Source organism: Lactuca saligna, chromosome 6, assembly GCF_052625555.1.
Source record: "Lactuca saligna cultivar CGN05327 chromosome 6, ASM5262555v1, whole genome shotgun sequence".
In the NCBI taxonomy this organism is placed as follows: domain Eukaryota; kingdom Viridiplantae; phylum Streptophyta; class Magnoliopsida; order Asterales; family Asteraceae; genus Lactuca; species Lactuca saligna.
In genome coordinates this window covers 19,468,600-19,540,688 of record NC_136422.1, presented here as the reverse complement: position 1 = coordinate 19,540,688, position 72,089 = coordinate 19,468,600, and the positions used below count along the sequence as shown (strand labels likewise).

Below are 72,089 nucleotides of genomic sequence, written 5' to 3'. Positions count from 1 at the left end.
TAATAAGGGCCCATACTACCTTCCACACCTACCCATATTTGTCTCAAGTATCATCACAACACCCTAATGACATAAACATACATATTGAACGCTCAATCCTCGCTCCTAGAGGAGTGCTAAATATCTCATAACCGGCCTATCGGTCCCGGAACCCACCCATCCATGAAACTTCCACCAACCCTACAACACTAGTCTATGCTAGTCACACATAATGCTGGACCCTATAGACTTTCGAATATCCAATCCTACCCTAAGCTCCCAATCAAACAAGAACAGAACATAAGGTCAAATCAAACATTCTTAGGCTATAAGATCTTAGTTATATATAACCGTGATTCATACACTAAATAACTACAGTAATGATGTCAATTCCATATAAAGAGAACCCTAGGTTACCAGGCATCATGTAATCAGGCAATTCTATCATGAAATTCCTGAAGATCCCTAGCCTAGTACTAGCATGTTGATCTATCATATCAAAAAATCAAATAACTGTATGGTCTTTTGGGGTCTACATTCTGGCTTTGGCTGATCGTACACCCTGCATCCTCTTTTACTTATTTTGAAAACCTTTTTTTTAAATCATTTTGAAAACTTCCGTTGATTTGAGACTGGATTCACACGAATGTTCCTCCAGTTCACTCAAACCAATGATCAGATACCAACTTGTACCATCCAAAAAAATTCCAACCAATTTAAACTTTTCAAAAACAATCTATGTTCCATTAGTTATTACAAAAGGTTTCCAAATAGTATATTATCAGGGTTTCCCAGAAACAACATCATAAAAATGAGGAGCGGTACGATCACGCATTTGCCTTGCCACGATCTCCTGATGTACCTGGAACAATAACTGAAAACTATAAGCCTGAAAGCTTAGTGAGTTACCCCCAAAATAACCATACACATACAGAAACGAACATCATACTATGGGTCCATTCAACTATCAGGTTGGAATACCGCTGGCCCTCAACCATCGGGTTGGAATGCCAATATACTACGAGTCCAATCATCCTCGGGATGGAATACTCTCGGCCCACAACCATTGGGTTGGAATGCCCACACTCCTACACATACAATAACTACTATGGGTCCAATCATCCATCAGGATGGAATACCCCAGGCCCTCAACCATTGGGTTGGAATGCCCACCTACTATGAGTCCAATAATCATACCGGGATGGAATACTCCTGGCCCACAACCATTGGGTTGGAATGCCCACCTACTATGAGTCCAATCATCCTACCGGGATGGAATACTCTTGGTCCACAACCATGGGGTTGGAATGCCCACCTACTATTAAACATGTGCACCTATCGGATAACTATATAACATTCTATAGGGACGACATACTAGGGCCCTATCATCCTCGGAATGGAATACCCTCCAGTACCAATCAACCAAGTGCACATATAACAGGTAATCTCTTACCAGCATGCAGACAGTCAGACCTAACTACAGGTCACTAAGAATAACCACATCCAATATACGAGGATATTGATCTATCATGTCACAACCGTAACTATCTCAAATACAAATCAAAGGGTCGACCTTGGTGCCTTAGACCCTTGAGTATAGTGAGGATAACTCATCTTGCAAATGCCGAACTGAAGAGATGAGATCAAAACTCCCGATCACCGCCACGAACACCACCGCCTAAAACTTCATTGAAATCTTAACCATCAGAGCCCAAATTACCAAAATACCCTTTAAAGTCAAACTGGTCAACTCTTAGTCAAAGTCACAGTCCTGGTCAAAGTCAACCTTCCTAGTTGACCCTGCTCGCCGAGTCATCCTAGTGACTCGCCGAGTTCATGAACTCAGAACCCCACAATTCGTGACTGGACTCATCGAGTCACCCCATGACTCGTCGAGTCCTTCAATCTGAGTCCTAGGTTGTCCAACTCATTGAGTCACCACTAAACTCACTGTTTTGCATCATAACCAGTTGGGTTAGGGTTTGTGACACAACTCGCCGAGTCCAAGAACAGACTCGCCGAGTCTACTTAAGTCATCCCTATTCAGACGATTTCATAACATCTCACTGCTTCCAACTCATAGATCTGGACTCCTAGGGCTAGTTTCACACGTAAAGTTTCCAACTTTATGTGCGTGCAAGGCGATATAGGCTCAACATAAGCTAGAAAGAAGGTTCCAAACAAGAATGCTCTTATACATGCACAAAGGTTGATGCTTTATGCTTTCATGGACCAAACCGGCCTAGATCTTAAGTTGCAACCTCAGATCTAGTCCTTACACCCGAAATAGATCCCCATCAAGTTAAAAAAACCCCCAAAACCTTAACCATGAATGAGTCTAAAAGGGAATAACTCAAGGTAACATCTTGTTACCTCATAAACGTGCCCACAATGAAGTAGATTCTGGATCTACAAGGATTCTTTGATGCTAGCCTCTTGATCTACAAGCTTCATTCTCTATATTCCTCCTCCAAGCTCAAATCTCTTCAACAATGGAAGCTCACCCGATTTTAGGGTTTACTGATTCTCAAGGGTAACAAGGAGGTTGAGGGGAGGACATAAGGTCCATTAAATAGGGTGCAAACCCTAAGATTTAGGGTTTTCTCTTCCCAGCACTGACTCGTCGAGTCCAGCCGTCGACTCGGCGATTCAGGTCACGTATCACGTGCCCAACATATGTTCCGACTCGACGAGTTAAAGCTCCAACTCGCCGAGTCTACTTTTCCATTTACACTTTACACCCGTGAACTCTTGCTACTGAACTTGGAATGTTACATGAGTGGTCAAGTCCTTTAGACTTTTTCTGTGTTGAGCTGTTATGAGTATATTTCTACACAATCCTCATATACACATGAGGCCAAGCTACCTCTTGTTCGGGACTAGGGATTATGGCTATATAAATCGATAGTGGGAGGCCTACTTAACCAGATGTTAAAAATAGGAGTCCCTTCTTCCTAAACATATATAGAGGTGGGTAACCTAACTTCTTTAGAAACACGAAATGAGACCTCTCAAATTTTCATTTCCATTTTGTAAGATTGGACTTATCGAGATTGACATGGGTTTGGGATTGTTGCATGTATTGTATTATATATATATATATATATATATATATATATATATATATATATATATATATATATATATATATATATATATATATATATATAAACCGATTTCCTAATTACCCATTTTAGAAAAGTGTAGATTAATTACATGTTTTGAAATGAGACTGTCACAATTGATCTTTAGGCATATAAGACCCATGATTTGGTTTGGGTTATTGAACCTGAGTGTTTATTATGTTTTAAATATTTTATCGGAGGCTTGGTTCGAATAAGTTGGTTTGTTATCCCTTACTCCAAATGAACTAACCTTTGGTAAATTATGAAGCAATTCCATTGCCTAACTTATTTTTATGTGTATTCAGATTGATGACCCTAGCTTGAGTTAGAGGTTTGCTTGGATTTTTAAGGCTACAAAATGTGTGGTAAGTTAAATCTTGTTATGATATGTTTATTAGTAACAGTTTCGATAGTATTTAAACTTGAATTATGTTTTTTGTTTTGGGTTAAAATCTGAATATCATATTTTGGAAATCCTAAATTTTAAGCATGATTTTAAATAGGCCCTAACAATGGATATTACACTAATATATTAAACTAATTTATTATTTCCGTTCCACTATTAATTTTCAATATCTTTTTAATGGTATCACTTTATAATCATTATTATAATATAGTTAGTTTTTTAATCTAAATATAATGTTAAAGTAAAATCATAAATCATAAACCTAATAAATTTAAATATAATTTTAAATGTAAAACATAAATTAAAATTTCAAATTATAAAAAATGGATGTAAAAAGTATTATAGTCATTATAATTTTTCAAAGAGACAACTTTTTATTAATTAAAAATAATATTAGTTGCAAATAACATAAAATTAGAAAAAAAAAACATATTAAGCTACTTTAAAAATAATAACTAATATTTAAAAATAGAAATCATGATAAGAACTAAAATTGGTCCAATACTTTTTATTAAATTAATATATATTTATTCATGTTGATTAACAATAAAAACATTTAATATAAAATCAACATCAAAATCTTAAATTAAAAAAAGGTGATCAAAATCAACATTTTATAATTACAATTTTCTTACCAAACAAGTATATTTTAAATCAACTAACCATTAAGAGGTCATGATTATAAAAATATATCTATATACATCGATTAACCATTATATCATAGTTAAAAATAACAGTACATTCAAATTTAAATAAAGTTTTATGGTCATGTTCAATTTGCGGGTAGAGACTATTCAGATCGTGAGATTTAAGTATGTATTTATTATTTTTGGTCAAAAATTAATCAAATGAAAATCAACCAAATTGGATGAAAGGTTGTGGTGTTGTAGCTATGATGAGTATCGAATTGAGATCAAAATGACACAAGTAATTTATAAGGAAAGCCTTTGATCTTTAATAGGATCTCCGACATAAAACCTTGGGATGTGATAATGATCACCTACCGTGTTTGATTTTATTGTTTTGAATGTATGTTACAAATATGAATATGTATACAAGTGTTTGAGTAGCTCTAGGTGTATCTATAGTGTGAATTATTCATGTGTACTTACAGTATAATCTGAATAACTAAAAGTCTGATATTTTCAGGATCCTCTTGAATAAGTATTCATAAGTTGTTTTGACTTGACACTTCTGGGTCTTAAGCTAGTTTAAAGTAATTCTCCACAATATATGAGTCTTTTATTGACTATTTGTGATATATGTTTCGGAATCCTTAAAATCCATAAGATCCGGGATCATGGATAGGGTTTAGGATCCTGACCCTCAACAATTGCACCCAAATTATACCTACAAAATATGTCAGATTAATTATGGATATTTGAAAGAGTATAGTTATCATAAACTTAATACAAAAATAAAAGTAAGGATTCTAAAATTTAAATTATAACGTGTTAAGGGTAGGATCCCATAATCATATCAGGATCCTTAACATTCTTGAAGCCTCAGGATCCTTAAAAATATCATAGGGTCTTGATTATTATCATTAATATCTCCTAATGCTTATTATGGTTATATTCTTCTTTCTTTTTCTCAAGTGTGCAGAATTAGTCAACACAAGACTCATTCTCAATGAAGAATCACTTCAACCAAGCTTAAGACCCGGGAATACCAAGTCAAACAACGTGCAAATATTTGTTCAAGGACGATCCCAAAAATATTAGACTTCATGTTAATGTACGCTAAGTTCGTATACTTGTTGTTTTGCTACTTGATAAAACTGCTTTGATATATGTGTTTCCCCAAAGTTGTAAGTTTTGTACTAGAAAATGGTGTGTTATACCAGTACGTATTGGCACAACCCATATATGTTCCTCCTATGATTACTTAGTGCATACGAATTATATATAATCAAGATCGAACAGACAGTTGATTGAGTGATTTTGCCCTAAGCCCACAACCAAACAAGGAATAGGAAGTAAAGAAGAAAGCACCCATCCCACTGTCTATCAGATATTATTTATATATAGCCAGGATGTATAAACCAAGGAATCCTAGAATTAGCAATAAGGGTCCTTTAATTCCTACTTGATTGTAAATGCCTGTATTGTAATTTTATAATTAAATAAAATTACGTGAACTTTGTTTATATATAGAGGAGAGGTTTGCGGTCCTTAATGGGCCTTAAGATAGAGTTTTTGGTCCTATAAGGCCAAAAATTTCATGATTTTCGTCCTCTTGTGGGGGCACAAATGTGATTTCGTTCAAGCTTCATCCAAGAATAAGGTTTTCGGCCATGACTTATTTTAAAGAGGATTTTTAGTTTTACTTTTGAGATTGATTCCCAAAACCGAAATCTGCATATACATATGATATATTATGATTTTAAGTTAAGTATTAGGCTTATACTAGCTCACTTAACATGATTTTCCATATATTATAATTACATACAAGATAAATAAGCATGCATTCTAGGCTTTCAAAGTTTTATGGTCTCAATTTATTATGAATTCACTTATACTTGATTAAATATTAAACTTTTATTTGAACAAGTTTTGCCTTAAATCGGCTTGAAACAATGGGTTGTTACACGATGGGACTACGGATCCTAAAGAACATGTGGCACAATACATGTAAAGAATGGAGATCATCCCCATTCCTACATATTTGAAGGAAGCTTTCCTATGCAAGGGTTTTGGTTTGAACCTCACAAGATCAACCTTGAAATGGATGCTAAATGTTCTTCCCCACTTTATTACTTCATTTTCACATTTAGTTAATATTTTTAATAACCAATTTTCTTATAGCAGAACATTTGAAAAGATCACTAGTGATCTCTATCGGGTGTTGCGGGATCCTAAGGAATCCCTCCAAGATTTTATGAACAGGTTTGGCAGGGAAGCTCTGAGTATCCCTAAGATTAACATGGCAACTGTCATAGAAGTCTTCAAAATGGGCTTAAAGAAAGACTCTCCTTTCTATGAATACCTTGTAATGACTCCATGCAAAAGAATGGAGGAAGTAAGGAGCATGGTACTAAGGTTCATAGCACTCGAAGAAAGCAAGGATATCCAAAAGAGGATCAACCTATCAAACTCATATGACAAACCTAATAGGAGGGCTGACTCCTCGGTCCAGAGATCCTATAAATCCAAACCTTATTCTAGACTTGATCATCATAGGGTTAATGCCCTTGAAGATGGAGGGGAGGAAGAAGAATTTCCTAATATCATTGATTATTTTTTCTGTCGATGTTTCAGGTCTGATATTTGCTATGCAGGATCTTGTCAAAAAAGTAAGATAGCCAAAAAAGGGAGAAAAATCCACGACCTGGAATGATAGTCCAAATGGTGTGCATACCACAAGGACTTTAGTTACATTACAAAAGATTACATATCCCTTAGAAAGGAGATCAGTAACCTTCATGCAAATGCCAAGGTAATCAATGTGATCTCTGGAGGATCTAACATTTACGGAACCTCTTATTTTGTATCAAAAAGACATGCCAAAGTATTGAAAATGGAGAAAGAAGAAAGGCCTCGAAAGAATACATCGATCACGAACAAAAAGGAAATTACCTTCGACAAAGAGATGGAACAAACGTTAATATCCCCACCACGATGGACTGGTGATCACTATTTACATCGCCAACCATTATGTCAAAAGGATCCTTGTCGACGGAGGATCCTCGGTCAACATTATAATACTGGATGCTTTAAAAAGGATGAACATCCCTGAAGCCAAAACAGTCAAAAGATCCTCAGTGCTAATAGGATTCAGTGGCGAAACAAAGCATACAATCGGCAAAATAAAGCTACGTATCTACATAGAGCGGTAAACTCTATGAAATGCTTTTGTGTAATGGATACATTATCCTTCTATAATGTTATACTAAGTATACCATGGATCCATGATATGCAGGTTATCCTCTCAACCTACCATCGGTATGTTAAGATGCCTACTCCATGGTGGATAGTAAAAATCACAGGTGATCAACAAGAATCCAAGGAGTGCTATAATACCTCAATGAAATATTCAATGATACCACTACAAGCATAGAAATTAAAGAAGGAGGCACGAGGTGCGCTAGAAACAAAAGAGCAGGATGTGAAGGAAGTGCCCTTGAACCTCGAGGATCCTGAAGTCAAAGTCCTCATAGGGTCCCTAATACCAGAATAAATCGAGAAAGAACTAATAATATTCCTAAAAGATAGAAGCAAAACATTCATCTAGAAGCATGAGGTCATGACAGGTATAGAAAAAAAATATTATAACTCATAAAATTAATATTGATCCTTCTTTCAGACCGATACACCATAAAAAGAGAAAGTTTGCACCTGAAAGAAATTAGATCATCCAAGAAGAAGTAGAAAAACTTCTTAAAATAGGGATGATCAAGGAGGTAGAGTTCCCAAGGTGGCTAGCCAAAGTGGTCATCATACAAACGAACAATGGAAAATAGAGAGCATGTGTGGACTATACGGATCTAAACAAGGCTGGTCCCAAGGATCCTTTCCCCTAACACACATAGATTCCATGATAGATGATACAACTGGCCATGAACTAACGTTAATGGATGCATCAGAAGGGTTCCAAAAATTCAAATGGAACCATCTGGCCAAGAGAATACCGCATTCATAACCCCAACAGGTATATATTGTTATACTGCTATGCGCTTTGGTCTTAAAAATGCAGGTGCGACGTACCAAAGGCTAGTTAACTGGATGTTTGAGGATAAACTGGGGGACACCGTGAAAGTATACATCAATGACATAGAGGTAAAAGCAAAGAAAGTTGAATATCACCTTAATCTTTAAGATGCCTTCAACATACTAGATGAATACAACACGAAGTTGAATCCTTCCAAATGTCATTTTGGAATGCGATCAGGCAATTTCCTTGGATACATTGTGACTACACGAGGAATAGAATCAAATCTTGAGAAAATAAAGGCCATCATCAATTTAAGATTTCCATCCTCGACAAAGGATATTCAAAGACTAATAGGAAGAATAGCAGCACTAAACAGGTTCTTTTCAAGATCCCTGAAAAAGGTGCAAACCTTTCTATGACATCTTGAAGAAGAACAAAATGTTTGATTGGACTAAAGAGCATGAAGATGTTTTCAAGAATTTAAAATTTATTTAATTTTTGCAACATTGCTGGTGAAACCACTAGATAGGAAACCACTCATCCTATACCTTTTAGTATCCTCTAATGTTGTAAGTGTTGTTCTAGCCAATGATCTCAAAGGATACCAACATCCCATCTAATATGTAAGTAAAAGTCTCTTGGATCCTATGAGCAAGCATTCCCATCTTGAAAGACTAATACTTGACTACCTCCACAAAATTAAGACACTATTTTGAAATACATACAATACATGTAAGAAAAATTACCCCACTAAGAACGTTATGAGAAAACTAGAAATGTCAGGTAGGATGGAAAAGTGGTCTTTGAAGCTAACAACATATGACATCAAATATGAACCAAGATCATCCATAAAATCACTAGCGCTAGCAGACTTTATGGTTGATTTCAGTGATGATCTACAACCTGAAGCAGAGTTGGAAAGCATGGAACTCCAAAAAGAAGAAAACATGGGAAAATGGATACTCTTCACTGATGGATCTTCCAAATTTAGAGAAACGGGCATAGGGATCATACTAAAATCACCACAGGGGGACATCATACCCCAGGCGGTCAGTTGTGAATTCGATGCAACCAACAACAAAGTTGAATACGAAGCATTGGTCATGGGATTATAGTTGGCCAAGGATCTTCAAGTATCTATTGAATCCTTATTATTAACTAATCATTTTGATGGATCCTATGTAGTAAAAGGCGGAAGACTAGCACTATACCTCTAAATCCTCAAAAAATTAGGATCCTAATTCGAAGCTTTTAGCCTGAGCCAAGTTCCTAGAGAAGAAAATGTTGAGGCAGATGCACTAGCCAACCTAGGATCTTCCCTAAGGATCCCACTAGAAGTCAGGATCCCTATAACCCATATATTGATCCTAACGATATAAGATCCCTCCAATGAACCAAATAATCCCAATGACCATGATCAAACAACTAACGTAGCAATAATCGAGTATCCTGACCCTCGACCACTTCCTCATGATCATAATCATCAAGATCCCAACATCCAGGATCCTCCGTAATACTTGAAATCCTGGATCCAGCGCATTGTGGAATATCTCCATAATGGCATGATCCCAAGAGAAGAGAAAAGTGATAAACCATTCAAAATGAGGGACTCACATTTTGTGATGATCCAAGGAAAACTATACAGGAAATCCATGGCAGGCCCATACCTTAGATGCTTAGAAGATCACGAGGCTACAGAAGTCCTAAGAGATATACAAGAAGGAGAGATTGCGTCAACCACACTAGGAGCATATCCTTATGCTCCAAGGTGTTAAGGACAGGATACTACTAGCCAACAATGAAAAAAGATGATTTCTTACATGCCCAAAGATGTGAGTGAAATACATATCAACACCCTTCATCAACCTGTAGAACCATTGCATCCTATCATTTCCCCTTGGCCATTCATGAAATAGGGAATAGATATAGTTGGCAAGCTACCAAAGGCTCCTGGTGAAAAGGTATTCATGCTAGTGATGATAGGCTAATTCTCAAAGTGGATAGAGGCTAAAGCCTTTGTTCATATATGAGACAAAGAGGTAGTCTCATTTATCAAAAGTAATACCTTGACAGGTTTAGGAACCCTGTCGAGATCATATGTGATAATGGATCCCAGTTCATAAGCAAGAGTGTGACATCCGTCAAATTTTGGTCAAGAAAAGTCAACAAGGGTCAACAAAAGTAAATTGTGCGTATATTAGGTCGAAAAGGCGAAATGTGATTTTCATAACATCCTTAATGTATTATTGAATATTATAATGCTACATATGCTATTTTGAATCCATTATCAAATAAACACTTTTATTGCGATCAATAAACTACGGTAATGTAGGAATTCGATAAAACACACAAATATTACCGGGAATTATGTAATGTTCATAACACGAGGTTTACGTGTTCACAAATCCATAAACACGTTTTAAACATCATATGACCTAGTATTTAGTTGATACGGTTTATTTCTGGGAAAAATGTCATACATCAAGAAAACGAAAGTTATCACAATTTAACACTCATATTAAATAACGAATTGGGAACTAGTCAAACTATAAGGTATTAATATTATTATTAATAATACTAAATAACATCATTTTTATTAGTTATTAAACCTTACCAATTACTCAAATCCTACCACACTTATATAAAAATGCCAAACTTTTATAAAAGAATCTAGTTTTTATAAAACTTGAATAAGACGAATTATGTCTCTCCTCTTCCAACATATCTCCCCATATCCAATACCATCATACCACCTTTATGTTTTATAATCAAAAGAAATCTTACTTTATATGTTATAATATAAAGAAAACCATACCTTGATTATTATATTTTAAAAGCTTTAACCCTAGAATTTTATAATAAAAAGAACACCATTTGCTACTTCCCTATGCAACCAACCACTCTTCTCCCCTCTCCTCTCTATAAAACTCGGCCAAATGGCCTTCTCCCCACCCTTTCTCCATCTTTAACCTTCTTACACTCTCTCTAGTGATTTAAAGAGTTCCAAGTTGTTTCGAAGTGTTTTTGCAAGTCTTTTGGTAAGTGTTTCTTCCAAATTTTCAAGTTCTATCACCCATCCATCATCATCTTTTGGTTATTTTACGCATAATATTAAATCAAAAACCCTAGGAAAGAATCTTGAAGTTCAAGGAGGTGTTGTCTTCCAAAGCTCGAATTCTACCTCATATTTCTAACTATTTCTTACCATCTTCTAGGGAAAGCACAAAAAGTGAGTTCATACCTCCATTTCTACTAGTTTTCACTCATTTTACACTTTAGGGGGAGGTTACATGTCATGCAAAGAAAATACATTTTGGACAATAACTTTACACAAAGGTCCTAGATCTAATTTATGTTAGAGAAAACTTTTAACCTTTGAGTAATACTAGTACATGCATGTTTATGTTCTTTTTATGAATATATATACATATATTCATGATTTTCAAAGAAAGCACACAAGTCTTATTCTTTCATATGCACAAGTTTCTCATATTGGAGGTATTGTATGGTGGATGATATCTTTATCCATTGGATAATATTATTACACATTGGGTAAACACAAAGTAACATATTTACCAAAAGTCTAGTTTTGAAAGATTAAAACTTTGTGTTTACACATTTGATAAAACCATTACCCCTTGGATAATACCATTATCCATTAGGTAATACTATTACATAGTGGGTAACCAACACATATTTGGAACAATACATCAAACACGGAAAAGCTTCGATTACATTTACAACCTATAATAACATACTTTCGATAGGCTATGTGAGACATTTCTTCAACCATTACACTAAGACCCGATCTTATAATTGTTAAATCTTAAATGAGTGGGAGAATTATGTATAGATCTATATGGGATTGACAACCCCACTTATGGTTGCTAGCTACAACCACGATCGATAGATCAAGGGTGACAATTGTCTTAACATTTCATGACGTCCGAAGAAGCATCGTGGCGAGCAGCATTACAACCGATAGCTCGATTATAGGGGCTCACGATAACATCGAATAGTGAAATTTTAGCGAAAACACATTTATAAGTATGATTATCTACTTATACACAACATTTATAAGTATGATTATTTACGTATATAATACATTAATAAGTATGGTTATTTACTTATACGGTACATTTATAAGTATGGTTATTTACTTATACACTACATTTATAAGTATGGCTATTTACTTATACATTACATTTATAAGTACCGTTATTTACTTATACACAACATTTATAAGAATTGTTATTTACTTATATACTACATTTATAAGTATGGTTATTTACTTATACACTCGATTTTTGGATAATAAAAATCAAATAATAAGTCACACTTTTTATAAGTTTAGAAGTTATGTGAACTTTTATTTTATAAATGCTTTTGGATACATAATACACACATAAATTCTTCATTTACGCTGAAGGCATACATATACAAAACATTTTACAAGACAAAGATATGATTTTCATCTACAGAAAAACATCGGATTTTTCTATTACTAAAATCTTATGAACTTAACTTTTTGTTGACTTTTAAAACGACATGTAATCTCAGGAAAACAATTAAGCTCAGATCGGTGGAGCTACTTTTGAAGACAAGACACCAAATATCATTATGGGAACTACTTTATTTGATAACATGCAAACCTTGTAATGTATTTTGATACTAAGTGACATGTGGGTCATGTAACTGATATAATTATATGATATGATGGTTATTTATGTACTTATGTTTCAATGTATACAATTATTGGGTAATAAAAATGATAATTCCCACTCATGTTCATCTTCAAGCTAATGGTTAAGTTGAATTCAACAATAAGATCATCATCAACAATTTAAAGAAAATGTTAGTTGAGAAGAATGGAAAATGGGCAGAAGAGTTTCCTTTCGTCCTATGGGTAGATAGGACCACTTTAAAAACAACCAATGGCCAAAATCCACACTCCTTGGTATTTGGAACAGAAGTCGTGATCTCTACTAAAGTAGTGACCTCAACGGCAAGATACCAATTGCAAGATCAAGAAAACAAAGATAGGATCCTTGCCTAGGATCTTGACACCATCGATGAACTCTGGGATCATGATAGGATCCATATTGTTACTCATCAACAAAGTATTGCTGAAGCGTATAACAAGAACATCAAAAATAGAAGATTCCAAGTAGCTAACTTGGTTCTTAAGAAGACATTCCAAAATACCAAGGATACCAATGCATGCAAATTGGCACCTAAATGGGAATGACCATATCTCATTGATTCAAAAGCATGAAAGGGGGCATATTGGTTGGCTACCCTTGAAGGGAATATTTTCCCAAGATCCTGGAATGCCATTCATATGAAGGCATATTTCATGTAAGTTGCATAAATCACTTTTGACGAACTCAAGGTACATTATCTCTACCCTTTACTTATGATTTATTCTTTAATTTACTCTTCTAAAAACCACTACTAACTTAAGCATCGTGTAACACCGTAAAATTTCAAACAAAATTTTCATTTTAAAAATCACATAAACCTCATAAACACATTTCAAAACTCTCCAAAATGACTATTTATCAAACACACATGTTCATAAATTGTTTAAACACAATCCGGGATCCTCAAAACATAACTTCGTCTTGTGTGTACAATCAAGTCGGCACCTTCCCGTGATCCTGAGAAGTACCTGAAACACATAACACATAACACGGTAAGCATGAAGCTTAGTGAGTTCCCCAAAATACCACACACATCTCATTAGCCTCTCATGGCTATACTCGAATAAGACCCTCCGGTCAATGTGTCTCAGTGGGACCCTTTGGTCCCACAACTCGGGTGGACCCTCCGGTCCTAACTCAGTAAGATCAGAATGATACACAACATAAATCACAAAGACATAATGCAAGATATCACAATACTCAATATAAGCACATAATACCTTCCGGTCACACAAATATTACCACTATAGGTAAGTATAGTGAGAAGACTCACCTCGTAAGCAAGCAAATAAACCTCGTACACGAATCACCGATCCGGCCTTTGCCTAACACATATGATAATTATCTCTAATTAACACTACAATCACAACTATAAATAAACCAAATGTTATTTTCCTCTCTCTAACACTTGGGATGGGTAGAAGACAATTTTCCCCCTCCATGGTCCCCATACTCCCTGTCTTGACCAAACCCTAAAGTCAACAAAAGTTAACACTCGAGTCAACAGTCCATGTTGACCTGACTTGTCGAGTGCATCTATGTGACTTGCCGAGTCCCCTCGTTCCTTCAGCAATGCCGTGAAAATCCCACTTAACTCATCGAGTTGTCTCACCAACTCGCCGAGTTACTCATGTCCAGACTCGTCGGGGAAAGCCCTAACCGACTCATCGAGTCAGTTCACCGACTCGGCGAATCCCTTCAGCCTATGTTCTCATTCAAATGTTTTAAGGCAGATTTACAACCCCCAAACTCTAGATATAGCCTCCCAAGGCTGAGATACCACATAAAGTTATGAGCTTTACATCCATGCATGGCACTTAAGGATTGAAATGCCAAAACAAGTTCCATTTAAGGTCTTAATCATAAAAGCTCTTCTATTAGTTGGATAAAGCTGGGACCTTTGGACTCTAGAGACCTCACAAGGTCCAGATCTGAAGTCTCAATCTCTTGGTAAGCTCAACACACTCAAAGTCTCAAGAAAAGATGGAATAAGCCCTAAAACTCCATAAAAATGAGATCTAATCAAACTAATGAGCAAGGTGGAGACTTTTTACCTTTAACAGAAGCTATAAATGAACTAACACCAGATCTAACAGTCCCTTTTTGTTCCTTTCTTTGATACTCTTCTCTTCTCTTCCAAAAGTGTACTAAAATGCCCAAAGATTAGCTCTCTTTCTCTCTTAGATCAATATGTACGATTAGGGTTTCACACAGGGGAGTAAGGTGGCCGGTGAGGCAGAAATGAGGGCTTAAGGTCCTTTAAATAGGACCCATCCCCGAAGATTTAGGGTTTCCTCTCACAGTGCCAACTCGTCGAGTTAGTCATAAAACCCACGTGGCCAATTCATCTCTACTCAACGAGTTGGGGCATCCAACTCATCGAGTTGCTTAATCAACTCATAAATAAATACATAATTATTATACCTGGGAGTCGGGATGTTACACATCAGGGGCGTTAACCAAGCTAACACCCACCCCAAGGTAATGTTTACAATGCGATGGAACTCAAGGATATTGACACACAAAGATCCTAACATTCGAGGATCCTAGCACTCAGGAATCCCGATAGATACATTGTTCTATGATCTTAACGATTGCAAGTCGCAAATTTCCTAGAAACTATGAATAGAGACTGGTCATCTCTCCTAAGATAAGGGTACTTAATCCACTCTAAGGTTTTAAGATTACCACTTTCATACGAGTTAAGGTTTCTACACCTCGATTAGGCACACAAAATCTTAGTATGGATTAGAATAAGGGGATCATTTCACGCTTCAGTTACATGGAAACCCTCTTATTTTTTAACATATGTTGAGATCATGATGATTAAACCTATGGTTAATAACACTGACTTGGTATCTTAAGTTGGGATTTCCCCAATAAATTCCTAAGGTTTATAACACTGTCATTTTATCTTAAGTTGAGATTTTCCCCGGTAATTTCCTAAGGTTTATAACACTGACGAGTTATCTTAAGTTGGAATTTTCCCCTATAATTTTATAAGGTTTATAACACTGACGTGTTATTTTGAGTTGGGATTTTCCCTGGTAATTTGCTAAGGTTTATAACACTGACGTGTTATCTTGAGTTGAGATATCCCCCAGTAATTTCCTAAGGTTTATAATGCTAAGGTATTGTCTTAAGTTGAATTTTCCCTAGTAATTTGCTAAGGTCCATAAACATTGTCATTATTTCATAAGTTGGGATTTTCCCAGGGAATATGTAAGGCTTGTAGCATTATCATCTTACAAACAAGGATCCTCCCTGGTTTTCTAAGTAAAAGCCCAACAAGGATCTTCTATGATAAACTTTTAAAGAAAGGATCCTTTCAAACGCAAACTTCCATATCCTACTAAAGGAATCACAACTTCAAATTCCCCTTAAATCAAAAGGTTATAAACCCTAAAGAGCAACCAAGTCTTATCCCAAATTGATGACTAAGTATTTTTAGGTTGTTTAGAGTTATTATAAGCTATGAATTTTTTAGGATCCTGATTATGTAAGGATCCTCAGAAATCCTATTACTACAACCACACAAGTTAACCATGCAAGCAGGGAAATATAAAATAACCATAGATTAAAAAGGGTTATCCGATAACCCCACAAAAAGTGAAATATTGTCTTACTTGCCCAAAATATTAACGTTGTTTCTAACTAAATAAAGTTTAAGTTGAAAAATGATCACAACCACCCAGAGCCACCTCCGTTTTCTCTCCTCCTTCCTTTGGATGCAATGCAGGATCCTAACTGGAAAAAAAGGCTCACTAGTTAATTTGCCTAGGGCCTCACGCCATATGGCCACATTCCAGGATCCCGTATTCTCAATATCCTCTGCAAGCTTAATCTTTGCCTCCCAGACAGCAAAAGCAACGTACATCGTCACTTCGGCAATCACCTCTTCCATTTCAGCCACATGCTCCTTTTCCTTCTCAACTTTTTCCTTAGACAACTTCTCCACCCTCTATTGGATCTCCTTGTTGATTTCGTTTTACTCCCTTAAAGCATGCTATGTTTGAGAAATCTTGACCTTGAGATCCTCATGGGATCTAGATACGAGATCATTGACCTAAGAAGGGAAACTGTTAGTAAAAAATAAAATTAAATGAGAAGAGCACAAGAATATTCACGGTTTGGAAGAAGGACATCAACTTCTTTAGCACCTCATCTGCTCCAACATTCTCAAGACCCCAGATGTCGGACGATCTCCTCTTGCGAGATGTCAGGGTCTTCACAGCGAGATCAAGTTGAGTCTTCTCGAGAGGATGGGAGCCAGATATTTTCCTTCTTCCCCACATGCAGGCTACTAGAGATGTCATCTTCAAGCTTAGATAAGAAAAATTAAGCACTAGAACGAGTGGTTTTGGATCCTACATATTGAGAAGGATCCTCGTCAGTTTAGGATCCAATTGTCGGAACAGATAAATACACTAAAAAGAATTCCTAATAGTGACCATTGAAGTTGTGGTAGATGAACCTACTTGAGGGATAGGATACTCAAACTTGAATGATCTGACATCTATAGATAAAGCAAGGAAACTCATGATCTTATCCTCAGTATCCTCAACAACAGAAAAGCTTCTCCGAATTTGAAACTTGCATCAAAATGAACAAAATAAGAAGAGTAAATCCTCGGATCCTCAAGATCAACAAATAGATCCTGCCCTTTTCAACCCAAGCTTTGGGCAAGAGATCCCCATTAGGAATGGAGTCACGTCTCACAAAAAAGTAATTTTCCTTCCAGGCTCGATCATTGTGTTTTTTTTAGAATAAAAGGAGCTTTGTTGGTCTTGAACTTAAGCAGAAAATGAGAATTCCCAAAAGTAACAAGATCATAAACATAAGCCAACTCGACAAGACCTATGTCCAAATTATGGCAATAACTCACTCAATCAATCCATAGTAAAATCCTCCAGATAATAGGCATAGCTTGAATATATGAAAGTTTGGTGGCTTGGAAGAAATTGGCAACAATACCCAAGAAAGGGTTATTGAGGTCCAAAGAAAAGGGATACACAGTGAAACGTACCCATAAAGGACAAACAAAATCAAGCTTAAAAGCATCAAAAGATCTGAAGATTATGTGGGAAGGAAAAGATTTGCCGACTTTGAGAGACTACATGTCTTCATTATCAAATGAACCTACCTTATCATAGGCCAGGATCCCCTAATTGATGAAGTCATTCTCGGAAGGGACATTAATGTTGGCACGAGAATAGGCTACCTTCTTGCCCGTGAACAGAAAAAGAGGGAAATAAAAGGAAAAGAAGAGAAAGAAATTACCTGTGAAGGTGATCAGAGATAATCGAGAGAAATATTGGGAAAGGTAAAGGAATTCAAGTCGGTTACCCTATTTAACCTAAGTGACATAACAAAGAGAGAATGCATGTGTGTGATTTGACTGCATAATGGTGCTTATGGAATGGATAAATCCTATCTGATTAGGGTTTGAATTCAAATTCTTTATCTATTTTAATTTTTGGAATTATACCGCCAAATATTTGGAAACTAACATTAGTATTTTGCAGGTATAATTTGGGTGAAATTGTTAAGGACAGGATCCCAGAATCATATTTAGGATCTGTAATATTCTTAAACCCTCAGGATCCTCAAAAACATCATAGGATCCTGATTATTATGATTAATATCTCCTAACACTTATAGTGGTTATATTATTCTTTCTTTTTCTCATTTGTGCAGAATTAGTTAACACAATACTCATTCTCAATGGAGAATCACTTCAACCAAGCTTAAGAACCAAGAATACAAAGTCAAAAAAAACTTGCAAATATTTGTTCAAGGAGGATCCTATAAATATCTGACTTCTTGTTTATTAGCTTAGACTATAAATTACACCTATAAATCGCACATTACACACACAATTAACTCTACGATTACACTTGTATTCGTATTATCTTCATCATCTCTTTAGTCTTATATTAAAATTAATAAAAAGCAACAAGGCAGGTGATCATTATCACCTCCCAAGGTTTTATGCCAGAGATCCTATAAAGGATCATGGGCTTTCCTTGTAACTCACTTGTCTCACTTTGATTATTATTCTGCACCTTTATTATCCTAACACCACAACCTCTCATACAATTTGGTTGAATTATACTTGATTAATTTTTGACCAAAACATAACATATAGAATTCTAGCAGTTAAGATAGGAATAATTTTCTGTCAAATAACTTATCTCTCCCCTGTGATCTTCACATAAATATTACGCATGGGTTCCTGATTTTTCTTGAGTTCTTCTAGATTTCTTTCAAACATTACTAGTTATTTTCAAGGTAATCCTCTTATTCCTTTCTTCTTATTTTCCTATCTGTTGATCACAAGCAAAAATAAAAGCGCTCGGTTCTCGTGCTAGTATTATTTCCCTTCCCAAAAAAAAAAGATCCTGTCTTATGAATAGAATTGATCTTTTGATTATGAAGACATCGAATCCCTGATAGCTAATAAGGCTTTTTCTTCCGATGCTATTTTTAAGACTTTAGATGCTCTGGCTCAACCAAATTTCGTCTCCACTACCTGGGTTTGCTTTCCTGAATACCCCTTCTCTCTAGGCGTGACTTACCCTTTTTCTAGTATCGTTTCCAAATTCTTTGAGGTCACCTAAATTTCCTACATCCACGATATGCCAGTGATATGGAAGACTCTCTTGTGGATCGACCATCTAAATCACTCCATGGATCTTGACATTGGTTTGTCCAAGTAAACCCATGTCTATGTTTTTTCAACCTCCGAAAATTCTTGTTTCCTACTCAAAGCCAAATGTAACAAATCACATATTATTCTGAAATCAAAACAAAATGATGTTGCCTGGAAAGAAATATATTTCTTTGTAAGGCATGATTCTATCCCCAATAGAGATCTCTTGCTAAAAACTTGGGTTAAAAAGGGTAGGATTTAATGCTATTATGCAAAGGATCCTGAAATTCACACTTGTTTTTTGTGGTTTTGATGTAGCTTTCAAGTTCAAAGACGTTGATCAATCTACTGAAGAGACTGAACAGAAGGTTGAAAATTTTCTTGCTTTGCCCGAGGATGAAAGATCCTTTAGGCTCGAACAACCCAACTTCCAAGATAGTTCATCTGCTACTTCCTCAATCTCGACAAGTAAAGATCCTTTGTTTGTCTATTTTATTTTGTTTTATATGAAGGATCCTAAATCTATTGAAATTCATTTTTATGTATTGGATTCAAGGCTACTCGCTTCAGTGCTTAGTTCACCCTTGTTGATATCAAGTTTGGTAGCCAGGTCGTGGTTAAGAAAGAAAGGGCATCATCTTCTTTTCCTCTAAAGAGGGCTTCAATTGATCTAACCATCAAGACCTCAGGATCCAAGAAGAGGAAGTCGACTGAGGACCCAGATCTTGGCCTGGAGAACCTTGGAGTAGAGAAGGAATTATGGAAGCTAATCTATTTCTCACAATCTGTAATTACTTTCAAGCTCCTTTCTATTTTACTTTAGTTTACTTACCATGATCTTTTACAAGTTCTTGATCATGTTTCTCGATCGACCGAGGATCTAAGGCTCAGAGATGAATAGGAAGAACATACCTTGAAGGAGCAAGATGGGATCAACAGGGATCTTTGCCATGGAAGTCAAAGAGGTGATTTCCAAGCTCAAAAGTAGTATCGTTAAAGCCATCTAGGAGGCAAAGATCAAGCTGGCAAAGGATGTGGAGAATGCAGGATCCTAGAATGTGACTGCTTAGCGAGAAACCCTAGCTAATCTTACTAGAAAGCCTATTAATGTTGGTCAGGATCCTACAAAGAAGTAGAAGAAATAGGAGGAAGAAAAGAATAACGATACAAAGAAGACCCCGTTTGGGGATGATCAAGCCTAGAATTAGGTTTGATAATTTTTTTAAATAATATTTTGGTTTTTAAGACAATTTTATTTTTTATGTGTGGGGTTGGTGGGAAACCCCTTTAATCTTTATGCTTTTGGATGCTTATTTATTCTCCTGTATGGTTGATGTGATTGTAAAAATAGGATTAAAATAGATTTTCCTGTTGATTAGGATCCTAAAGAGTATAGGTTTTACAAAAACCCTTAAAATCCTAAAATTTTGAGATAGCTAACCACCTTATTAGAATCTTGCAATAACTAGGATCCTTGGGTTTTAAAAAGACAAACATTGATTTTAAAGGTAGGAGGATTTTCGTCCTTATAAGGATAATTCTTTAGAAAACTATGATAGATAGAACCTGGTGATCTTTCATTAGGCTTCGTCTGGATTTGTCCTTTTGAATTTTCCTTTAGGATTCTGATCTTGGAGATGTATTTTTCATTCTTGAGGTTAGAACTGAGGAAAATCCTTTTTAATCTCTCATAAAGTTTCAACTTAACAGTTAACTGGGATAGATCCCAACTTAGGATTAATTGGGGAAGATCTTAACTTATAATTTACTAGGCAACATTCTAACTATGAATTAACCGGGGATGATCCCATTTTAGAATTAATTGGGGAAGATACTAACTTAGAGTTTACTGGGGAAGATCCCAAAGCATAAGATAACATGATAATGTTATAAACCATAAGTTAACACTTTAGGATCTTAACATATGTTCAGAAATAAGTGGGTCTCCAAGTCACTAAAGCGTGAAATGATCCCCCTTATTCACATTCCATAGCTAGATTTCGTGCGTCCAAGCGAGGTGTGGAAACCTAAACATACATGAAAGAGATTATGAACTCTTTAAACCTTAAAGGGGCTTAAGCACCCTTGATCGGAGGAGAGATGATCAATTTCTATTCGTAGTGTAACACTCGTTTATTTATTAGTTAAATAAATAAATAAATGATCGGATAGTAGCCCTAAAATCGATAATTATTTAGCAAGGTGTTGATCTCGAGCAGCTATTTGTCACACTTTTTAGAGATTGGGGGTTAAAAGTGTAAGTTCAGACTTAATTTGTAAATATTTATGAAGACAGGGGCTCCGTGGTAATTATTGGGAATTTATGGGACTTCAATTAAAGAGATTATGGGTTAGGGGGAGCTGTTTGGTACATTTCGTACCTAAGTTGTAATGGATTTATAATGTTGCGGTTTAATAGGTAAATGTAGGATTTGATTGGAAAAGGAACCTATGGGGAGGGACTAAAATTGTATAATGAGCAAAGTTTTGAGTGGAGTGGGATTTAAACCCCGATGACTCCTTCCTTCCCGTTTAAAGCATCGCTACCAAAACCCTAACGTAAAAATGATGAGGCAGCCGCTATACTCGAACCTCTCAGCCGGTCGCTGCCGTTCGAGGTCGATGCCTTGCTGCCAAGTCGAGTTCTTATTGGTGTCGGAAAACCACCAGGATGAGCTCGCCATCACCGTCATAGCTGAAACCATCGTGAGGCGTCATCATGGTCGGGGTTATCATTGCCGCCGGCTGTAGGTGCAAGGATGGGTACCGTTCGCTGCCACTGTTCCTCTTTCTCCTTCCCTTCGTTCTGTTGCTATGTTGCTGTGAAGTAATGGGTGTGGTTCTGCTTCAAGATTCGGGTGTAAGGGAGGTTGTTCATTTGGGAACCCAAAGGAACCACCGCCACCACTACGAGGTGGTGGCTATCGACGTAAAACCATCTGTTACCGCCATACGCCACCAAATGGATGGTTGGTTTCCCTCTCCAAGATGAAGGCGTGATGATACGTGTGGGTGTTGACTGGATTGCTCGAAAAGGACATCAACACCACCATAGGGTGGTGGCTGCTACCTCCTGCCACCACTGGCCACCATATGGTATATGTGTGTGTGTTTATGTTGTTTAATGTAGGTGTTTATTTTGAGCTTCAACATTGTAAAGTGTAAATTACAGCTTGGAATAATAAAAGAAATTGAAAACCACCACCTTAGGTTGGTGGCTGCCGCCTCCTGCCACCACCGGCCACCGTGTCGGGTAGCGGTGTGCTTTGATGGTGTTTGGACTCGTTTGGATGATTGGACAAGGGACTCAAAAACCCTAATGGGCCCAATGAGGCTTAATGGGCTTAATGAAACCTAATGGGCCCAATGATGCTTAATGGACCCAAAAGCCCAAACATGTGACTAATGGGTGTAATAAACCCTAATTAGCCTAAGGAAAACCCTAATGGGCTTAAGGACTTGGTTTTGGGCCTATTGGGCTAAGATGGGATTGGAAACCCTAATTAGGGTTTAGAAAACCCTAATATTGGATTTATGGGCTTGGACTTAGTGGGACCCACTTTTGGGTCATTGGAATAGAATTGTGTGATTAAGCCCAATCACACCATATGACTTATTTTGAAGAATGATGGACTTAATGGATTAAGTCCTTGATGGATTAAGCCCTTAATGGGTTAAGTGAGAAACACTTAACCCTAATCATCATTTTATGTGAAACCCTAGTTTAACTTGGGTTTATTGTTGGGCTTTCTATTGGGCCTTGATGATTACGTTATTAATGGGCCAAGGGTAAGGCCCATGTAAGGGGTTTGGGCCCAATTTAGAAATTTGGGCCATAGATGGGCCATAGTTTGGGCCTTAATTATTATATGATGTTGGGCCTTTGAATGAGACCATGTATAGGCCTAGGTCCAATTTGAAAAATTGGGCCATGTCTTGGGCTTTGATTCCTAGTTAAATTTGGGCCTATGGATTGGGCCTTAGGCTTGAATAAGCCAAGCTAGGGGTAATGTGATAATTACCTAAAGAAGGTACTTATGGTTATGTATTGGGACCCAATTATTAATTGGGTGTTATTTTGGTGTTGACAGTTCGGGAATCTATCATCCAGCAGCTGGGGTCGAGTCTGCGGGACTTCAACAAGTGTGGGATTGTGTCTTCGGGACTTCAGCAGTGTGAGGTGAGTTACCTTCTAGTAGCGGTGGTCTAAGGCCACAATGTCGGCCCACCAGTAGGAGACATATGATAGATGATTGTCTTTGTGATATCATCTAGGTTTGCTACTACCTGATATGTTATATGCTAGCACGATATGTTGTATGTGATAGTAGTAGAGTTCGGTTGTTAGGACCGAAAGGTAGTCAGGCACCCCAGATACGTCTGACAGTATGTGATGATATGTTTGCATGCTGGCTTGTTATGTTATATGCGATAGAGGTAGTGGGAGGGGACCAGTCCCCGAGTTCGGTTGTTAGGACCGAAGGGTAGTTCAGGCACCCCAGATATGTTTGATAATATGTTTATGTTATGTTATATGTGATAGTAGTAGTAGGGGTGAAATAGTCCCTGAGGTTCGGTTGTTAGGACCGAAGGGTAGTCAGCACCCAAGAATGGCTCGACATGGGTAGTTAGTGCCCCAGAATGGCTTGACACGGGAAGGACGGCACCCCAAAATGGCCGCATGGGTAGGTCGGCACCCTAGAATGGTTGTACGGGTAGGTCGGCACCCCAGAATGGTCGTACCGGGTAGGTCGGGCAACCCAGAAACGCCTGGCAGTATGTATGCTATGTGATTGTATGGTATGTAATATGATGGGGGAACTCACTAAGCTTTGTGCTTACGATTTTCAGTTTTGGTTTTAGGTACTTCGTTTTCGAAGGAAAGGAGCCAGCTCGATCGCAGCGCATCACACTATGTTTTCCGCACATGAGATCCTTGGGGATTATGCTCTGATATGGTTTTATGATACTATGTTTTGGATCACTGTCACTTGAGTTTTAACATGAGACTTTATTATGAATGTTTTTATACTGATGGTTTTATGTAATAACATAAATAAAAATGAAATTTTTGGCCTGTATTATTGGGATGTTACACGTAGCGGCTAGGATCCTTGAGTTTCTACATGCTGCAAATGTCATCTTGGGGTGGGCGTTAGCTTCGCTAACACCCCTCCGATTCTTAATTCAGTAATGATCTTTGATAGAAAAATTAATCAAAAGGGAAAAGTGAGTGTAAGGAGTAATTGCATACCTTATCCTTGTCATAACGAAATATTATGACTTTGACTTACACAAAATGTGCCTTGAGGTGTACAACATTTCATGATCTTGTGAAGAGGTTCCTTTTTAGAGTAGCTAGGAAATATGCCCTATTTCCTGCTTCTGAATCAATAAGATAAGGGTCTTCCCATTTAGCTTCTAGTTTACCATCTTTAGGATCCTTGGTGTTCTGAAATGCTTTTCTTAATACCAATTCACCTAATTGGAATCTTCAGATCGTAATATTATTATTTTAGGATTTAGCAATTTTTTACTGATGAGTTACAATGTAGATCATGGCGAGGTCCCTTATTTCATCAACGGTGTCAAGATCCTCAACTAGGATATTATTGTCTTGATTTTGGAGTTTGTATCTTGCTGTGGGATCACCACTTCTATTGGTATCATAGTTTCTGCTCCAAATACTAAGGAATATGTGGTTTAACCTGTTTCCGTTTTAGCTGTGGTCCTATCCGCCCATAGCACGAATGGAAGTTGCTCAGCTCATCTTTTATTCTTCTCACCGAATCTCTTGTTTGGATTATTAACTATGAATTTGTTGTTGAACTCTACTTGTCCATTAGCTTAAGTATGAATTAGGGTAGCCATTATCATTTTGATTCCCCAACTGGTGAAAAAGTATCGCATTCTTTTGCTTATGAATTGGGATCTGTTATCACATATGATCTCTGCAGGGATCCCAAATCTAGTGAGGATGTTTCATTTGATGAATGAGACTACTTCCTTATCTTTCACTTGAACAAAAACATCAGCTTCTATCCATTTTGAGAAATAATCAATCATTTCTAGCATAAAAACCTTTTCTCCTGGTGCCTAAGGAAATTTACCGGTTATTTCTATTCCTCGTTTCATGATTGGTCAAGGTGAAATGATGGGATGTAAAGGTTCTACCGGTTGATGAAGGATGTTTCTATATATTTGCCAAGCAACACATTTCTGAGCATATAATAAGGCATCTTTCTTCATGGTGAAGTAGTAGTATCCCATTCTTAACACTTTGGAATATAAGGATCTTCCCCTAGTATGGTTGCCATAATCATGTTTGTGTATATCTTTCAAAATTTCCATAGCTTCATGATCCTCTAGACACTTTAGATATTGGCCTACCATGGACTTTTTGTACAACACCCCTTGGATCATCACAAAGCGTGAGACCCTTATTATGAATGATCTATTACTTTTTTCTTCTTTTGGAATCATAACATTTTGGAGGTATTCTATAATAGGTTGGGTCCATGATTTTGAATGTTGTTGTGGACCCTGCATGTTTGGTCCAGGATCCTAAGTGTTAGGATCATGGTGAGGGGTTTGGAGATTATGATCTTCAAATGCTCCTATGCTAGATATTTGATCATGGATGGCGAGATCTTCTTGTATCTTGGTTAGATCTTCTATTGTGGGGTTCATTATACGGACTATTGGGATCTTGCTTTCTGGTGGAATCCTGAGAGGAGATCTTAGATTGGCTAGTGTGTCTGTTTCAACATTATCTTCTCTAGAAACCTGTTTCAAACTAAAATTTGTAAACTTTGATGCCAATATTCTAAGTAACTGAATGTATTGTGCTAATATTTCACCTTTGAGTGCATAGGATCTATTAAAATGGTTAGGTATTAATAATGAATGGACATATACCTGAAGATCCTTGATCTCAAGATCCTTCACTAGTTTTATTCCCTTGATTAGTACTTCATATTCTTCTTCAATGTTAGTTGCATCGAATTCACAGCCAATTTCCCGGGGTAGGATGTCCCCCTATGACGATTTTAGTATGATCCTAAGTCCTGTTCCTATGCAATTGGATGCTCCATCCGGAAATAGTGTCCATTTCCCCATGATTTCTTCTTTTTGAATTTGTTGAGTTTCTAATTCTACTTTAGGTTGTAGATCATCACTATAATCAACCACAAAATCTGCTAGTTCCTATGGCTTTATTGCTAATCTTGGCACGTATTTGATGTCACATGTGCTTAGCTTTATCGGCCATTTAGTCATTCTACCTAGAATTTATGGTTTTCTCATGACATTCTTAATACAATAGTTAGTTTTGACAATTATAATGTGAGTTTCAAAATAATGTCATAGTTTGGTAGGTCATAACTAGTGCAAGTATTAATTTTTCGAGATGAGAGTACCTAGTTTCCGGATCCAAGAGACTTTTACTTACAAAGTAAATAGGATGTTGATCCCCGTCAAGATACTTGGTCAGAACTACACTTACAATATTTGAAGATATGGAAAGATATAGGAGGAGTGGTTTCCCATCAAATGGTTTCACCAGTAAGGGTGATGATCTTAAATACTTTTTAAGTTCTTGGAAGGCGTCTTCATGCTCCTTGGTCCTCTTAAACTTCTTATTTTTCTTTAAGATATCGTAGAAATATTTGCACCTCTCCGAGGATCTTCTTATGAACTTGTTTAGAGATGCTACTCTCCAGTCAACCTCTCGATATGTTTCGTTAAAGTTGGGGATCTTAGATCAATTGTGGCTTTGATATGTCCAAGACTTGCTTATATCACCTTCTTAGTTACCATGTAACCAAGGAACTTGTCTGCCTTCATTCCAAAGTGACATTTGGATGGATTCAGCTTCATGTTGTATTCATCTAATATGTTGAAGGCTTTTTCAAGATCCCTGAGATGATCTTCAACTTTTTTAGATATCTCAAATATTTTTTTATGTATATCTAAGGTTTCTAGGTTTTTTAGGTTATATATATATATATATATATATATATATATATATATATATATATATATATATATATATATATATATATATAGGAAATACATACCTTCTAGAGAAAATAAAGATTTAACTTAACTTTCTAAATTTTTTACAAGAAACTATCAATAAATGTAGAAACATTTTAGTATATGCTTTAGTAAAAGAATTACACTAGTGAAACTCAACAAAATTCTATGAGAGTTTGTGATGTTATGACTAATGCTAATGGAGAATTGAGAACAAGAGAACATGAAAGATTTACAAGGAAATCCCTTGATCCTTGTTAGGATCTCCAGCATAAAACCTTGAGGGGTGATAATGATCACCTGTCTTGTATGACCTTATTGATTTGAATGTAAATTACAAAGATGAGCTTAATGATACGATTAAAAATGATAAAGTGAGTCTAGATGAATAAGGTGTCAGACAGTGTGACATCCCGGAATTTAGGTCAAAGACTGTGAATGGTAAAATTCGCATTAAATGTCTTTGTATTGATTCATTGATTTTTAGTGCATCTAATGTAAAATAAATGAGTTCATTTCAACTATTATAAGATACCAGGTCATATCTTACTTTCAAATATGGAATCTGGAAAACAAATCAAACAGCTCAAACTGCAACCCTAAGAATATGTCTGAAAATTTGAAATTTTGTACTAAGCAGTTGTGAGCAACACAAACATTCTAGTCTCATAGTACACGTTTCCTTGTTTCTGAAAATATAAACAACGTCTAAAAAGGAGTTCGTATGCAAAAGATACGACTGTTTTAAGAATCCAAAACCAATATAATACTGATTTTCTTAAAACCGCTATCTCTAAATATTATAAAAAGAGAACCATTAATTCATCAATGAAGCAATCAGGGCCTTTGATTGTGTTTTAATACTCTGTGTTCCACCCTTAGATCAAATTGCTGAAATCATCTTCCCCAAATAAAATTCAAACACAATTACATTTAATTATAGAAATCTTTAAATTCAATAATTATTTTATCAATTGAAATATATCGTTCTATTTATATACATGATATCATTTTCTCACTTTGTCTAATTAATATTGTTCCTAATTTAACTCTCTTATTTATAGGTTTTGATTTCCAAATTCATAACCCGTTTATATTTTATTTTATTTTATTATTTATTTAAAAACTCATTAAACAATCATATCAATAATTAAGTTATTAACCTATAAAATCTAATCTAATCCTATTATATCAGCAAAATATTTAAGAGTCAAAATTAAATTCAATATTATTCATAATTTATCTCCAAATATATCGCACATCAAATGAATCAATTTGAGATAATTGTTTGAATTTTAAAACTTATTAAATAAGAAAGTCAATTAATTTGAAGTTTTGAATTAATATAACTGATATTTTTTTTTCAGATGAATAGCCGAAAATCTCCACGATGTTATATTAGGGTCCCAATTTTTTAGAAGATAATGATTTTCTTATTCAAAAACACCCTCTTATATATATATATATATATATATATATATATATATATATATATATATATATATATATATATATATATATATATATATATAATGAAGTGGTTATTCTTACGATTTTAGATTGAGTCCTTTGATTTACAGTGTTCTTCTTGAGCAATCTTTTTCTCCAATTCTTTTTCCAAGTTACTTTACTCTATTCTCCTTATTCTTCTTCAATTTTTTGCATTTACTATGTTCTTATTATTTGTTATTATTGTGTTCTTGGTGTGAGGTCATGAAAAAAATTAATCAATCTACTTTAAGCATATTAGTTTCATTCATTTAGTTACAAAAACAAAATTATACCCTTTATATCGATTTTTTAATGTGTTGACTAATGTTTGTCTAGAGAAAGCCATAAAAGTCGTTGTAATGCATAATGACAAAGCTAGTGGAACGGACCAAAAGCAGGATAAAGAAGTTTTTTATCGTGACACTTCAACTTGCATGAACAAACACGTATCTGTTGTTCCAAGGTTTTCAATAACTTTTTTATACATATTATTATAATCTTCGATTAAATTTTCTAATTTTATATTATTGAATTTGTTTATATCAATGGTTTTAGTTTCAAAATCACCATTATAGTACAAGACTTTACCGGTATAGTGTCACTTATGTTATTTGATCGTGACGCAAAGAAACTTCTGGAAAAAAACACACCAGAGTTGCTTGTAAAGTTTAATGCGGTTATCGATATTAACTTCATTTAAACAAAATTAATTTTTACTTTTTGTCTGTCTATTTTTATAACCATTCATTTTTTTCATTTTTAGGAGAGAGTAATATAAAGATTTATCCGTTTGCTTTGAAATTACTTTTAGATAAAAAGTTCACGTTCAAAATTCAAATTTCTCATTATAATTTGAAGAACAATGGTGATGGTTATGCAATCTCAAACTTCAGTGTTGATAATAAAATCACAGTTAAATTGGAAAAAGAAAATTAACATCGAACAGATAACATTCTTTTACGAAATATACTACAAACACTACACTTATTATATTCATTTTTTATATTTTACTTGATCAACTAATATATTTCTATGTACTACAAATATAGGCGTTGTAATCCGATTTGTTTAATGTTTTATCGGAAAAATTCGGATGTCAAGACACATTAAATTTAAATGTTTTAAATATAATATAACTAAATCTAATATTTTAAATACTTTAAAATATTATTAACTTTTAGATTGACATGCGAATTCATTGTCTATATTTAGGTTGCAGTTTCGTTTACTGGTGATAACGTTATACTCGCTTCAAATCTTGATAAAAGTATTGCAACAAGTCCGCCAACTAATTGGATATCCTGTAAAAAAAGTGTCTAGACATGAAGAATTAAAATACAACTTGGAAGATGTTTATGATGTTGATAATCTGGAAACAATGTCCTCAACCAAACGATCATTAACATCAATGACAGGTCGTACTTCTGAAGAAGGCAAGCCAAAACTGTTAATTTCAAAGAAAGAAAAATAATATATGACTTTCATGATTTTATGAGTAGTTGGGTGATTAGAGTACGGTTGATTCCATATTATTTTTAGATACTATTTGGTTTTTGGGTTTGGTTTTTGATTACTTTGTTTCATAGTATTTGTTTTGGGTTCGAATTTTGATAATTTAAATACATTTTGGGTTTTATGAAATGTTAAATTATTCATCTATATTCCTTTTGGGTTTAAACTCGTGAATTTAGAATTTTAAACATTTTTTACTCTATTATTCTGTTTGAATGTGAATTTGTCAGCATTGTTCTAATGTTATTCATTGCAACTTCAATTTAATATTAACAAACTACAACTTTTTATGAAATTATAAACTTTTATAAATATTCTAACTATTCTAAAACAATTATTTATAGCTCCTTGTGAATTTATTGATAAATTTGTTAGTAAACATCTACCATTGAAATATTATTATTTTTTAGATATTGATGATATCCACAATTTTACAGATTTAAATAATAAAACCCATTACAATGATGCTTGAGAGAGGCGAAGACTAAGACATTTATATTTTTTTGGAAAGGGAACTTCCCTAATGAGGGTTTCCGAACCAGCTTTTGCGCACCACTAATCCCCGTTGCCACAGAGGCTGAGTAGTGTCAGGATATGAACATGGGTCAATAGGTTATCTTCCACATGTCTTCCTAAGTCACCACATCCCAAGTGTAAGACATTTACATTTTCAAAATAGATGATTGAAATATATATCTAAAAGAGAAACTTTGTTTCATCATCTAAAGCAACAAAATATTTTTGATTAGGTTTCACTTATACATTTTCCACCCTTAGATCAAGTTGTTTACGTCATCTTGACCAATGTTTGGTCTAACACGTTGTTCATCAATGTTTTCGTTCAAACCTTCACCAATTTCTGTTATCCCTAAAATAAAATTCAAATCCTCCCCAAATTTAAAGCCATAACTTATGAACTACCCATCCTATATGTTTGCAAATCAACATGATATATCTTCTTAATTATTCTATTTCTTTCTTAGTGTACATCGATGGTACTAAAATTCATAAAGGGCAAAACAATAACCTTGTATTTAATTCTTATTAATATAATAAATACTTCCAATTTTGAAGATAATAATTGGTCTCATACATGTTAAATTACAATTGCTCGATTTCCAATTATCGAACTCAAAATCTTTATGTAATTATTCTTAACCTTACCTTTTTTTTATAACGTTATTGATTAGATTTACTATAATTAAGTTTAAACTGCAGAGTTTTTTACTTGAAAGTGATGAGCATTAGTTATTGTTTTTTTTTTAAGCTTGAGGATGATGCAAAACTCAAAATCCCTTAGTGGTAATATCCTACATAATTAATAATTGATTATTTCGACAAAAGTACTTTCCATTAACTTTGATGACAAACTTTTAGAATTAAGCATATTTTTATGATTATAAATTTCTTTTCTCTACTCACTTATACTTATCATCTTAAAGATGAGAAAAGATTAACCATATCTATATTGAAAAGTGTCAGAAAGATCTTATTGCTCATACCTTTCTGACATGATCTTCAAATGTTCTTTGTTTTTATTCGTTTTTGTGTATTTGATTTGTTTCTTCAAGAAACTATGTTTTCTATTAATTTTGATAACAAATTTGTTGAATTAAGCATACTTTGATGATTATAAAATTTTTCCATTTTCTATTGTTAAATCAAGTGTAAATGAATTTGAACAATCGTTAAATTTCATATTCTATAATGTAATTTATGCACTAATTAATCAAATAATAGTACATATCCAAGTGGTCAGTTACCTCCAAGACAATAAGCAAACATGTAAATTATATGCAATTTCACAATATTGTAATTTTTTACTAGATTTAAATGAACAATTACTTCTTTCACTTGATTTAGATCCTTGATTACTCATGTAAGGTTGTAATAAAATAAAATTATGATAAATTGAAAAAAAAAATCAGCAAAACCTTAAAATTTTGAAATTTGTTGGAAATTTGGTTATATGCCAAGTTAGGCTTCTTTGTGTGTTGTCATGTTTGTTGATTTGGCTATGTAAAGTTCATTTGAAGTTCCATTATCTACAAGAATGTTAATGATCACATCCAAGTGGAAACACTCACAACTGGTAACCATTCTAAAAGATTTTTTCACTTACATTAATCAAAAACTGTTATTTTAAGTGGTTCGTTCTCATGGATGCCACATCGGTTGTCACTGTATAGACCTTCTAGCAGTCTGAAGAAGAATCCTAACGGCTTTATGAAGAATTTTGTTGCGTTTTCAATAAAGTATCACTCTGTCAACATTATTCTCTATTGTTCTTTCTCTTATTTTCGATATAGATGTGTGTCGCAATAATAAGACAAAAAGATGTGTTAGTGACCATTAAAGATGAAAGGTAATATATAATTTAAGAATAATATATAAAGTGTAAATTTTAGACTTATGATATTTATTTAAATGAAAAATATGTTGTTTGATTGTCAGGTTCGTATTTGTTATATATATATATATATATATATATATATATATATATATATATATATATATATATATATATATATATAATTTGATTTTGACAAGTTTGATATAAATTTGATAATTGAAGCAGGTAGGAAAGATATGTGCTAATGATTTTGAATTTGTATTGTCCTATAGAAACCAACTGTAGCCTCACAGACCATTCCCTCATATCTCAATAGCTCTTAACATTTTCAAAAATTCAGCTACAAGAAGTTATGGATGCACTTCTTGAATCAATCCTCTAAACCGAATTTCATTTGTTAGTTGGATGTAGTGATCAAAATGCAAGATTTGTGAAATTTCATTATTATTTATTAGTGTTAACCTTTAGCAAATTATGAAACTAATATTATGCTTTTGTTCATAACAGGTTTTTTTGTAATAATTTATTTGATCGGAATATATGTATATGTGATTAGGTGTAGCCTGAAAAATCATATTTTAATTTTTATAAGGAAAAAATACATTGAAATCGACCAAATTACAGTGTCTAAATTTGATGTTATGGTTATGACAATTCACTTTATTTGTAATGTTTATCGAATTTATTTGTAGAATATAATATTGCCGGTACATCTAACAACTTATTGTTGTTTTTGGTTTTACATGGCCAACATGAAAAGAGCCATATGAGCCTTCATGGAGGTTGGTACACCGAACAAAGTCAATTCATAAAGCTACTATACAACATGTTTTAATCAAGAAGTCGTATTATGTTGTGATAAAACAAATATCACATATAGATCATTTATGTTAAAAATTACTGTATTAAAAAACCAAATTGCTCTAATATAAATATTAAATATTTTTATCTAATAAGTTTGGTTTAATAACTCTAAAAATTAATTTAACTAAGGTGTTGTTTGTTTAAAAAAAAAAGATCTTCAAACCACATTCTGTTGCGCGACGCAACACACACGCAACAGTTTCCCTCTCGCAGCAGTTTGATTTTTTAAAATATTTCAGACTGCAAAACCTCTGCGCGTGTGTTGCGTGGCACATCACTTGAGTTACCTCTTCAAACCTCTTCATCTTTCATTTGAATTGTTTTTTTAGAATTTTGGTATAAGTTTTTTTTTTAACTTTTATTATTTATTTTTAACTTAAATTTTTTTAAACTTTTATTTACGGATTTGATAAAATTTCTTATTGTAGTTTCCACAAAAAATTTTGAACTTGATTTACAAAAATTTTTAATTTTTTTACCGTTTCTGTTAATAATATTTTCAGTTTCAATTTTATCTTTTTTAACGTGTGTAATTTTTTACGAACTTTGTAGACATCATTTGCAATTCTTTCTTAATTTTTTTATTATTTTCTTTTTTATGTTTTTTAAAATTAGTTTTTTTTAGAATAAAGTTGTTAGCTTCTTTTATATTTTTGTAAGTTTTTTTTAAAAAGTTTTATATTTTTGTTTTTTACATGTTCTTTTTAGTACTCTTTCAATGTTTTAATACTAGAATTATTTAAAAAACCGTAGGATTTTTTAAAACCTATTGTTTTCTCTCGTTTTAGCTACAGTTTCCCAAACCGTAACCGGGAAAAAACTACGGATTTTTTTTTAAGTCTACTGTTTTCAACTACCCTCTAAATTGTACAGCCATAGATCATGTTAAACCCAAATCAAATCATAAATTATACACCAATTTGCATATTGAAAATATTGAGTAAATCTTGCATTGTACTTCCGTAATATTTCATAGATCATGTTGTATACAAAAATCAAACCAAAACCAATGATATACACAAATAGCTTATATAATTTTACACACAAAGTAAACATAAATTTATACACACAACGTATTCTTCTTCTTTTCAGTAGAAGCTGTCAGGAACAACCCCCTCACATCCATTCTCTTCTTCATTTCCTGTCAATAAGAGCCCAACCATACACTCAACACATCCATAAATTTATACACACAACGTGATGTTTATACAAGTATTGTTCTACACTCTTATAATCTTCCATTCAATCTATTTATACAAATAAATCACAGAAAAATTTACCTTAAATTGAAGCCACTGAGTTCAATCACAAAACAGTCCATCTTATTGTTTAGTCTCCTGTCAAACAAAAACAACAAAAACACCGATTTCTTCTTCTTCATTTCCTGTGAATCATCAAGCCCAAACACACCATTGATTGGTATCAAAAAAAAAAAAAAAAAGGAACAGGGGACTGCTGACCATCGAGACTGAAGAAGGCGACCGAGGAGCTGCTTGAGCAGCCCTCGTTGTATCCACCAAGACCATTGTTTATGTCTCCTTTTCCCTTCGAGACCTCCAGCCACACCGAGCCCCTTCATTCGCATCCTCCTTCCGAGACAGAAGAGCTCAAGCAGCCCTCGCTGCCTGCGCTCCACCCTCCTCTCCGGAAAAGTAAAAAGCACCGGTGCCAATTCCTCTTCCGATGAACGACAAGAGGCCTAGTCGAACCCCGGAGACTATCACCGCAATTTCTCAATCCCTTTCGCACCTCAGAACCGGATGAGAGGGAACACCCGCCGCTTCGATCTTCTCTTCTTCGGCCTAGTCGAACCCCGGAGACCATCACCGCTTGCGAATCGATCGACGAAAGATAAGCAGCCATCGGACCCGATTTCCTTTTTGCCGTCGTGTTTCTTTCTTGACTGCGATTCTTCGATCCCTTTCTTTCTTTTGATTCCTTTGCCCGATCAACAAATGACGACGGGATGCAATTTAAGCCCTAAGTTAAATTCATTTTATAAAATGACAGAAATACCCCCATTATTAAACCCTTATTCCAAATAAGTCCCAAACCCCCAAACATTTAACCCAATTATTTAAAACAGCCCCTCATTTGGTATTTTTTACAAAAACAATCATATTCATTTAATTAAATTTTCAAACAGCCCCTATAGTTTAGCAAATATACAAAACAAACCCTAAAGTGTAAATTCATTATAAAACGGTCCCAAGAGTAATTCAAAGTTCAAGAATTGTGGATTTGCGGTTTCACATGACAAGTCTCTCAAAAGAAATCGAATTCGAATAAATGGAAGTCATGTTTCAAGGGTGGGTGCTTATGGATCCTTTTTAATATTTTAATTATTTCGGGGGGGGGGGGGGGGGGGGGGGGGGGAAGGGGGGAATGCATGTGCTTGTATATTTTCTTTATACAAACCGATTACCTTTTTATGCGAAAATACAATAATCCTAGTTTATAAAAATGTGATTTAACAATGTAGCATATCGTTACAAATAAACTAGTATAAAGGTTTCGTATACGTATTGTGGCTATTTTACCATGAAATAATTAGTCAACACAGCAAATGCTATATGATACAAAAAGTATATGATTTTTATGTGACAGTGTGTATTATAACAAACATGTTATAAAACTTTGTAGTATTTCAATGATTCAAGTTATTACTATTCATGTATATTTATATGTTTAAATACATAAAGTTGATACATGTACATATGTTCATTACTTTGAAACATAAATCTTTATAAAAGGGAGTACATTACACTTTTACATACATACCAAGCATACTCGGCTTTTATAAACTTTATACAATGATATTCATTATGCGTAGTGACTTAATCACAATTAAATTAGGGCTGAGAGCTATTCACAAACTTTTTAGTTAAGGGATTTTTAGTGACACATTATTCATTAGCTGAGTCTAAAGACTTAGCATACCCACACTACTACAACCTTTAATCTTTGCAGCGAGATACATATGTGTAGATCAATATGAGATTGGTATCCCCACCTGCGGTTGCTAGCTACAAACTCGACCGATCAATCGAAGTGGGTGATATATGTCTACGATCGTTACTACAACATCCAATGAAGCGTTGTAGGGGGTACACTCAGTCACATAGCTCGGTTATAGAACTCACTATAAACAGTAACTAGAATATCTCTCTTTAACCACAAACCATGGGTTTGGTTGCTTTCAAAACTATTTTAAGTGTGGAATTACTTATGTAACAGTACAGATTATGTTTCAAGGATATTCAAAGGTTCATTACGAACACCGTTTAAAGTATGGATTTACTTATATAGAAGATACATTTTGGCCTTCAAGGTATTATTACAAACACAATTTAAAGTATGGATTTACTTATAGAGAAATACATTTTGGCTTTTAAAGACTCATTGCAAACACTGTTTTAACTATTGTTATATATATATATATATATATATATATATATATATATATATATATATATATATATATATATATAAAGTAAATACTTTTTAGACTTATTAAAAGCATTACTACTATTAGCAGAAAACTTGTAACTCTCACCAACCTTGTGTTGACCCTCAAAACGACATGTATTCTTAAGAAATATTTAAACATACATTTAAGACGGAGTGGATTACAAATGACATAGTTTACTAGTTGTTATATCATCTACATATCTATTAAGGCAAATCATGTATGATTATTATATGTAAGAATATTATGTCTAAACATTAAGATGTAATACGAATGTTATTTTTTTTAGTGTTGTACTTGTGATATATATTCAGTTTGCATGTGATCCATGAACGTAGTCGTATAGCCCAGCCTGCTCTGCGGCTTGGGCCAGGGGTGTGACATAGATTTGTGATGTTCTGTGAGTTTTGAAAGTGTATTTCTAGTCTAGGTTAAGTAACTAAAAATCCTATATTTCCAGGTTATTGTTGAACTGGTATTTGCAACGTGCTTTGACTTGGTATTCCCGGGTTTTAAGCGTGGTTGGAGTGATTCTTTGTTGTGAATTAGTCCTACGCTGACAATTTCTGCACATGTGAAAAATAAACAAGAAATATAGCCGTTAATCTTTTTAGGAAATAATAATGGTGATGTTCAGGATCTGGACGTATGTTTGGGATCCTAAGACTCTTTTAAGATCCATGATCTTGGATAGTTTTAAGTATCCTTATCTATCTTTAAGATTCGGATCTTAGATAGGATTGAGGATCTTGGACCTAACAATTACCCCCCAAATTGTACCTACAAAATATTTGAATTAATTTCAAGTATTTAAAGTGTATAATTTAATTAATTAGAAATAAAGGATTCGAGGTTTAAACTCAAATGGATAGAATTGTATTCGTTTGAAAGATGTGATTATGTTGTCAAATCTCTTCTCTATCCTTTACGATCTGCATAAACAGGGGTTAATGACTAACGATCTTCTGCTACTTATTTTAGCTCTCTTTCAAGCGTTATCGGTTATCTTAAAGGTAAATTTCCTATTCCTTTCTTCTCATTTTTCTTGTTTTATGATCATGGGTAAAAAGGCACTCCGTTCTCGCTCGAGCAACCTTACTCTTCCTGATGAGGACTTCCTCGATCAAAAGATCTTGTCTTATGAGGGGACTTGCTCTTTTGGTGGTAATGACATTGAGTCCTTGAAACCGACCGAGGAGCTGCTTGAGCAGCCCTCGTTGTACCCACCGAGAGCACTGTTTCTATCTCCTTTTCCCTTCGAGACCTCCAGCCACACCGATCCCCTTCATTCGCATCCTCCTTCTGAGATAGAAGAGCTCAAGCAGCCCTCACTGCCTGCGCTCCACCCTCCTCTCTGGAAAAGTAAAAAGCACCGGTGCCAATTCCTCTTCCGATGAACGACAAGAGGCCTAGTTGAACCCCGGAGACTATCACCACAATTTCTCAATCCCCTTCGCACCTCAGAACCAGATGAGAGGGAACACCCGCTGCTTCGATCTTCTCTTCTTCGGCCTAGTCGAACCCCGGAGACCATCACCGCTTGCAAATCGATCGATGAAAGATCAGCAGCCATCGGACCCGATTTCCTTTTTGCCTTCGTGTTTCTTTCTTGACTGTGATTCTTCGATCGCTTTCTTTCTTTTGATTCCTTTGCCTGATCAACAAATGACGACGGGATGCAATTTAAGCCTTAAGTTAAATTCATTTTATAAAATGACAGAAATACCCCCATTATTAAACCCTTATTCCAAATAAGTCCCAAACCCCCAAACATTTAACCCAATTATTTAAAACAGCCCCTCATTTGGTATTTTTTTTACCAAAACAATCATATTCATTTAATAAAATTTCTAAACAACCCCTATAGTTTAACAAAGTTACAAAACAAACCCTAAAGTGTAAATTCATTATAAAACGGTCCCAAGAGTAATTCAAAGTTCAATAATTGTGGATTTGCGGTTTCACATGATAAGTCTCTCAAAAGAAATCGAATTCGAATAAATGGAAGTCTAGATTCAAGGGTGGGTGCTTACGGACCCTTTTTAATATTTTAATTATTTCGGGGGGAAGGGGGGAATGCATGTGCTTGTATATTTTCTTTATACAAACCGATTACCTTTTTATGCGAAAATACAATAATCCTAGTTTATAAAAATGTGATTTAACAATGTAACATATCCTTACAAATAAACTAGTATAAAGTTTTTGTATGCGTATTGTGGCTATTTTACCATGAAATAATTAGACAACACAGCAAATGCTATATGATACAAAAAATATACGATTTTTATGCGACAGTGTGTATTATAACAAACATGTTATATAACTTTGTAGTATTTCAATGATTCAAGTTATTATTATTCATGTATATTTATATGTTTAAATACATAAAGTTAATACATGTACATATGTTCATTACATTGAAACATACATCTTTATAAAAGGGAGTACATTACACTTTTACATACATACCAAGCATACTCAGCTTTTATAAACTTTATACAATGATATTCATTATGCGTAGTGACTTAATCACAATTAAGTTAAGGCTGAGAGCTATTCGCAAACTTTTTAGTTAAGGGATTTTTAGTGACACATTATTCATTAGCTGAGTCTAAACACTTAGCATACCCACACTACTACAACCTTTAATCTTTGGAGCAAGATACATATGTATAGATCTATACGAGATAGGCATCCCCACCTGCGGTTGCTAGCTACAAACTCGACCGATCAATCGAAGCGGTTCATATGTGTCTATGATCGTTACTACAACGTCCAATGAAGCGTTGTAGGGGGTACACTCAGTCACATAGCTCGGTTATAGAACTCACTATAAATATTAACTAGAATATCTCTCTCTAACCACAAACCATGAGTTTGGTTGCTTTCAAAACTATTTTAAGTGTGGAATTACTTATGTAACAGTACAGATTGGTTTTCAAGGATATTCAAAGGTTCATTACGAACACCGTTTAAAGTATGGATTTACTTATATAGAAGATACATTTTGGCCTTCAAGGTATTATTACAGACATAGTTTAAAGTATGGATTTACTTATAGAGAAATACATTTTGGCTTTTAAAGACTCATTGCAAACACTGTTTTAACTAATGTTATATATATATATATATATATATATATATATATATATATATATATGTATGTATATATATATATATATATATATATATATATATATATATATATATAAAGTAAATACTTTTTAGACTTATTAAAAGTATTACTACTATAAGCAGAAAACTTGTAACTCTCACCAACCTTGTGTTGACCCTCAAAACGACATGTATTCTTAGGAAATATTTAAACATACATTTAAGACAGAGTGGATTACAAATGACATAGTTTACTAGTTGTTATATTATCTACCTATCTATTAAGGCAATTCATGTATGATTATTATATGTAAGAATATTATGTCTAAACATTAAGATGTAATACGAATGTTATTTTGTTTAGTGTTGTACTTGTGACATATATTCAGTTTGCATGTGATCCATGAACTTAGTCGTATAGCCCAGCGTGCTCCGCGGCTTGGGCCAGGGGTGTGACATAGATTTGTGTTGTTCTGTGAGTTTTGAAAGTGTATTTCTAGTCTAGGTTAAGTAACTAAAAGTCCTATATTTCCGGGATATTGTTGAACTGGTATTTGCAACGTGCTTTTACTTGGTATACCCGGGTTTTAAGCCTGGTTGGAGTGATTCTTTGTTGTGTATGATTCCTACGCTGACAATTTCTGCACATGTCAAAAATAAACAAGAAATATAGCCATTAATCTTTTTAGGAAATAATAATGGTGATGTTCAGGATCTGGACATATGTTTGGGATCCTAAGACTCTTTTAAGTTCCATGATCCTGGATAGGTTTAAGGATCCTTATATATCTTTAAGATTCGGATCTTAGATAGGATTGAGGATCTTGGACCTAACAATTACCCCCCAAATTATACCTACAAAATATCTGAATTAATTTCAAGTATTTAAAGTGTATAATTTAATTAAATAGAGATAAAGGATTCGAAGTTTAAACTCAAATGGATAGAATTGTATCCGTTCGAAAGATGTGATTATGTTGTCAAATCTCTTCTCTATCCTCTACGATCTGCATAAATAGGGGTTAATGATTAACGATCTTCTGCTACTTATTTTATCTTTCTTTCAAGCGTTATCGATTATCTTAAAGGTAAATTTCCTATTCCTTTCTTCTCATTTTTCTTGTTTTATAATCATGGGTAAAAAGGCACTCCGTTCTCGCTCGAGCAACCTTACTCTTCCTGATGAGGACTTCCTCGATCAAAAGATCTTTTCTTATGAGGGGACTTTCTCTTTTAGTGGTAATGACATTGAGTCCTTGAAATCGATCAGAGCTTTTCTTGTCGATGTCATTTTCAAGCCTTTTGATGCTAAGGCCAAACCTGGCTTCATCTTTCCTACTTAAGTTTGCTTCCATCCAAACTATACATGTGATCAGGAGGATTCTATTTTAGGTTGATCTATTGAATCAATCTAAGGATCTATGAATGGGATTAGTTGAGATGGGCCATGTTTATGATCTCCAAACTTACGGGTCTTCTCCTTTCCTGTTTAAAGTCAAAAACAAATAAATCACATCATATTTTGAAATTGAAACAAAATGATGGTTCTCGGAAAGAGAAATATCTGTTTATGAAATGTGAATACATCCCCGACGGTGATCTCCTTTCAAGAAATTAGGTTAGAAAGGATAGGAATTTATTTAATTTTGTTGAGGATCTGAAATTCACACTTCCTTGTTTTATTTGTTTTGATGCAGCTTTCAAGGTCGAGGATCCTGTCCCTACTGCTGATGATATTGAGGAGAAGATTACGGGTTTCCTTGATTGGTTTGTCTATTTTGTTTATTTTTCATGGAGGATCTTGAACCTATTGAGTTCCTTTGTTGTGTTTAGGAACCAAGGTTACACACTTTAGTGCTTGGTTCACCCTTGTTGATATCGACTCCACCATGTTCGATGGCCAAGTTGTGGTCAAGAAGGAGAAGACTTCATCTTCTCTTCTTCCGAAGAGAACCTCGATAGATCTAACTGTCAAGACTCCAAGATTCGGAAAAGCAAGTCCGCTAAGACCTTGGATTTGGAGAGCCTTGGGGTGGATGAGGCGTTGAGGAAGTTGATCTCTTTCTCACAAGTTATAAGGGTCTTTAATATTTTTTGTTTAATTTAAATTCTCTTACCATGGTCCTTTATAGGTTGATGATCATGTTTCTTGATCCACCAAATGTCTAAAGATTAAGCTTGACCAGGTGGAGCTAGCCTTGAAGAAGTAAAAAGGGATCAACAAGGAGCTTCCAAAGAGGGTGGAGAAACTGAGTAAGGAAAAAGTTGAGAAAGAGGAGGAGCATACGCTAGAGATCGAGGAGATGATTGTGGAGGTTAAGAGCAATCTTGTTGAGGCCATCTGGGAGGCAAAGACCAAGCTAGCGGAGGATATGGAGAATGTGGGATCTTGGAAAGTGGCCGTTTGTCATGAAACCGTAGCTAAGTTAATTGGCAAGCTTGTAAATGTTGGTTAGGATCCTGCAGAGAAGAAGAAAAGAAAGAGACAGAGTATACCCCAGCTCAGGATGATCAAAAATTGACCTAAGCTAGATAAATTTAAAAACAATTTTAATTTTTTATTCTATAAAACAATATTTTCCTTTTTATTTGGTGGGAGGGTAACCCCTTTTAATACTGATGCTTTGGTTTATCTATTTTCTTGTGTGGCTGATTTAGTTGTAGAAATAGGGTTAAAATAGGTTTTTTAAGGGTTCTGAAATGATCAGGATCCTAATGAGTTTAGAATTTACAAAAACTTTCTAGGATCCTAAAGATTTGAGATAAAAAGTTACTTTGACTAGGATCTTGTAATAGTCAGTATCCCGAGGTTTTAGAAGAGGTATGTTTTGGTTTGAAGAGTAGGAAAACACTTGGAAAAAAAACTATATATATATATATATATATATATATATATATATATATATATAGTTTTAAGAGCAACTTCGTGCACAGTAAGCATAGAAGATAAAGATACGTGAAACCTGGAGAGAATTCTTCTGAATGTGCTATTAGGAGATGATCCTAACTTTAGAATTTACTAGGAGTAATCCCAAATTAGGTAATATTAGGAAATATACCACATAGGAATTCACAGGGGAAAGTCCCAGTATATAGTTTTACTAGGGAGAATCCCAACTTAAGAGATCTTAGAGAATATCCCACTTAAGAATACTCAGAAAGATCCCAGCTTTAGAAATACTAGGGAAGATCCTAACTTAAGAAATCTTGGAGAAGATCTTAACATAAGAAATATTAGAGAAGAAATCAACTTAAGAAATACTGGAGAAGATCCCAACTTAAAAAATATTGGGGATTATCCCAACTTTAGATATTAAATTAAGGAAAATCCCAACTTCAGATAATAATTGGGGAAATCCCAACTTTAGATAATAACTGCGTAAAATTTCAACTTCCGATAATAACTGGGAAAAATCCCAACTTCAGATAATAAATGTAGAAAATCCCATTTTGTAACTTGTAATATAACATGATAATGTTATAAACCTTATAAATTTACTGGGAAGGATCCCAAGTTAGGATAACATGATAATTTTATAAACCTTAGAAATTTAGTTTAGGATCTTAACATATGTTAAAGAATAAAGGGGTTACCAAGTCACTAAAGCTTGAAATGATCCCTTTTTCACATCCCATAGTAAGATATCGTGCGTCCAAGCGAGGTGTAGAAACCTAAACTCGTGAGAAGAGGTCATTAACTCTTTAAACCTTAGGATCTTAACATATGTTAAAAAATAAGAGGGTTTCCAAGTCACTAAATCGTTAAATGATCCCCTTACTCACATCTCGTAGTAAGATATCATGTGTCCAAGCGGGGTGTAAAAACCCAAACACATATGAAAGAGGTTATTAACTATTTAAAACTTAGAGGGGATTAATTACCCTTAATCGGAGGAGAGATGATCTGTCTCTATTCTTAGTGGCTAGGATCCTTGAGTTTCTACATGTTGAAAATGTTAGCTTGGCTAATTTCCCTCTTATGCTTAAGTCCGTAGTATTCTTAGAATAAAAATAAACAAAGAAAAGAAATGATGGTAAGGAGTAGGTATATACCTTGACTCGGTTGTGATGAATTATAACTAAATTGACTTACATAAACTTTGCTTCAAGGCGTATAACATTTCAGGATCTTGGCAAGATGCGTCATTTGAAGGTAACTAGCCAATATATCCCCATTCATGCTTCTGAATCAATGAGATAGTCATCACACTTCTAAACATGTAGGATGACATCTTTCTTCATGGTTAGCCAATAGTATCCTGTTCCTAACGCTTTAGAACACAAGGATCTTCCTTGAGTGTGGTTACCAAAATCCCCTTCATTTATGTCTTTTAGAAATTCCATGGCTTCTTGATCTTAGATATGGACCTGTGATGCATTTCTTGTATAATACTCCATGGATCGTCACAAAGTGTATGATCCTCATCTTGAATGCTTTACCACTTTTTTTAGTCTTTTGGGATTGCATCATTCTAGAGATACTCTATGATGGGTTGTGTCCAGGATCTCAAATGTCTCTAAGGATCCTAAATGTTTGGATCGGGATCCTGAACATCAGGAATATAGGAAGAGGATCGAGGAATTAGGCCCCGAATTGCTACTATGTTGGCCCTCTGATTCAGGTCATCGGGGTCTTTTGGTCTGCTGGAAGGATCTTCTATCATCAGGATCATTATGTGGGTTATTGGGATCCTAGTCTCTAGCGGGATCCTGAAGGAAGAATCTAAGTGGGCTAATGTGTCTACCTCATGTTTATCTTCTTTAGGAACTTGAATTAGAATAGAAGCTTTAAATGTGAAGGCTAACTTTTTAAGAATTTGAAGGTATAGTGCTAGTCGTTCACCCTTTAACTCCATAGAATCCATTAAAGTGGTTAGTTACTAATAACGAATCGACATATACCTGAACGTCCTAGATCTAAAGATCATTGGCCAGTTGTAGTCCCATGATTAGTGCTTCATACTCTACTTCATTGTTAGTTGCATTGAATTCATAACTAATTGCCTGAGGTAGGATGTTCCCATGTGGCGATTTTAGTATGATCCCAAGTCCTGTTCCTCTAATGTCGGATGCTCCATATGTAAGGAGTATCAACTCCCCCATGTTTTCTTCTTCTTGAAGTTATTGGATTTCTGACTCTACCTCAGGTTGTATATCATCACTAAAATTAACCACAAAATTTGCTAATGCTTGTGACTTTATCACATACCAACTATGTAACATCCCGAAATATCAAGAGTAGAGTTGAAGGGCTAAAGGAGTAACTTGGGAAAGAGCGACTCGGCGAGTCCATGTGTGGACTCGGCGAGTAGAGTCGCGACTTGGTCGCGTGTTAAGTGGCCGACTCGGCGAGTCAGAGTATTGGACTCGGCGAGTAGGCGCTGAGTGGAGAAAACCCTAATTCTTGGGGTTGAGCCTTATATAATGATCATTATGTCTTCCTCCCAGCCTCTTTATCACCCCTTGAGTCCCAGAAAACCCTAAATCACGGAGAAGCACCATTGTTGAGTGGATTGGAGCTTGGAGAAGTAATGGTTGAAGAAATTTTGGGAAGATTGAAGGATTGGAGCAAGGGGCTTTGCTTGGATTCGAATTTCATTGCATTTGGGGCATCACTTAGAGGTAATATCTCGTTATTGACCTGTTGTTATGTTGTTTCTTCATTTTGGGGTTTGTGAGAAATTGTCTATGGATGAAATGGGAAGTCTAGAGGTTAGATCTGAGGTTGCTACCTCAGATCTGGAAGGGAGAAGAATCATAGAGCATGAAAGTCCCTGTGTTGGAGTGTTTAGTGAAGCTTACATGTCCCAAACCCTAGCCCCAATGTGCAAACGGCTTAGATCTCTTTGGATTCACGTAAAGTTTGCCACTTTACGTGATGGATGAGTGGTAGGAGACTAGATCTATGTTTTGGATCAATTGCATGGTCTGAGACGCTTCTGTATGGATTCAGACCGGTGGTACTCGACGAGTCACATGGGGCGACTCGACGAGTTGCTTGAAGATGGCCTGGAACTCGACGAGTTGGAAGAACAACTCGGCGAGTAGGTTGAAGATAGCCTTGGACTCGACGAGTCCATTTGGACTCGGCGAGTCTTGTCGAAGAGTCCCAAATATTCTCTGGTTGAGTCGAGAATCGGTGAGTCGAGGGATGACTCGGTGAGTCGTGTGCGAGTGGACTCAGAGTTGTTGGACTCGGCGAGTCTCGGGGTGACTCGGCGAGTTAGGTCGCAGATTGAGTGAAGTTCTAATTATGGGAACTCGACGAGTCACAGGGTTGACTTGGCGAGTAGGGTCAGTCAGGGGTTGACCTAGACTGAGGACTTTGATTTCGACCAAGGGTTGGCCGTTGACTTTTAGGGTTTGGTCAGCGATGTGGCCTTTGGGCCAAGAGAAAGGTAAAATAGTCTTTTACCCATAAGAGGGTGTTATGAGAGGATTTATTCTAGTCTTGAGAGTTATATTCATGAGAGTATTTGCCTTACGTGTTAGGCGGTGGCGAGTTCGAGATTCAAGTGTGGGGATATCTGCTTTCTGCTTGCCAGGTGAGTCTTCTCACTATACTTTACCTTGAGTAGGTAACCAGAGTTATGTGATCAGAGTATTTGTATGCTATATGTACGTGATGTGTTGTACTGCATTATTTCTATGTGATTTATGCTGTGCATGTTTATAGAGTTGGAACCGGAAGGTTCCCAGAGTTAGAACCTGAGGGTTCACAGAGTTTGGGTGCACGGACCCATAGAGTTATAGCCTCGAGTGGCTAATATGTGTTATGTGTGGTATTTTGGGGAACTCACTAAGCTTCGTGCTTACAGTGTTTTGTGTGATGTTTTTTTTTTCAGGTTTCTTTCAGTATCACGGGACGGCACCGGCTTGATTGTACACACCAGAGAAAGAGTCATATTTTGGAGGATCCTGGTTTCTATGCAAGTGAAAATGGAATCATGTTTTGTAAATCGACTATGAATGAGATTTTAAACAAGTGTTTCTAAGAATAAAATGATTTTTTTTTAAATGAAAATTTTGTCTTGAAATTTACGGTGTTACAAGTTGGTATCAGAGCCTAGGTTTGAGGGATTCGGATGCGCCTTCGGGTAAATCTGGACTCAAACTGAGGAAGTAAGAAAAGTTTTTAAAGAAATAATTTTCTAAAAGTGAATAAGAGTTCAAAGAGAAAGCAAGAAGGAGCAGTGTGTACAATCAGCCAGAGCCCGAACGGTGATTTCCCAAAATACCCTTATTTTTGTGTTATGAGATATGTATGATGCACTTTATGAGATATTATTGCATGCTAGAGACAGGCTAGGTATTTCATATGTTAGGACTAGAGTGGCCTGATTTGTGATGCCTTAGCCTAGGACTCGTTGTTATATGTGTTATGTTTTGAGTATGTGATGAGTGAGAGTATCCAGTTAGAACCCATGAGGGGTAGAGTTACAGAGTTCGGTGGTACTTTCGAGGATGAGCTGAGAAGGTGGAGTTATCACAGAGAGGGAGTCCTATGTATCCTTCGATGCTCGAATGCTGCTTGCTTTGTGCTTTGTGGAACTCTCGATGATGGGAGTCAGCTACCAAGTGAATATGACGATATTCAGGAGGTAGATGGTTGGCATCATTAGGAGCTCTTCAGCAGCTGATAGCAAAGAAGTGGGAAGATGACGAAAGAGCCTAGGGAATAACCCTATCCAGATGAGTGCGCTTGTAGAATAGAGAATTTCGCTGGGGAGCGAGCACGCGCGATGAGATTGGTGAAAGAGCAGGTCGAGCAGCTATTTAGAAGCTCTGGGATGGTCCGTGTGGAAAGTATGGGTAGATGTGGCAGGTAGTATGGGCCCGTACTACTGAAAGCAGAGGACCCATACTTGATACAAGGAGTATTCTGAAGGTTCTAAAGAGCAGATTGAGGAGTGATGGTATGGTTTGAGTACCATACATCGGAGCGGATCGAGGAGTGATGTTATGGTTCGGGTACCATACATCAGGGCAGATTGAGGAGTGATGTTATGGTTCGGGTACCATACATCAGAGCAGATTGAGGAGCGATGTTATGGTTTGCGTACCATACATCGGAGCGGATCAAGGAGTGATGTTATGGTTCGGGTACCATACATCAGGGCAGATTGAGGAGTGATGTTATGGTTCGGGTACCATAAATCAGAGCAGATTGAGGAGCGATGTCATGGTTTGCGTACCATACATCGGAGCGGATCGAGGAGTGATGTTATGGTTCGGGTACCATACATCAGGACGGATCGAGGAGTGATGTTATGGTTCGAGTACCATACATCAGGGCAGATTGAGGAGTGATGTTATGGTTCGGGTACCATACATCAGAGCAGATTGAGGAGTGATGTTATGGTCCGGGTACCATACATCGGAGTGGATTGGGGAGTGATGTCATGGTTAGGGTACCATACACTGGGGCATATTGAGAAGAGATGTCATGGAAGGAGTACCATGGTTCGTAGTGAATGATGTTTGTGGTTCTCGAGTTATTCGGTCACGAGTAAGTTCGAATAGGCGTCCTTTAGAGAGGGAGATCGAGAGTCCCTCAGAGTATTCTAGTAAGGAGTCAGTGGAAGGGAGAATTTCGATCTGAGTTGAGCGATCAGTCGATAAAGGAGATGTCACCTCCTATGATCGGGGAGGTACTGATTATGTAAGTGTGAGAATATGAGAAACATGATGTTTTGGTTTTGGGTTTAGGGGTAAACCCTGTAGGTCGTCATTGATGATGATTTCCCCCTAGAGTATTAGGTAACATGTGTGCCGCGAGGCAGTGATTTATCATGAGCAGATAGTCGGTTTGGACTGAGATAGTCGAGGGCCATGCTACACCTAATTGAGTATAGTCGGATGTATGGTAGTGGTATCAGTGGGGAGTTCAGTCGAGTTTAGCGGTGCAGAGAGTTTTCTATCCATGGGGTGTTGAATATGGGAGTGGGTCCTTGTTCTTGGGGTGATCCCGGTGTTGGAGCGTTGGTTGATGAGTTGAGGTGAGGGGTACGGTGATTTTATGGTTCAGTCTATGAGCCAGGGATGTTATTGAGCAGTTGAGTTGTTGGTACTAGATTGGTACGAGATTTGGAACGATTAGAGGCAGACGAGACGAGAAGTTCTTGAGGAGTTCATCAAAGGTTCAGAGTATATGAGGTCGATTCATTTCCGTAAGGGGGATTATCGGGCGTTGTGTAGCACTTTCCGAGGGCAGGTGCGATTTTGCTGGAGAATATAGTTATGGAATAGTTGTGTGCTATTTGGTGACGGTTCGAACCCTAAGTGGGGGAGAACCGGGTGCCGTATGTAAGAAAGCAGAGATTTGTCAGGAGCAGTTATAAGTGGAGTATAGAGATATGCGGTAAGAAATCATGAGACCAGAGATGTCGGTGATCGAGGAAAGGGGTCGGAGTGAGTTAATGCGGGAAGTACTTGTTTGAGAAGGATGAATGTCTCCACGACAGGTGTTTATTAGTCAGGAATCTGGTATTGGTCAGTGTTGGGGCAAGTAGATAAAGAATGATTGGGCAGCCAACTCCCGGGTCGGTATGTGTATCCTTGTTTGGGTTTTGAGTGGCGGGAAAAAGGGTTTCGGAGAATTATCAGCGTATTTCGTAGCGTTAGCGTTTCTTCGTATTGCAGTTGGGAAATTGAATACACCGAAGTTGCAGCTTGGAAAAAATGAAGATCTAGTTATGGGGTTCAGAGGGAATGTAATATTGCATCTATATGGTGCTTGGGGCAGGAAACCTGTGGTTGTGGCAGGATCTTGTGATGATCGGTGGGGGTGTTTCGAGGTATCCGGGTATTGATATCTTTATTCGAAGTTATTCGTGAATCTTGAGTTGAGACGACTTGTGGTACATCAGGTATCTATGGATCTATTGAGAGCCCTTCGAGTATGGGCATCCAGGGAGATTACTTGGGAGAGTGGATCTTCGCAAGGGTGGGCATCTGTTATGACGATTGCCTCCAGAGTCTGTGATGAATATTCGAGACGAGTATGGGTAGCCGCTTATGATATTCTGAGGAGCACGAGCTAGTGTAGTCAGAGGGTGTTATGATACTGCGGGGAGCTGTAGTACTCACTAGTCAGAGGGTGTTGTGATACTGCGGAGAGCCGTAGTAGTCACTAGTCAGAGGGTGTTGTGATACTGCGGGGAGCCGTAGTACTCACTAGTCAGAGGGTGCTGTGATACCGCGGGGAGCCGTAGTGCTCACTAGATGGCAAGAGAGTGTGATGATGGAATGTTCTCCGATCAGTGTATGATGTGGAAGAGTTTTGGGCTTGAGTAGCCTTAGTATTGAGTTTTTGGAGCCTGGATGTTGGACGAGGGGCGAGACTGGGGTCCCCGTCTCTGTCGGGGAATGTGGTGAGATGCGCAAGGGATATGCACAGCAGAAACCAGAGATCAGAGTGGAGACGATCCTCGGTTGGATTGTACTTTCTTGCATAAGGAAAAGAGAATTTCGTGACTTGCGTGTCACGGGGCCGGGATAGTGGTCACGGGGAGGAAGTTAGTGGGATATTTGGATCATGATTTGGGTGACCTTTGGAGGCTCAGTTGTGGAGTCAAAAGCTGACCTAGTGCCCAGTCTCGAAGAGGGATATGAGATGAGCTAGAGCTTATCATGATGATGTCTGAGGACACCTCAGAGGGAGTGAACGATTCAGACGCTCAAAGACACGCTTCGGGCATATGTATTAGATTTCAGAGGGTGTTGCGGCACGTATTTATCCTTGGTTGAGTTATCCTATTTCAACAGCCATCATTAGTGCATTGGTATGCCACCCTTTGTGCTGTTGTATGGGAGGAAGTGTCGGACCCTCATTTGCTGAGGAAAGTGTCGATTCGCGGAAGTGGAAGTTGTAGTGAGAATGGATGATTTGGAGTATGATGGTCGAACATTGTGTCTGTGACAGTGGTATGGAATGACATCATGATGGGATGTCTGCTGAGGACGCGGAAGGATTCCGCGGGTGTAGAGCCAAGAGTCTCAGGATGGATGTAGGGATGGAGTCTGGGACTCCCAACTTGATTCTGATCGAGGGCTGTGTGCGTAGTGGTGGTTTCTCCTGGGGATGTTAAAGACGTCATCAGTGTGACGGGTTTTCCTAACCCGAGAGTGCGAAGGTTGGTGCGGCATGGGTGTGTGATTGCAAGAAGAGGACTCATGGGAGTTGCTCTGGGATTTAAGAGTGGGTCTTTCCGTCGTCACGGATTGGATAGAGAGGGATTCGAATCGGGGATCCGATGGTTCATGTCTTCTAACCCTTATGGGTCGAGTGATTGTTGAGATTTGGGGCAGTGATACTTCATGGGTAATTCTCGGATCGATGTGTGTGGTCATCAGAGGGTGCATCCGGTGCCCGGTTCGAGACAATGGTCAGGACACCGTAAGGAAAGGGAAAGTGTGTTCGAGTTTCGATGGGTATGCCTTGTGAGATCTGGTCCGATTAAGGCCAGGTGGCACGTTGTGGGAGTAATTCTGGAGTTGAGTTGCTGTAGGCTTCGAGGGCGAAGCCTAATTTAAGTGGGGGAGAATTGTAACATCCCGAAATATCAAGAGTAGAGTTGAAGGGCTAAAGGAGTAACTTGGGAAAGAGCGACTCGGCGAGTCCATGTGTGGACTCGGCGAGTAGAGTCGCGACTTGGTCGCGTGTTAAGTGGCCGACTCGGCGAGTCAGAGTATTGGACTCGGCGAGTAGGCGCTGAGTGGAGAAAACCCTAATTCTTGGGGTTGAGCCTTATATAATGATCATTATGTCTTCCTCCCAGCCTCTTTATCACCCCTTGAGCCCCAGAAAACCCTAAATCACGGAGAAGCACCATTGTTGAGTGGATTGGAGCTTGGAGAAGTAATGGTTGAAGAAATTTTGGGAAGATTGAAGGCTTGGAGCAAGGGGCTTTGCTTGGATTCGAATTTCATTGCATTTGGGGCATCACTTAGAGGTAATATCTCGTTATTGACCTGTTGTTATGTTGTTTCTTCATTTTGGGGTTTGTGAGAAATTGTCTATGGATGAAATGGGAAGTCTAGAGGTTAGATCTGAGGTTTCTACCTCAGATCTGGAAGGGAGAAGAATCATAGAGCATGAAAGTCCCTGTGTTGGAGTGTTTAGTGAAGCTTACATGTCCCAAACCCTAGCCCCAATGTGCAAACGGCTTAGATCTCTTTGGATTCACGTAAAGTTTGCCACTTTACGTGATGGATGAGTGGTGGGAGACTAGATCTATGTTTTGGATCAATTGCATGGCCTGAGACGCTTCTGTATGGATTCAGACCGGTGGTACTCGACGAGTCACATGGGGCGACTCGACGAGTTGCTTGAAGATGGCCTGGAACTCGACGAGTTGGAAGAACAACTCGGCGAGTAGGTTGAAGATAGCCTTGGACTCGACGAGTCCATTTGGACTCGGCGAGTCTTGTCGAAGAGTCCCAAATATTCTCTGGTTGAGTCGAGAATCGGTGAGTCGAGGGATGACTCGGTGAGTCGTGTGCGAGTGGACTCAGAGTTGTTGGACTCGGCGAGTCTCGGGGTGACTCGGCGAGTTAGGTCGCAGATTGAGTGAAGTTCTAATTATGGGAACTCGACGAGTCACAGGGTTGACTCGGCGAGTAGGGTCAGTCAGGGGTTGACCTAGACTGAGGACTTTGATTTCGACCAAGGGTTGGCCGTTGACTTTTAGGGTTTGGTCAGCGATGTGGCCTTTGGGCCAAGAGAAAGGTAAAATAGTCTTTTACCCATAAGAGGGTGTTATGAGAGGATTTATTCTAGTCTCGAGAGTTATATTCATGAGAGTATTTGCCTTACGTGTTAGGCGGTGGCGAGTTCGAGATTCAAGTGTGGGGATATCTGCTTTCTGCTTGCCAGGTGAGTCTTCTCACTATACTTTACCTTGAGTAGGTAACCAGAGTTATGTGATCAGAGTATTTGTATGCTATATGTACGTGATGTGTTGTACTGCATTATTTCTATGTGATTTATGATGTGCATGTTTATAGAGTTGGAACCGGAAGGTTCCCAGAGTTAGAACCTGAGGGTTCATAGAGTTTGGGTGCACGGACCCATAGAGTTATAGCCTCGAGTGGCTAATAGAGTTAGAACCTGAGGGTTCACAGAGTTTGGGTGCATTATTTCTATGTGATTTATACTTGTATTATACCCGTGTTTATGAAAGGGACTATACACCCACACATATAAACAAATTTATATTACACACATAGCACGTATTTCATAGCAAATACTTAATATTTATGCGTTGGAAGAAAGTAACTATACACTCACTTGATCAGAAGACGATTTGACAGCACTACGGCTTGTATAAGTAGTATTATTCAGTAGATCTGGAAGATCTTCACAAAAATTGGCTTCTCGCGGGCGGAGCTTTGGCTTGGGAATCGCACTTCTCGGGATCTTCGGGGCTTTGGGACTTGCTTCGGGTCTTGGTATTAATATCGGGGCTTCGAGATAATTCTTGCACGAAAAACGAGGTAAAACGAGAGAGAGAGAGAGAGAGAGAGAGAAGAGGAATTGAGCAAAGAAACTCGGAAGCCTCGACTCCCTTTTATAGGGTCTGGATCCTCGATTTACGTTGGGCGTAAATCTAGGTACGCTGGGCATAACCTGGATCAGGCCGCTGACTCCCCCCCCCCCCTCCCTTTTTGGATAATATCGGATATTTTATAATTAAATTTAATATCGAAATTATTTAATAAACTTCAAAAATTCATATCTTCCTCATACGAAATTCGTTTTCGACGTTCTTTATATCCTTGCGTAGGTGAAACTACGCTCTACGACTTTCGTTTAGACTCTGTCGGCTAATTTTGAATTTATTTTTAGTAGGACGGGACAGGAAAACTCTGTTATAAATTCATAACTTCTTCACCCGATGTCCGTTTTCGCCTATCTTTTTATCGTTTCACTACTATTAATGAGATCTTGGATTCTCATTTAGATTGTTTCGGCTAAAAACCGCTCGGTCTCAAATCGAGTATTCGGGCTGCATACCGCTAAGTCGAAACTTAAAAAAATCATAACTTCCTCATACGAAGTCAGATTCGAATGTTATTTTTATGCACGCTCATGGTTTAACGAACTCTACAACTTTCGTTTAGATCGTTAAGGCTAAATATCACTCTAACATAAATTCACTTTTTACGTCATTCAGCGTAGTGTCGGTTCTGTCGCGAAACTTTGACAGGTCATAACTTCTTCGTTATAACTCGGATTTTGGCATTCTTTATATGTACGGAATCCTTGTAACATATACTATAACTTATTTAAGATTACTCATTCTAAATAATCTTTCATCAAAAAGTCATTTTTGACGCTTATCGTCTCTAAATTGACTAGCCATGATCTACGGGCGTTACACATATAGCATCAAAACCCTTGGTGGTCTTCGGTATCTTGGTGATAAAATCTATGGTGATTTGTTCCCACTTCCACATGGGAACCTCCAAAGTTTGCAACTCGTTATGCGGCCTCTGATGCACAACCTTGACCATACTACAGGTCAAGCATCTCTCAACATGCCATGCTATCTCCCTCTTCATACACAACCACCCGTAACTTAGTCTCAAATCCTGATACATCCTGGTGGCTCCTAGGTGTAACAAAAAGAGAGAATTATGAGCCTCCTCCACAACCATCTGCCTAATCCAACTAGAAATAGGAACCAAAACACGTCCACAGCGGGTCAACAATCCCCGACTATTGATGACAAATCTGTCGATATCGCCCCTGATCCTCTCTTGTTTCCAATTCTCCTTCTTAAGTCCATCTGTCTGTACCCCTCTAATCAAATCCAAAAGTAGAGAATTAGTGGATATCCTTATACACATATCTCCAGCTGGATATCCAGCTAAATTGTGGCTAGAGGCATCCGCGACCACATTCGCTTTACTCGGATGGTAAAGGATCTTGCAGTCATAATCCTTGACAGCTTCCTGCCACCTGCACTACCTCATGTTTATGTTCGACTGATCCATAAGATATCGCAAACTCTTGTGATCCGTGTAAATGGTATAATGGACCCCATATAGATAATGTCTCCAAATCTTGAGGGAGAATACCACTAACCCAACTCCAGGTCATCAATAGGATATCATGCCCCATGCGGCTTCATCTGCAAAGAAGAATATACAATCACCCGTCCCCTCTGCATAGGAACCGCCCCCAAACCTGTGATGGATACATCACAAAATACCATAAAATCATTGACACCCTCCGGAAGGGTCAATACCGGGGCATCACATAACCTCTGCCATAGTGTCTCAAATGTCGTCTGCTGCTCAAGGCCCTATCAGAAATCCACTCCCTTCGATTTCAGATGAGTAAGGGGTACGACGATCATGGAAAATCATGGATAAACCTTCGGTAATATCCCGCTAAACCAGATAAACTCCTGATCTTTGAGGGAGATATCAGAAACTCCTACTGCATCACGGCCTCAATATTGGCCAGATTGACCAAAATCTCGATTTGGTTAACGAGATTTCCTAGGAACTTGACCTCTCGCACCCTACACTTACACTTTGAGAACTTGGCATACAGTTGTTTCCACCTCAACACTCCTAAAAGCTTTTAGAGGTGCTCTTCATGATGCTCTATGGTCTTGGAATACACCAAGATATCACTAATAAAACATTAACTGATCGATCGAGCATCGGTCTGCATACCTGATTATCAAATCCATAAACATCACATGCATATTGGTGAGCCCAAATGGCATTACCACGAACTCATAATGCCCATAACAATTCTAATATGTTGTCTTCTCCACACCTGATGATTCCCGTACCTCATATTGATCTCAAAGAACCAATATGCACCCTACAACTAATCAAAGAGGTCATCAATATGCGGAAGGAGATAACGGTTCTTCACTATTAACTTTTTCGACTCCCAATAAACAATGCACATCTGGTGTGAACCATCCTTCTTCTTGATGAACAGTATCGATGCTTCCCATGACGAACTGGTCGGTTTAATGAACTGCTTACCTAAATGCTTTTGAAGCTGAGAGGACAACTCCTGCATCTGAGGTGGTGCCAAGTGGTGTTGAGCCATGGGACACATACATGGTAAATCTTCCGGGATGCATACATGGTAAATCTTCCGGGAATACATCATAAAACTCCTTAGCAACTGGCACCTCTGAAATAGAAGTCTGCTCTCCAACCTGAGTATCAACCGTATAATCCATATAACCCGTAGACCCATGTTGAATATACTTTCGAGCCTGGCCACTGAACAAAACCTTGATCCAACCCTAGTACCATGTCCATTGATGACCAATTCTCCCTTAGTTGGGGTTAAAATACTACTCATTGACCCTCGCAATCAAGCATAGCACCAAACTTGCTCAGCCAATCCATCCCCACTATCACGCATACATCCCCCATGGGGATGGGAATCAAACCAATCGGATAAAGCACCCTGGAAACCTCCAAGACACAATCCTGATACTACTCATTGACCCTCGCAATCAATCATATGTTGATTCCAGAGGATCCCGAAATTATCGGACTTCTTGCTATTTGAATTAGACTATAATAATACGTATAACTAGCACACTACAGACACATTTGGCTTATCTATGATACTTGTACTAAGTTTTACACATTCATCCCAGTAAATCAACTTTAGATATCAATAAAAACATCAAGGAAGGTGATTATTATCACCTCCCAATGTTTTATGTCGGAGATCCTATCAAAGATCAAAGGTTTTCCTTGTAACTTACTTGTGTTGCTTTGATTACAATTTCATACTTGATTTACTACGAATATCATAGCCGCTCATACAATTTGGTTGAATTCTACTTAGTCTATTTTTGACCAAAACATATATATATATATATATATATATATATATATATATATATAGAAAGAGAGAGAGAGAGAGAGAGAGAGAGAGAGAAAGAGAAAGAGAGGTTCAAATAAGAACTACAAAAAGTTAAGAACCAAGTGTGTGAACTAAAGAACACGAAAACGAATCTCTCTAGAACTCCTTCAATCTCGTCGGAGCTTGCAAATTTTGACATCGGTGGTGTCGAAAATCATAGATCCACACCGGAGCTCGCAGATCTGGAGGTTGTTAGTGGCCAAAAATGTAGATTTGAACTGGATCTTCATTTCTAAACGAAGATACGGTAGATCTTGTGGTTATAGACGACGAGCAGAGATGACGTTATAGTGTTCTGGAGGCTGCGATTGGAAGTGATCATAGATCTAGAGGGAGAAAAGAGTTTGGTCAAGAAGTGGTCATAAGTTTTTGTTTGCAGCAGTGCTATTATTTAAGCTTGAGAAGTCATCGGCAGCTAATAGAAGCTCTTCAGAAGGAGACGACAAAAGTGGTAGGTAGCAGATGTGACTTCTAGCTTCAGATCTGAATGACTAGAGGTGGTAGTGGTGAGTTTGGTCGGCAGTATGAGGTAGTGGTTAAACAGCGACGATGGAAAGAGGCGACGGCTATAGGTGGCTCCGGCAGGTTACTGTAGTAGGTGGTGACGGTAGGTGGTAGAAGTGTTCTTAGGTTTATCAGTTCTTGAAGGTTCATGAGAAAGTTAGAAAGAAATGAGAGAGTTTGAAAAAGTTTCAGAGAGTTTGAAAGTAGTTTTGAAATTTCAATGTATGATCTAGCTTTTTGTTTAATGGTTGTAATGTTAGGAATGTATCTAGACAAAAAAAATACTCTTAATAAAAAGGGTTCTTAAGTGGTTCTTAACATTTAATGGTTTTTATTTGAACTTATATATATATATATATATATATATATATATATATATATATATATATATATATATATATATATATATATATATATATATATATACTTATAAAGCTAGCAATTTTTCTTGAATCTTATGCATTTGAATCCCTCCTTTTTAACTTCCTCAAACCATATTCATTTGAAACTCTCTTTTTTAACTAATGCAACCCAAAAGTTTTCTTAATTATGATTTAACACTCAAAAGTTTTATAACTTATATTATGTTTAATTAGCATTTAGTAAAACGTTTACTATAAAAAGTCAATCTTTTGCGAAGACATGCATACAAATCATATACAAATTTAAGAAAGAAGACAAACTTAAAGATTTTTGTGTTGGGCTGAGGTCTTATGACCACTTTTGGAGATATGATATTATATAAGAGCTTTTGATATGTAAGTTTGTTATACTAATTTGTTTTTATATTTTCTTCGTTTTTGGATTATTGTAATACAATCGTTATATATTGTGGTTTAATCGTGAATTTATTGATCATATGTTATATAAGGTGAGGTCGAAAATATTTAATTAAATATTTTAAATATGCGTTATTTTGTTTTGTAATTGTACCGTTTCAAAAAGATAATTAATTAAAACTCATACATATGTTATACTTTCCATCTCTCTCTCTCTCTCTCTCTCTCTCTCTCTATATATATATATATATATATATATATATATATATATATATATATATATATATATATAATTAAAACTCATACATATGTTATACTTTTCATATCTCTCTCTCTCTCTCTCTTTATGTGTGTGTGTGTGTGTATATACATATATATATTATAATAATAATAATAATAATAATAATAATAATAATAATAATAATAATAATAGAGGTCAAAACATTTCAACCAAAATTCATTTAAAATCTAATATTTCAAATGTTTTTTAGTAATGATTGTAAAAATTTCAACATGTGTTAATTAATTGATTGATTATTAAAAATATTAATGTTTTGAAACTCCGAACTCTTAAACTTATATTATTTAATTTGTTAGTTAACTAAAATATTTTTCCTACATAAAGATAACATTTTTATGTTTGGTTACTCATATTTGTTTATGTAATTAGAAAACAAGGTGTACATAGAATGACTACTTCAATTTCCTTTAGGAATCGATACCACTAGAGATGTATGTTGTCTTTAACCGGTGGTAGGAGATCCACATATCCTTTTTAATTATTTATATTAAATCTTAGTAATATCTATTTTATTCTTATTCACCTTAATTTTGTAGGTACAAATTAAGGAAGAAGATCTTGACGCACCAACATAAAGTTAAACGTACGCCTTGCAACATATGTAATTAAAATTAAATATCATATTTACTAATCGACTTATTTTAAAACTTTTGATGACATTTATGTATAATGATATATTTTGTATGACTTCAATCTTAATTTCAATGTTTAATATTTGAAAGTTCATATATGAAAAATTGGATGTTTTGGTGTAATATAAATAGTGTAATACAAAGTTTATTAGTTCAATATTGTTTATTAATGGCTCATTCAAAACAACTTATTTCTTATTTTATCCAAAAAATATTATCGGGCATAAGAAAAGTAGATTATATTAATGTTATACAAAAACTTATAATATATATTGGATATTATAAATGTAAAAGTAAAGTTTATAAGGTATGGACTATATTAGATAGTATCAAAAAATAAATTGATAGATTATTATGTTATTTGATAATTCGGTCAACACCTAAAACATGACTAAAACCGTAAATTTCAACATATTTGTATTTTTCCCATAATTATTTTAACCACTTAAATGCATTCTTGCACAACGCGCGAGGTTACGCCTACTATACTTATAAAGAAAGCATTTTTACTTTCACCATATTCATTTGAAACTCCCATTGAATTGTCCTTTCACTACATTCATTTGAACTCCCATGACTTTTCAATTTCTTTCTAATAATAATTATAAGTTGGTTAATAAGGTTAAATAAATATCAAACCTAAAGTGTAATCATATATAAACTAAATTTATATTTTAAAATAATATATTTACTACTACTTATAATTTTTTTTTTTTTTTACTTTTAACATATTATACTTAATTTATTAGTTATAATATATTGTTGGATGTAAACCATTATCATTTTAAAGATACAACTTTGGAACATTTTGTATAAAATAATTAAATTATTAATTTAAATATAACATTACAGGGTCAACTTAAATATAAATTTTAGTTTAACTTAAACAACTCAAATAATATTTTGTATATAGTTAAAAGTGGTAAGTTGTAGTGTGTTTCTAATAATGATTATAAGTTGGTTAATAAGTTTAAATAAATATCAAACTTAAAGTATAATCATTAATAAACTAAATTTCAATTTTAAAATAATATATTTACTTCTACTGACAAAGTTATATCTTTAACGTTTAACATATTATATTTAACTTATTAAATTTAAAATTTTGTTGTATGTAAACCATTATCAGTTTAAAGTTATAATTTTTAAATAGTTTGGACAAAATACTTATATTATTAATTTAAACATAACGTTACAGTGTTAACTTAAATATAAATTTCAATTCCACTTAAAAAACCAAAGAATATTTTGTAAATAGTTAAAAGTGATAAATTGTAGTGATAAATGCAAAAACTAAATTGTAATCTTAATTTAACTAAAATATTTCTTATAGATATTTTTATAATCGTTAAAAGTTTTCAAAAAATAACTTACAATTATAATAGTTAAAAATAACTCTATATAAATGGTTATATTGTTATCTTTAAAATAAATAAATAAAAAAAACAATATTTGATGTTTTAAATAATTATAATGATATAACTTAAAACATTAAGAAAATTAATTTTAAAAAATTAATTTCCACTAATAACAACTATAAATAACATTAGACCACATATTATATTTAATTTGATTTATATGTAACTCGAGGATAAAAGTCATTCAAACGATTAATATTATGCTGTTATAATATATGTATATATTATAATATATTTGAAAATAATTAATATATTATATTAATTTAGTATACGAATTATTATATCAAATTTAACAACAACGTTATTGTTATATTAAAAAAACATATCTTTGTAAAAACTTCAACTATATAGGTGTTTCTGCGCAACACGCGGAAATTCGCCTAATATATATATATATATATATATATATATATATATATATATATATATATATATATATATATATATATATATATATATATATATATATGGTGATCTTCAATAGAGAACCATTATTAAAAAGAAACCAATGATCCAATCGTTAGCGTCGAAATTTAAATCGATTAACGGTCAAGAGAATGAATATATACTTGTATATTAGACGCATATACACCGTATTATATCAGAAAATCTGTCTCATTACCAAAAGTTTCACCTCTTTTTTTTCGATTTAAGTTTTATTAAGCCACGTGTTTTATCGGAAAAAAATAAAAATAAAATATACGTTGTTCACGATTTTTCGTCCTTTTATATAGAAATCCAAGATGATATATATAAAACAAACTTTTTTTGGAAAAAAATCCACTTCGTTTTGTTGTTTTTTCTTTTTAAATATTTAAGTTATTTCTATATAAATGAACATTTATACCAAAAACCTAAATTTTTTTGTTCTCTATTAATAAACATCATCAACGATAAAAAAAATAAATATAGTAAAAAATAAAAACAATAATAAATTTTTTTGTTAGATTCACATTGTGAATATAAACTGTAAATATTTGAATTTTAACATTCGCAATGCGAATCTGACTTATTATTATTCACATTGTGAATCAAAGCAGATTCACAATGTGAATATGTATTGAAATTTCGTTTTTTATTTACATTGCTATGAATCTATGTTTAAAGAGTGCTAAAAAAATATGAATTTTGATACATTTATTAAATTTTTTCAATAAAAAACATGCCTTAACTTTTCAAAAAACAAAGAAATAAAATGGATTTTTTTGAAGAAAAAAATATAGATCAATATGGATCTCTATGGAAAGATAATGAAAAATCATGAAAAATGGTAAATTCGGTTTCTTCGATAAAAAACATAGCCTAAAAAAATTAAACGAAAAAAAGGAAATGATATAATATGGTGTATATGTGTTCATTTTACACCCATTCCTTTTCTCGTTGATCACTTCAAATTCTGACGTTTTAAATTGGTTTCTTAGTTCATTGATTAATAAATATTTTATATTGAACTTTTATATATATATATATATATATATATATATATATATATATATATATATATATATATATATATATAAGTTTGATCGAGTGAGGACTCAAAAATAAGTGAGGATTGTGAGTACAAATCTTTGCTGCAGGATTTAAAAAATAAAAGGTGGAGATTTTATTTTATTTATCGTCAATATCTCGCAGGATAATATGATGTTTTTGTAATTATATGCAAAATTTTTGACATTTTCCAACAATTGTTAATTGTTTGGAGTTGAATGGGTAAATGGAAAGAAAGAAAAAAATAGAAGAAAAAAGAAGAAAAAACACCTCTAGTGTCCACCAATTCTCGCATCCCATCATATTTTCTCTCTCTGATACATGTCAAGCTCTTATTTGGTGGGGTTTCTACACCCGTTTCGATTTTTGGCCATAATATTTTTTTATTTGAAAAAGAATGAAAAAAAATTCTTAAAATTTGATTTTCTACAAAATGAGCATAATCATTAAAATTGGAAAAAAATTATTTTATTTTTTTTATGAAAAAGACCCAGAAAAAAATTCTCCAAGAAGTATAAAAATTAAAATGATGCTTCTACTCAATATACTAGAACTTTGTAAAAAGAATTTTTCAAAAATAAGTTTTTGAAGTATTTATTTTTAATTTAAAAAAAATTTGAAAATATTTGGATATAATATGATCCAAAATATGAAAATTCAAAATATTTATGATTCAAAAAATACTATTGATTGAACTTGTTTATGATCATTAATTTGTTATGATCTAAAAATATTTAAGCTCAAATATTTTATAATCATTAATTATATCTTTTAAGATTCAAAATTAAATTATTCAAAATATATAATTGTAACATCCCGATGCTGAGGTGTTTTTAATTTCGACCCTTTATATGATTAAATAGTGCATTTTGGTCCCTAATTAAGTAAGAGAAAGAGTGCAAAAGGGTCCATAGTGACATTTTGGTAATTTCAGATTATGTGGAGTACGCTGAGCGTACGTGTTTACGCTAAGCGTACTTGGGCATGCCTTAGTACGTTGGGCGTACACCTGGTACGCAGAGCATATGTGAGGATCATGCAAACCCTAATTTTTGGGGTTTGGTTCATATTTAATACTCATAGCCTCACATATCATTATTATTCAGTCTCTCTTTGTGAAATCGAACTCCCCCCCCCCTAAGAAAGCCCTTAGTGAAAGAGTAAATTTTAGAGCCTTTAGAGTGATTATAAGTGTTCTTGAAGAAGAAGAGAGTGGTGTGGAGAACTTGGAGTTTGGGAAGCACTTTGGATCTGAGATTTCCTTGTTGTTATCAAGCTCCAGAAGGTAAAAAGTTCGCATCTTGAGCACTCCATCTTGTAGATCTAGACTTTTGTTCTTTTAAGACACATTTTGAAACCAAAATGGTTATTCTTGAGCATGGCATGTTCTCGACCCAATAAGTCGTCCTTTCAGTCCTTAGGAAGGGTCTCAAGTCACAAAAATGTGGTTTTGATGGTTAGTTTTGCTCCATGCATTCTTTAGAGTGTCTTAATGCATTAAGATGTTGTATTTTGAGGGTATTGGGCACTTAATGGCCATGAAAAGTCATAAAGTAGGAAACTTTATGACTCTTGAGGATAATTTAGCCTTAGATCTGAAAGTTAGACATAAAAGCTTAAGGCATTAAGCTCTTAATGAAGTTTTGAGGAGTCTACGCATACGCCTTGCGCAACCTAGAGTATGTAGCGTATACGTGGTCAACCCTCCTGTTTGCAGTCAAGATTTGAGTATGTCGCGCGTACTTCCGGAGTACGCCCTGTGTACGAGGCGAGAGTCAACTTGGTTGTGTTGACTAGTTGACTTTGACTTTGACCAAGGGGTATTTTGTGTATTTTGAATGGTGTTTAAGAACTGGTCATTTAGATGAATAGATGACGATTAGAGCTGAGATTCGGAGTCAAGACCTCGTCGGCTATTGTGTAGACTATGAGGGGTGTTTTCCTCACTGTACTTACGGGTCGAAGGCACCAAGTCCCACCCATTGGATTGATATCTTGCTATACATTGATATGTTGAGTATGGGATAGATCTGTATGATTATATGCTAGTTGTTGGTATACATAGACCGGTAGATCTGTAGGACTACTTGTGATTTCTGATTGCATGATTATATGTTTGTTGACTATGTTTGTTATCTGTTATATGTCGAAATATTGCGTTGGGTTGAGACTTTACTTCTTTGTGCGTGAGTCAACAGACTAGAGGCATTCCAGTCCAATGACTGAATGGACCCGAGGGTATTCCAGTCCAATAATTGATTGGGCCCAATGTATATTAGTATTCCAGTCTGATACCTATTGTATGTTGGCATTCCAGTCTAATGACTAAGTGTGTGAGGAAGGGGTAATCCATCCCGATGGATGTGGGCCCGTGGGTATTCCAATCTGATGTCAGATTGGACCTAGCATGCTTGTTCGTCTATTATATGTGTTTGTATGGTGGTACTTTGGGGGAACTCATTAAGCTTTGGCTTATGATTTTAGTTTACTGTTTCAGGTACTTCTGATGACCGCATGAAGGCAAAGGCGTGATCGTACACATCCTCTGTTTTATGGCTTGTTGATTTTGGGATACTCTAATATTGATAAACAATGTGTAAACAATGATTTTGTAAACATTTTGACTATGGGTTGTATAATTTAAAATTTTAAATTTGTTGTGATTTTTGGGTCGTTACAAGTTGGTATCAGAGCCTTGGTTTTGAGTGAATTTGAGGAACACCCATGTGAATCCAATCTCAAACTAAGGAACTGCGATAGTTTTAAAAATTGTTTTCAAAATAATCAAGAGAGAATGTGATGTGTACGATCAACCGAAGCCAGTAAATAGACCCCAAATTACCACACTATTATTGGATATTGTAATATGTTAGAACAACATGCTAGTGATAGGCTAGGGATCTTCAGGAATTACATGATATCATTACCTAATTATATGATGCCTGATATGATAGGGTTTTCCTTATATGAAATTGACATCATTACTGTAGTCGCTCAGTGTATGCATCAAAATTGTACATAACTAAGATTTTATAGCCTAAGAATGTTTAATTTACCTTATTTCTTGTTCCTTGTTTAGTTGTGGGCTTAGGGTAGAATCAAGTATCCGAATGTCTATATGATCCATTGTTATGTATGATTAGCATACATCCTTTGGTATGCTATGCGTTTTATCTGATATTTCCCTAGTTTATTTTCAGTATAGTGGTTACGAGATGATTTGAGTCAAGATCCGGTTTAGGAGACGAAGCAGGTGGTCAGGATGTTCCAGGATTGACTGAGGATCGGGTTAGGGAGGTCATTCATGATGAGGTTGTTTCTATTGTCCGAGGGCGGACACTAGAGTTGTTTTTGGTCTATCAAGACTGCTATGATGGATTGCTTTGACAACTGATATGTTGCACATTCTGAGACTGTTGTTGATACAGCCACCACATTAGTTGCTGCTGTGGGGATTGGCGTTGGGAGAGCTTTTCCAGTACCAAGACTTCGATAAAACGAAGCCCCCGGTGTTTGACGGAGTTCAGGATCCGATCATAGCTATGAGGTGGTTGTCTGATGTTGACAAATGTTTCTTTAAGTACTCTTGCCCAGCTAACCAAAAGGTCAAGTACGCTCTAAACCTTCTTTGGTCTGGAGGGAAAGATTAGTGGAGGTTGGTTACCAATTCATACACCCCAGAGCAGCGAACTGCAGTTTCATGGGAGCAATTCTCTGATATGTTTCGCTCGAGATATGTTACATTGGTAGAGCGGGAGAGGCTGGCTCAGGAGTAATAGTATTTGAGGTAGTGGACCGAGTCGGTGATGGAGATCACCAAGATGTTTACGGAGAGAACCATGTTTTGCTCTGAGTTTGCTGCTTCCGAGCAAGCTCAGATTACTTGGTACTTAAGCATGCTCAATACAGACATCAATCAGTTCGTGTCTACTCAGCACTATGTATCATTTCTTGATTTATAGGAGGTCATGAGGCGACGTGAGCTAGAGATGGAGCTCCAAACGAGGGAGCAGAGACCCCGATATAGTTGCAGCCGGCACCAAAGCAGTTCAAGGCTGCTGATGTTAGATCTGGGAGTAACCGGGGCCACACTTGTTGAAAGTGTGGAAAGGTTCATGATGGTGCTTGTCGATCTTCTTCTGGATGCCACAAATATAGTTGTCAGGGCCGCATTACGAGGGATTGCCATCAACAGGCTCTAATACCAAGTACCAGGATTTGTTATCACTATGATCACGTGGGACACAGGAAGGCCAATTGTCCCTTGCTTGTTTCTAGACCAGCATAGGCTCCACGGCCGACTATTCTGAGGATCATGAATGGGAGCTAGAGCTGGAAGAGCCCCCGAGGGCCCGAGGTTGTGCTTTCTAACTCACGACGGAGTAGGCCAAGGCGACACCAAACGTCATGACGTGTATGTTTCTATTTATTGTTTTGTCTATTATTTTATGGTACACCTATATTTATGATTATATTAGGTACCTTCCTAGTGAATTCCTTTCCTGCTCTTGTGCTTTTTGACTTGGGTGTGAGTCGGTATTTTGTATCCTAGATGTTTAGTAGGGAGTTTGATATATCTATTGGTGAGTTAGAGTATCTATTAAGGGTTTCTATCCCCAACAAACACAGGGTTCCTACATCTAGAGTGTATGAGGGTTGTGTATTGGAGATCTTCGGGGTGCCTTATCCGATTGATCTGATTCATATTCCCATGGGGGATGTATGTGTAATAGTGGGTATGGATTGGCAAAGCAGGTTTGGTGTCGTGTTTAATTGTGAGGGCCAACGAGTAGTTTGAACCCCAAGTAGGGGAAACTAGTTATCTATGGAGAGGGTAACAGGGTTGGATTAGGGTTTTGTTCGGCAGCCAAGGATCGACGGTATATTTAGGATGGGTGTGTGGGTTATCTAGCTTATGTGGTTGATACTTGGGTTGGAGAGCAGATTCCAGTTTCAGAGGTGTTAGTTTTTAGGGAGTTTGCTGATGTATTCCTGGAGGAGTTACCCAGTGTGCCTCCCGATAGGCAAGCTGAGTTCAGGATTGATTTAGTGTCAGGTATGGCTCCAATTTCCAAGGTGTCGTACCACTTGGAACCACCCAAGATGTGGGAGTTGTCCTCTTAGCTTCAGGAGCTGCTAGGCAAGCATTTCTTTAGACCATGCAGTTCGCCATGGGGAGTGTTGATACTGTTCGTCAAGAAGAAGGATGGTTCACGCTGGATGTGCATTGTTACCGAGAGTTAAACAAGTTAACAGAGAAGAACTGTTATCTCCTTCCAAGGATTGATGACCTCTTTGATCAGTTGCAGGGTGCATCTTTGTTCTCCAAGATCGATATGAGGTATGAGTATAATTAGTGAGAGTGAGAGAGGATGGCGTGGAGAAGACCACATTCCAGACTCGTTATGGGCATTAGGAGTTTGTGGTGATGCCATTTGGGTTCACCAGTGTGCCTGCATTGTTTATGGATTTGATGAATTGGGTGTGCAGGCTAATGCTCGACCGGTCTGTTATCATGTTCATTGATGATATATTGGTGTATTCCAAGACCAGTGAGCAGCACAAGGAGCGCCTTCGAGAGCTTCTAGGAGTGTTGAGGCGGGAATGACTATATGTTAAGTTCTCAAAGTGTTAGTTTTGGTTACGAGAGGTCCCGTTCCTGGGACACCTCATCAACCAAGATAAGATTTTGGTCGATCCGGCCAAGATAGAGGCAATAATGCAGTGGGAGGTTCCCAAATCTCCCTCGGATATCGGGAGCTTCTAAGGCTTGGCAGGATATTATCATAGATTGATTCAGGATTTCTCCATGATCGTAGTACCCCTCACTTGTCTGACGAGGAATGGAGTGGATTTATAATGGGTCCCTGAGCAGCATTCGACATTTGAGACTCTACGGTGGAGGTTATGTGAGGCCCCGATGTTGACCCTTCCAGAGGGAGTTGATGATTTCATGGTTTTCTATGATGCATCCATCACTATTTTAGGGGCAGTCCTTATGCAGAGGGGACGAGTGATTGCTTATGCTTTGCAGCAGCTAATACTACATGAGACGTGATATCCTACTCATGACCTAGAGTTGGGGTGGTGGTGTTTACCTTCAAGATTCGGAGAAATTATCTTTACAAGGTCCATTGTACTGTTTACACAGATCATAAGAGTTTGAGATAACTTATGGCTCAGCCGAAGCTGAACATGAGGCATCGCAGGTGGCTGGATGTGTTCAAGGATTATAACTGTGAGATCCTTTACCATCCATGTAAAGCGAATGTGGTAGCGGATGAATTGAGCCGCAAGTCGGTAGATATCCGGTTGGGGGATGTGTATGAGGATATATGTTGATTCACTACTTTTGGGTCTGATCAGAGAGGCTCATGCAGAGGGAGTTTGGAAGGAGAACTGGAAACAGGAGAGCATCAGGGGCGATATCGACATGTTTGTCACTAATAGTCAGGGGATATTGACCCTGTGAGGTCGGGTTTAGGTTCCATTTTCTGGTGGGATCAGATAGATAATACTGGAGGAGGCTCATAAGTCTCGTTATTCCATACACCCAAGTGCCACCAGGATGTATCAGGATTTCAGATTGAGTTATTGGTGGTCGTGTACGAAGAGGGACATAGCCTAGTATGTTGAGAGGTGCTTGACCTGTAGGATGGTCAAGGTCGAGCATAAGAGGTCGTATGGAAATACGTAGCCTTGGAGGTTCCCATATGGAAGTGGGAACAAATCACCATGGATTTCATCACCAAATTGCACAAGAATCCCAAAGGTTTCGATGCTATATGGGTCATCATGGATCAATTGACCAAGAGTGCCCACTTTTTGGCTATCCGGGAGACCTCTTCGACCGAAAGGTTAGCTGATGTATATGTCCAAGAGATTGTTTCTCGTCATGGGGTTCTGGTCTCCATTGTTTTAGACTGAGATGTTTGGTTCACTTCCCATTTCTGGTAGAAGTTCGACGAGGAACTGGACATGAGACTACATTTCAGCACTTCTTATAATCCGTAGACCAATGTTTAGAGTGAGTGAACCATCCACTCCATCGAGGATATATTACGGGCATGTGTCATATATTTCTGTAGGAGTCAGGATTACTACCTACATCTTGCGGGGTTTTCCTACAACAACAACTATCATTCCAGCATTGGTGCCCCACCTTTTGAGCTTTTTGTATGGTCGGAAATGTCATACCCCGGTATGTTGGGGAGAGGTTGGTCATAGGGTCATGGGAAGGACGGAAATACTCCTTCAGACCATGAAGCTTATTCAGCAAATCAGCCAGAGGCTACAGACATCTCAGGTAGCCGATATGGTATTACTGAAGGATTCACCTTGGAAGGGTGTGATACGCTTCAGGAATAGGGGAAATTGGGTCACCAATATATTGGACCTTTCTGTGTGATCGCTAGGGTAGGCAGGGTGGCCTGTTGGTTGGATTTGTCGAGTGAGCTTAATCAGATCCATAACACTTTCCATGTCTCTCTGTTGCAGAAGTGTGTGTTGGACAGTGAGACAATGGTTCCTTTGGATGATATTCAGATTGATGAGAGCCGGATTTATATTGAGAGGCCAATGGCTATTTTAGAATGAAAGATGAAAGTATTGCGCAACAAGGAGATACCTTTGGTAAAGGTTCAATGGCAACGCCAGAAGGGCTCTGAGTGGACCTAGGGGCTGGAGGCTGATATGCGGGAGCATTATCTTGAGTTATTCATGTCGGACGACTTCGAGGATGAATTCTAGTTCAAGTGGGGGAGAATTGTAACATCCCAATGTTGAGGTATTTTCAATTTCGACCATTTGTATGATTAAATATTGCATTTTGGTCCATAAGTAAAAGAAAGAAAGCAAAAGGGCCCATATTGTCATTTTGGTTATTTTGGACTTTAGGAGTACACTGAGCGTACGTTTATATGCTAAGCGTACTAGGGCATGCCTTAGTAAGTTGGGCATACACCTCGTATGCAGGGTGCACGCGAGGATGATGCAAACCCTAATTTTCAGGGTTTGGTTCATATTTAAACCTCATTGTAGCCTCACATCTCTTTCTTATTCAGCCTCCTACTGTGAAATTGACCCCCAAGCAAGACCTAAGTGAAAGAGAGCATTTTGGAGCCTTTGGAGAGATTAGAAATGTTTTTGAAGAAGAAGAGAGTGGTTCATATAGCTTGGAGATTGGGAAGCACTTTGGATATGAGATTTCCTTCTTGTTAATAAGCTCCAGAAGATAAAGAGTTTGCATCTTGATCACTCCATCTTGTAGATCTAGACCTTTGTTCTTTTAATACACTTTTTGGTCCCCAAAATGGTGATTCTTGAGCATGGCATGTTCTTGACTCAATAAATCCTCCTTTCATACCTTAGAAAGCATCTTGAGTCACCAAAATGTGGTTTGTATGGTTAGTTTTGCTCCATGAATTCTTTAGAGGGTCATAATGCATTAAGATGTTGTATTTTGGGGTATTGGGCACTTAATGGTCATGAAAAGTCAGAAAGTAGGAAACTTTATGACTCTTGAGGATAATTTAGCCTTGGATGGAAGTTGGACGTAAGAACTTAATACATTAAGCTCTTAATGAAGTTTTGAGGAGTCTGGGTGTACGCCCTATGTAACCTAGAGTATGCAGTGCGTACGTGGTCAACCCTCCTATATGCCGTCAAGATTTGAGTACGCGGTGCGTACCTCCGGAGTATGCCCCGCGTATAAGGCGAGAGTCAAGTCGGATGTGTTAAGTCGTTGACTTTGACTTTTACCAAATTTGACCAAGGGTTATTTTGGTTATGTTGAATGGTGTTTAAGAATTGGTCATTTGGATGAATAGGTGACGATTAGATATGAGATTCGGACTCAGGACCTCCTCAGCTATTGTTCAGACTGTGAGGTGAGCTTTCATCACTGTACTTACGGGTCGAAGGCACCAAGGTCGGCCAATTGGATTGATATGATGCTATACATTGATATTCTGAGTATGAGATAGATCTATATGATTATATACTAGTTGCTAATATACGTAGACTGGTAGATCTATAAAACTACCTGTTATTTCTGATTTCATGATTATATGTCTATTGATTATGTTTTTTATTTGTTATATGTCGACATATTGTGTTGGGTTGAGAATTTACTACTTTGTGCATGAGTCAATATACCGGAGGTATTCCAGTCCGATGACTGAGCGGGCCTGAGGGTGTTCCATCTTGATGATTGAGTGGGCCGCTGTATATTGGTATTGCAGTGTGATGATTGAGTGGACCTATTGCAGAGATGATTGAGTGGTCCAGAAGGAGATATTCCATACCAATGGTTGTGGGCTTGTGGGTATTCCAGTCTAATGACTGATTGGACACAACATGCTTGTTCGTCTATTATATGTGTTTTTGTGGTGGTACTTTGGGGAAACTCACTGAGCTTTGGCTTATTGTTTTAGTTTATTGTTTAAGGCACTTTTGATGACTGCGTGAAGGCGAAGGCATGACCGTACACATCCTCTGTTTTATGGATTTTTTTATTTTCGAATACTCTAATATTGATAAACAATTTGGACACAATTATTTTTTAAACATTTCGACTATGGGTTGTTTAATTTAGAGGTTTAAATTTGTTGTGATTTTTGGATCGTTACAAGTTGGTATCAGAGCCTTGGTTTAAGTTAATTGGAGGAACACTCGTGTGAATCTA

At 36.3% G+C, this 72,089-nt stretch overlaps 1 long non-coding RNA gene across 1 annotated transcript; it reads right to left on the bottom strand.

Annotated features, from left to right (window-relative positions):
• Positions 1–34,770: 34,770 nt before the first annotated feature.
• On the bottom strand, positions 34,771–35,714 carry LOC145001447 (uncharacterized). Its single transcript, XR_013661600.1, has 2 exons — positions 35,056–35,714; positions 34,771–34,916 (listed from the first exon to the last, which is right to left on the bottom strand). It is a non-coding gene; the product is annotated as an uncharacterized LOC145001447 (long non-coding RNA).
• Positions 35,715–72,089: the final 36,375 nt, after the last annotated feature.